This window comes from Centruroides vittatus, unplaced genomic scaffold, assembly GCF_030686945.1.
Source record: "Centruroides vittatus isolate TY-2023 unplaced genomic scaffold, ASM3068694v2 contig_2634, whole genome shotgun sequence".
NCBI classification, from domain to species: Eukaryota; Metazoa; Arthropoda; class Arachnida; order Scorpiones; family Buthidae; genus Centruroides; species Centruroides vittatus.
The window spans coordinates 788,095-860,183 of NW_027121678.1; the positions used below are offsets into that span (position 1 = coordinate 788,095).

The 72,089-nt window shown below is 32.1% G+C and overlaps 1 protein-coding gene and 1 long non-coding RNA gene across 4 annotated transcripts; one reads left to right on the forward strand and one right to left on the reverse strand.

The window, feature by feature from the left end:
• The first annotated feature begins 10,086 nt into the window (after positions 1 to 10,086).
• On the forward strand, positions 10,087 to 28,001 carry RabX6 (RAS oncogene family member RabX6). Of its 3 annotated transcripts, none has more exons than XM_067266089.1 (3): positions 10,087 to 10,290; positions 24,103 to 24,303; positions 27,087 to 28,001. In XM_067266089.1, exons 2-3 carry the CDS (start codon positions 24,124 to 24,126, stop codon positions 27,519 to 27,521), a joined length of 615 nt encoding a protein of 204 aa, XP_067122190.1. In that variant the 5' UTR covers positions 10,087 to 10,290; positions 24,103 to 24,123; the 3' UTR covers positions 27,522 to 28,001. The 3 variants fall into 3 exon arrangements, with proteins under 3 accessions (XP_067122190.1, XP_067122189.1, XP_067122191.1); XM_067266088.1 differs by having other exon boundaries at positions 10,087 to 10,285; XM_067266090.1 differs by lacking the exon at positions 10,087 to 10,290 and adding an exon at positions 10,776 to 10,872.
• A 235-nt stretch (positions 28,002 to 28,236) lies between these two features.
• Positions 28,237 to 44,951, reverse strand: LOC136971612 (uncharacterized). Its single transcript, XR_010880194.1, has 3 exons — positions 44,832 to 44,951; positions 28,904 to 28,957; positions 28,237 to 28,560 (listed from the first exon to the last, which is right to left on the reverse strand). It is a non-coding gene; the product is annotated as an uncharacterized lncRNA (long non-coding RNA).
• Positions 44,952 to 72,089: the final 27,138 nt, after the last annotated feature.

The following is a 72,089-nucleotide window of genomic DNA, read 5'->3' on the forward strand; positions in this document are numbered from 1 at the left end:
TATATTGTTAGTGGGGGGAGGTATTTCTTGCCTGTTGTATTACCTTTATAATTAACTAATAAAGAATACATAACTGTACTTTGTACTCTTTAATTAATGAACTCGCTTTGATTTATTTTATATTTCAAGTTTTAATTCGAATCGAAGCTAAATTTAATTTAAACAAGTTACACTTTAGTGACTTGTGCTGCGAGAGAACAGTTTTGAAATTTATTATTGTTTGGTGGATGGAAAGGACCTCGTATATATTAGACCCTACATTAATGGTTAATTCGATAATAAGTGGCTCTTGATTTAGCCGTATTTAATTTTAGGAAATATACATGCGTGTGGATATACTTTAAGGGACAGAAGGGGTTGATTTTCCCGTAATTTGACTGTTCCTCGACCCCTACCCACGTTGTGCTACATTTATTGATTTTAATTCTTTCATAACAATTGCCTCTTTGTGGATTATTGTAGTATAACAAACTAACTATCGTCTGTACCTGATATATTATATCAGATATAATATAGATAGATAATAATTATACGTATACATGATATAGGCCTATATTTGTAAACGGTTAGATTTACCTTACGCAGCCAAAATGGCGACTCGTCTCTACTTCCAGCGAACAGAAGGGAAACAGTGGGGACGAACGTTCTAACCTAACCCAACCTATTCTAATAATTTGGTTGGTAATAATTATGGTAATTAGAATAGGGTTAGATTAGAACGTGCGTCCCACTGTTTCCCTTGTTTGCTGGAATTAGAGACGAGCCGCCATTTTGGCTACCTAAGGTAAATCTAACCTTGTAAAGTTATGGCCTTATATCCGGAATCGAAGGAAACAAATTTTAATAATGACTTCATCTATTCTTTATTATTGAAGACGTCGCGTATATTTTATTCATCTTTCATATTTATTTGTCTTTCTAAATAATTCAGGCGTTGTATAGGCTACTCCGAAATTTAGGATGGAGAAAGTTTTTGTTACCGAACTTAATAAATAAAATTTTTTTCTTATTTATAAAGTTATTTCCAATTTATAGTATAATAGAAAATTCATTATTTTGTTGTTCTTAACAGAAAATCTCTACCAAATATGGACTTACGAAACTCGAGTTCACGTAGAAGAGGGTCATTTTTTAAAGTCTTTCCGCCCTATGGGCGCTGAGAGGGCCTTTTTCCATATCCATCATGGGTTAGTCCAGGCGACAAGGTAAAATTCCTGGGTTTTGTCGATCGCCCGGATTTAATTTCGGATCCCCCAGAGTGTTAGAAAAGTTGATGTCATAGCCATCTCGGTTATCCGGCATTCCATTATAGAAGAGGGCCAGAAGGACCGTTTTATTAGGGTCCTAGACGTAACGAACTGTTAAAAATGTTTACATAAAAGTCGGGTGGTAGGTCGTAGGGTAACTCTACCCCCACCCTCTCCAAAAATGTATAACTCGCGCGGGTAGGGCCATTTTTTGACCGATCGTCTTACTTTTCCTCTGTTATATACGGCGGAAATAAGGCCATTAATTGGGCAGTTAATGCCTTTACTTTTCTATCTTCATATTCATATTTACATCGAATTTGTTATTTTGTTGACCCCCATTTCGAGACGAATATAATAATTATTCTGTTGTCATCGTAGAGAAATTCCTGCGAGACTTTTAACAAGTTTTAAAACGACGAGACAGTTTTAATAATAAAAATTGACTTAAGGGTAAACGAATTATTATTAAAAGCATTAGAATCGCAATTATGTAAAGTGCCTCAAGGATAAGACGTAAACTTGAACTTATCAAAACAATTCCAACAATTCAAGTATGAACTAAGCTCGACTCTTCAAAGTTTTCATTTATAATTTATTATATCAGATCAGATATAAAATCGTGACGAAATCTATAAAAAAGGAGCAATTAATAGAGGATAACTCCAGGGCTGGACTTACACTTATCGTGGACCTAAACTGTTACACATAAAAAACCACTGTGTGTTCGCATCTGGTCAACGAGCAAGCCACGTGAAAGTTTGCCGGGTTTTCTTTACGTGTCCAACACCTAAATAGGGCCAGTTTCCCATAGAAAGTCTTCCCTATCGTCAGTGTCTCGTTGCCCTGAACATCCGATCGATCCCGTAACATATGATTGGCTCTCTATCAAATAACGAAATGCGATATAATGAAATGGGCAGCTTAGGGCCTCATTAAAGGCCATTAATGAGAAGGCCTTAAGTGCCTCAAATCATATCACGAGTTTTTATATTTAACTGTGATGAATTATTGACCTGTGATACATATTTAGTGTATTGAATATCGAACAAAAGCTAGTGTCTTGTTTTCCTTCCTGTAAATTAAAATTCATCAACATTTATTTTTATTTTTCTTTCCGCATCTCAAGCTTGTCTTTTGCAAGTATCCTTTCAAAATTGAATCTGTCAAAAGTATCCAAATCAAGCTAAAAACTAATTACAAGTAACCTTCTCCGCGCGGAGTACAAGTCATTCAACAATGTGATTACTGTTTAAAACTCTTCCAACTACTCTTACATAAATTTAATATAATTTATATATATATAACAAATGAAAAGTATGACCCTTAAGAGACCTTGAAACGTGGAGAAATGCAAAAAAAAAAAATTCGGGAATTTCTCTGTTTATACGGATATTTGTGTTCGTGTGTGTGTTCGGAGGGGCATGACTTTATTCACCAACTTTGAAGATTAATAACTCCTGTGTTTTTTGTTAAAATTTTCTGAAATTTTGTCGAGAGGTTTGTGTATTAGGGGAATTGATACCGTTAAATTTTGGTGGTAAAAGGTGGACGGGGTGGTGAGATAAAGGGGTCGTGTGTATCTCCAGTAGGTCTGACTTAATGACGATTTTACTCGCTATTAGCGTTTATAATATTTTATAAAACCCATCCCTACTTTTAAAATTAAGCTTTTTGCTATTTTATAATAATTAAATGTATAAAAAAATTTTTTAATAAAATATCGCAACAGATGGCGCTACCAAACGTCGCCGGGAAAGTTAAGCAACTCGTTGATGGATTTTCTAAAATATTATTTTTTTAAGAAAAAAAATATTATATTTTAATAAATTTACATCAATCTTTAAATATAATAATTTATATTTTAATCGATAGAATAAATTTATACGATTTTATTCGAAAGTATTGTAAAAATATTGTCTAACGAGTAGACATTTTAATATTTAAACAGTTTATATTATTTTACTCGAAATTTATTAGTCAAAACGTGTGTTAAGAGTATAAAGAGCTTATTCATTTGTAGAAGCAAACACGTGTTCAACAATAAACCTTTATTCAATAAGGAAACACGAGTATCGAGTTTCCGACTAAAATAACTTACTCGCTAGTGTAAAATAACTCCCTTTCTTACACGAGTTACTACTATATTTTTAGCTCCATCTGGTTTATTTAATATTAACTATTTATTACCGTATTTCTTATTAATTTTATCTATTTATTTTGAAATTTTGCCACGAAGTCAGCGTAAGAAAAGGTACTGTACAGTACGTGTGAGTCAGTCTGTAAGGCCGGATAGCCTCTTTTCGACACCTAAGAGGCACTTCCCCTCTACCAAATAATAACAAATACAATCGTAGGGCCTAAAGCTAACTTGTAGGTTCGTCTAGGTGGTAAGTAAACGAGTCAACGATAGTTCGTTTTATATTGCCACTCAAGAGGCCCTCCTGTACTTCGCAGCCTTAAGCTGTAGCTTGGGTTAACTTACGCGAAAGTCAAGCCCTGTATTTAAAAAATATTAAAATTATGATTAATTTGGTGTAATCTTATTAAACAAGTAGCAGGACCATTCCAAAATTCCATATCATCAGCTAACGGCATGGTCCTGGTATTATATAAATAAGTGTCTTAATTGCAGGAACCGTGCAATTCGAGTTGAGACATGATTTTGAAGCGGGTAAAATTTCGAGTTAGAGCATCGTTCCGCCTGACGAATTACTTGATATTCAGAAAAATTCGAAACCGGAAGCGGAAATTGTGTTTTTAAACTATCAATTGCCTAGCGTATTCCCGAGAGTGGCCCACATCTGTATCTAAAATTAACGAATAACCTTGAGCATATGAACGGTGAAGTAAGTCGAGTGTTGATTTTATCTGATTTTATAATTTTTCAAGCTTATTATATATATTTTACTCCGATTTTTTTAACTGTCCTACAATATAATTACTCTCCTGTACGTTTAATTCCACTTCTGTTTCCTTATAATTAATTTTTACTCTATATTTTAGTGGGAAAATAATGCTTATTGTTGCTTTTATTGTGATGTCAAACTTTAGTCTTTTTTTTGTATACAGTTTAATTTATAATTAATTTTAGATCAAAATCTTAACGGAATACAGTATGTTCATAATTTCTCAGAATAATCAATCAAAAAATAATTAATTTCCTAGAAAATTATTAAAATTTCATACACAGAACACAATACACGTGTTTACTTCAGCTCCTATCTACGAAAACAGGGGGGGGAAAACTGTTAAAAACATAAAATATTTATACAGTAAAATCTGCTTAAAACGGAAACCTGCCCAAACGGGAAGAATTATTTAAAACGGAGCGATTTTCTACGTTAAAAAGGGGGTTAAAAAGTAAAACTTGCGTAAATCGGACTCGCATATTACCGAATATTTTCCCCGCTTAGGCAAGTTTCCGTTTCGAACAGGTTTTCCTGTATAAATTTTTGCCGAGATGAGCATTCGATATTCAAAATTAATCGAAATGAAATACATTATTGGAAATTATTAAAAATAAAACGGAAATTTCCCGAAAGAATATCTTGCTTCACGGTTGACAAAGTACTATTAAACCATTGTTCTGAAGCTGTTACTAGACAGGTAACGTCACACTACTGAAGGTAATGGTGCGAATCCAGTAGGTTGCTAGCACGTTTGCCATTTAATTAAGCTGATATATTGTTACATATTGCATTTACTCCTGTGAGAGCTTTCGTTAGCTAATAAATGATTAGGCTATCTACTGACCAGCTTATATCTTATATATATATATATATATTATAATGTAATGTGATCAATAAGGATACGCCATTAGCGAAAGAAAAAGCACGAAAGAATAAAGAAATAAATTTCATCGATAGGCAGCGTGCAGACAAACGAACGTTTTCGTCAATGATGATGAATGTGCTCCTTGAATAACTTGATCATTTTTGATAATGCGGTATGCAGTCTCTCGGAAAATGCATTTGCAAGGATCGAAATTACTTTTCTTTTCTATAAATAAAATATATCTGTCGTAACTCTAATGTAAAATCGATCAGCCAACAGTTGGCTATATTTGCATAAAATATAAAAACATTCAATATAAAGAAAACAAATCTATAAATTTGATTTGTATAGAATTTATTATGGTTTATACTTATTATAAAATGGCAAAAAGCTTCGTTTTTGAGCGTAGAGACGAGTTTTATAAATTGTAAATGCTAATAACCAGTAAAATCTTCGTTAAATCCGACCCCACTCGAGATATAAGTGACTCCCTGTATCTCCCTATCCTCTCGATCCTTAACTACCAAAATTTAACAGCATCGATACCACTAATAGACAAACTTATCTGCAAAATTTCAGAAATTTTCGACAAAAAACACGGGAGTTATTAAGTTTCAAATTGGGTGTTCCCCACTCACTAACACCCACACGTACAGAAACTCCCAACAGTGGCGCGTTATTCGATGGACAAAAAAGGGAAATTGCCCGAGACCCCATCAATAGGGAACCCCAACTAATTTTTTATAAACTCATTACTAGAGTAAGAATGTGGAAATTTAATTTGGCGTCCTACCCCGATATGACGCCAAAATGGCTACGATGGCTCAACCTACAAGTGAAACTCAACGAGCAATTATTTATTGTGGCACCGTCACAATGCCGGGCTGCAATTTTTAATAATTTAAAATATATGTTTTCCACCTCAAATTAGTAGTGGCTTGCCCCTGTAAATCATACTTTTCCTGTTATGATCAGAGTCGTGCCGGTCATCTTTCAATTTTTGAATTGAAGTAACGTAACATTCGCTTTATATCGGAAGATTTTATATAGTTATTCGGGACCTAATACTCGTAATATTTCTAAATATGATCTAAATATCTGTATAACTAGCTCCATTCTCGAGATTACAACAAGACAGACAGACGGACTACAATTTTTTCAAATTAAAGCCCAACAATAGAAAAAAATCACAGTAACTCCGCATCATAGAATTCGGATGGATTTCTAAGAGTAAAGTTTAAATAAAATTGAGAAAATCCCGGTTATCGTACTGAAAAGCAATTGAAAAAAAGAATATTTCTTTTAGTGAATTCTCCTTACACTCGAATGTAAGTCGAGTAAGTTCTAGATTAGAACTTGTTACAACATTTTTATTTCCATCTTTACAAATCCCATAATCTAGTTTGTTGTCAATGGCCATTGAACATAGAATGAACCCGAACAAAAATACGAAAGAAAAAAAAAAAATAATATATATATATATATATATTACAAACAAGAAAATAAAAGAAAAATCCTCTAACTTTATAAACCGAGATTTAGAGAAACTCAAATCTAAAATATCGTTTTTTATTTAAATTATTTATACCATAAACAATAGAATCGTGTATGTAAACTGCGGATAAAAATATATATGAAGTGAATGGAAAAAGACAAATCTTGTATCAATTTTAAACAAGGAGGATTTTCTAGAAAGCATATTCTGAAAAGATGTAAAAGTATATGGGTTAAAAAATAAATAAAAATAATATATAATGGCTAAAAGGGATTTGTAAAGGAAGAAAAGAAAAAAAAAAAAAAAATGCCGACAACAAGTCTTTAGAATGGCAAAAACATGGATTTGGAAACTAGACACTTCGAATAGGAATTTGGTTGAATTTAAGAGAGATTCGTGTAAATACAGTAAAACCTGCGTATGCCGGACTTGCGCGGTACCGAATTTTTCTTTGTTTTTTTTTTAAGACAGGTTTCGGCCTCGAACGGGTTGCTTTTAACACAGAAAATCGTCACATTCTTAACAATTCTTCCCGTTTATGCAGGTTTCCGTTCGATTTAAGATTCCGTTTTGAACAGGTTTTATTGTTTATGAAAAAAATAAATAAATAATTCGGGATAGAATTTAATATATATTATACGATGTTGGTTTTTGTATCAAGGCTATTTTTATCGATTTTTTTTTTCTATTATTTCACCCTCTAATACCTCGGATTCTATTAAAATGTCGTCAGTTGAAGCCGCGAGATATTCGCTTAAAAATAAGTTACTCGACTTTAAAAAACAGTAGAGCCTCTTCAAAGCGGAACCATAATGAAACGGAAACCTGCCTGAACGGGAAAATATTTTGTCCGGTTTACAGAGGTTTTGCTGTATTTATCTTTTATATAGCTTATACATAAATATGTGTTAGAAATTATTCATTTCTTTGAGACTTCCGAATGTCACTTGATAGAGGACCTAACACGAGAAGACGGGCCAAATAGCTGTTCTAAGATAAGGCCTGTATTTATACTTATAAGAATAACGTAGAAAGAGAGATGCGAAGCTTGAAATTAACAACAAATAAAAGATTAAGGCCGTTTACATTTGAAAAATTATCTTAATGTATGACAGCTTGGATGTATAATGAGTAGAATCCTTCATAAGATCGTCCATAAATTATGTAATTTAATGCTATGTTTATACTCTTCAACTACCATTCCACTTTCCCGTAACGTTTCGTAACGCACGTGCTCGTCCCGTACGTATTCTCCACCAACCTCCCTTTATCGCACTAAGAAATAATACGAAGCATGCGGTAACGAACGTTACGTTATTCTATTAATTACACACATAACGTACGAAGCGGTAACATAAACAATACGGTTCGCTTCAGAAACAAAAGAGTGGAGGCCCTAGCATTACGTCAAAACCCCCGCCCATTGTAACGCATCGTAACGATTACCTGCACGCGCACTGTGTTACGTAATTTATGGGCATTCCCCTTACACCCAGTATAAAGAGGGTTTCGTAGATGAAACAAGGGCGGGTTATCATCAAATTTCAGCTTCAGGAAAGCCCATAAAACATATTATTATTTTTTTTTTTTTTAAAAAGGAGAATTTGGTAAACTAAAAGATTAAAGTTATAAGTTAGCTGAAAATAACTTTTTTATGTCTTCTCGGAAGATTTTTGTGTCAAAAAATAGCCAAGATCTTATGACCGGAAGCAAAATCTCGTCATTATGAGAATTGAAGTAAAAGGAAACGTGAGGTGTTTAAAATACATAACTATAAAAATCAATTATTTTCCTTCTGGTCGTAATTGTTTAAAGTTACGTTTTCCTATAATAATAAAAAAATTAAAAAAAAACCTGTATTTAAATAAATGCCTGTAAGTTTAGTAAAGTAGAAGACGATGCCTCTGGGCCATCTTTAAATTAAGTAACTCAGATACGGATGGGTGGGTGGGTATATTATTTCGTTGCTTTGGGATGGTAGTTGAAAAGTATAAAAATGGCGTTACGTAATTTACGGACGATACCTTTACCTTTTGTTTAGTTATAAAGGTATTATTTTTATGTGTACTGTATATATATATAATAATCATGCTTCCATTATATACAAGAATACCTTTTATATAAAAGTGCAACATTAGTTTCGGTTGAATCACACTCGTCCAGTTATATAACGTGCACTTTCCATCCGTTAGTAATTACCTCAAACAATAAACATTGAAAAATATAAAATTTTTATACTTTATTTTATGGCTCGACGGGATTATTATTATCTAGAACAAGTCATAAATTTATAAGCTTAGAAAAAATTTCTAAAATTTCATTTCTGTTTAAATACAGTCGAACCTCCTCCAATAACTGCCACCTCCCAACAACGGCTATTTTCGCGTGTTCTCGTCGGTGACCGTTGTTCGGAGGTTTGACTGTACTATAATTTGTAATTAGGTATTATTCGAATAGCCTAGGGATATTTTTCATTGCAGGCATGGACGAACCTACGATGGGCTCGATAAAAAGGCCCTCTAAGTGTCCACAGAGCCGATAGAATAAAAGAAAATGCCTTCTAAGTGTCCACAGAGCAGAAAGAATAAACAAAACAAAAACTTTGAACATGTTTGACATTATATAAAATAAGTTTCTACAATACACAATTAAAAATCTATTATACATATTTCGGGTCGGACCTTGTACGAGTCCGAATTTCATAGTTAAGCTACAGTCTGGTGTTTCTCTCCCTCTTATAGACCCTACCAATATTATTATAGTTATAAAATACTAAAAGAGATCGTCACGTAATGTTTTAACGCCACTTAGAATACTTTTCTTCTTAGTAATCCACGTGGAATTACCTGGGTTTCCTTCAATTCTACGTGGCCAGCCCGTTTGGTCAGGAGTGAACCCTGAACCCAATTAACCGGTATTCAATGGTTTTCTATACATTAGTGGAAAAGTATGGAATTTATCATATTTATAGAAACCGGACGTGACGAATGTTCAAAACACATAGATGTGTGTGTTTGTCGTTGCATAATTACTTAAAAATACACCAGAGATGAATGATAAACACGCTTGCATCCATCTCTGACAAAACACCTTTCACTAAATATAAAATATTTTAAAACAAATTTAATTTAACGTAAATTCAAATATATATTTTTGTAAAATAGCGAAAATCTCTACAGCTTATGATTCAAAATCACGTGTCTAAGTCTAGACACGTGAGTTATAAAACACCAAAAGTCTCTTTACCGCCATCTGTTGTCGGTATTAAAAATTACTATTTTGAAAAAGCTAATTATAAAACAGAAATATTTTGCAAATTACTAGAACTAATTTTACCTTAATAGCTTTAACGTTATAATTTGAATTAATATTACGAAAATAAAGCTTAATTTTAAACAAAAACGTATTATTTGTCGAATTTTTATATTTGATAGATAAATTAATAAATAAATGATATTAATATTTTAATTTATACTATTATATATTTCCTTATATTATTATTATTATTATTATTACATTTTATTTAATAAAATATATATATATTGTATATATATTTTTCGACGATAGATGGCGATGTAGTCTGCCATCCATTCTGTTGAGTAAGTGTCGTGAATATGCGTTGTTAGTCTTATTACTTTCTTCCTGGTTTCAAAATTTGTGAATTACATCAATTATAATGCTATTTTAAGGTTTTTTCGACGGTTAAGAAACAATAAAATCCTTCTCTAAACGAATTTTATACGCCTAAGATGAGATTATTAATGAGGTAAAGTATGTAATGTATTTCAAAATCTTAAATCTTGCATAATTATTTTATTTTATTATTCAGTACGTTATAAAAATGAAAGAAACAAATTACAAATTGAAGCAAAGCACATGGCGCCGATCATTTAAAAACCATATGATAAAATTCCGGGAATTGCACTGATGCCAGTCACGTGGTATTTAAATATCTCGTGTAAACATGTTATAATTACATATAAATATGCCATTTGTGCTAATTTCATGTACTATTATCACATTTTATCGCTAGAATTAAGTAGAAAAGTTTTTATTAAACTACTTTTCTTTATTATACATTTACCATAAAAATAATTCAATATATTTCTATATAAACCTTATATTTATCAATACAATCTACTAAATAACTTTAAATTGATATTTAACTTCATTAGGTTTAAGTTATTTATTATTGTTATTTAATTTTCTTTGAAATATAAATATATTTAATAAATTATTTGCATTTTTATGTTTAGCAATTTCAGTATTGATAATGTGTTGCTATACAGCTTCAAAATGTGAAGCTGGAAAAAAAAAAATGACTTCAGTATTATAATTTCTTCTATTCTCATGGTAAGATTTTTCTCTTTCTCTCTAATTGATCTTTTTATGAATTAACGGTCATGTTCTGCATTATCTATCCCTGATTCAGAATTAAGATAATCAACATATATCTTATATACACTAAAAACATTTCCTGAAATATTTGCGTGCATATCAATAATCTATTTAAATTTCGGTTAACGGATGAAATATTGGTAATATTAATCACATAAATAGTTTCCTTATAATTGTATTACGGATTTAAATAACGTAAATCATTTTCATATATTTTTCGATCACTTACTTGATACAGAAACTTTGATTGATTGAACTTTCCAATGACGACAATTTTATCTTTGAAAATGTTAATGAAAAAAATTACAAAAATCTTTTGGTACTTACATTTTACTTTAACAATATTAAGTGCTGTAATGACAGATGTGATTTATACTTTTATATATAAATGAATCATCATATTAAAGAATTGTATGGATCAATAAATTTTGAATTAATTTTCTAAATATTTATTCTTTTTAAAAATAGAAACATCTTACAACTAAATAGTTTATACGGAAAAATATTATAACTGTAGTAATACTATTCGCATGTATTATTTATAAAATCTGTAGAGTTTAGCATTCTTATTTTCCTTATATGTCGAACCTATATTTCGGTCTTCACTGTGAATACTAGGGTAATATTAATGATTATTAAAAATTAAAAGTATTCATTAACAACCAGTACATTAAAGAAATATATATAAAACATGACTTTAAAATTTTTTATGTTCATTGTAATATGAGAAAACACAATAATTGACTCACACCATACTTATTAATTGTAATAAAATGAAACCACTTATCACAATTTTTTAATTTTTGCATCCTACACGTTATGTAGTAATCTCATATTTATATTTCCTAAGTAATGTATTAGCTTTTATTTATCATTATGCATCATTGATTATATTGTTTACACAATCATAGATATTAGTAGTTTGTTTATATAATTTTTGGTTTTGATTGTGAGAACAAAATATTGAACTATAACAACAACAACAAATCACGCCTTCATAAATTAATAAATTGAATCTTTACTGCTTTTTAGGAGTATCTTAATTACACGTCAACTTCTAAGTATTTTCGGGCTGACAAACCCATCATCAGAGTCACCAAACATATTTCACTAAATTTAAAAATTTAGAAGGTAGAATATATCTTGTTTTGACGGTTTTAGAATTGGACAATAATTGGACGACAACAATCCAATTTAATTTTGTATTTTAATACAGAATTTAAACTTAAAGTTTGTTATTTTCTTATTTAAACTCAATTACAATAAACTTAGTCATTGCCAATCTTTGTCTTTTTGCCTTCTTCATTCCTTCTGCACTTCTCTCTGGGTACCATTTCTCTGCATTAGGGAGGGAGTCTCAGTCGTTAATGTTGACTAACTTCTTTCTAAATCGTGTTTATAAATCCATAATTTCTCTGCTTGCCAGAAATTTTCTTGTCCTTTCATCCCTTTATCTTCTGAAAAATATGCACTATCATTCTATAGAATCTTTCTGTTGCTTTTCCTGCTCTTCTCAGCCAAGACTGTTATCATTCTTCTCCTCTTAATATTAGTAGAAAAATAGTTCAATGACTCCTTTAAAGTAGAAAATTAATGTTTTTAGTAGATGTTATTATCACTAATTTTACTGTTAAACAAAATATCAATCTTTAATTTCATTGTTTTCATAGCATTCAATATGTGACATCAAGTTTGAGGATTTATGTCTAGTTAAGGTGAATAAATCAAGAGAGAAACTGGAAAATATTCCAGGAAAAGCAGTAATCTCTGTTACCAGAAAAACGTAATATTATATTTGATATACTGTAATCTATATTATGATGCAAATAATATAAACACAATATTTATACGATAGTGAAATTAAAAATATGAATTATTATATTTACATTGTTAAATCTCTTGTCAAATATTGAAAGTATTGATCAGTATTTTAAATTCAAAAAACATGTAAAGTTATAAGTTTTAAAACATATTAAAAAATTCATAATTTATTCAGTTTAATACACAGCTGTAATGAAACTTATTACTAGTAAAATTGGCAAAATATTAAGTGGAATCATCCTATATAAGAATCTATTAGAAAATTATTAATTTGCTTTTGATATAAAAAAATAATGATTATAATAATTAAATATTTTTATTACACATTGTGTTTTGTAACATACAATATAAGCCAAGAACAGTTTTATGAAGGAAAAATAATAAGTCTAAATGATCTGATACCAATAATTTTCTAACTGATCTGATCTAATCCAGTCCAATACATTCTTCTACTAGAGGTGTTGGAAATAAATAAATTTAAGCCCATTAATTTGAAGAATAGACTTTGTGGGACAATCTTTCACTTTGAATTATTAGAGACTATACTTAGGCCATTAAACATTTACATGTTCTCATATGAAAGTTTTCTAGTTTTTCTCTGCCCAAGCATGTTTGTGCAAATGTTCTCTGTGGTAGTAAATAACTACTAAACTAACTAGAGTTTGCAGACAGATATTTTCTTGCCTGTGCTTTAATTGGGTTATGGTTTTATGACTTTACCAGTACAGCATTTCTCCTTCCAAACAATAAATGGGAGATGGGCTTGTCATTTGACAGTGGTAGTAAAAATAGTTACTAAAATATCACAGATACAGTCAAACCTTGGGTTTCGAACAATTCGGTTTATGAACAAAATTTTGAACTCATTTTTGTCCCGGTTGCCGAACAAACTACTAGGCAGAGACAGGACTACCAATTCGGAAGTTAGTGTTGCCGAGATTGCCTCGCATCACATCTACTTGACTTAAATACCGGTTAACTTAATACACACTCACTTCGTTTAACCTTAATATCCGGTACTTCTTGATCGTCCAAACGAACGTTTTCGTCCTCTCCGAGGACTGCCTCAGGTTATTCGAACAAAAGAATAAATTAGAGCCGGATTCCAATTTTTGAATTAATTTCTCGAGGAACTTTCAAAATATTCGAATATAATTTGACTATACGCGTGCGCTATGACGCGTTGCCTTTTTCGTATTTGTCACACACGTAACGCCACGCGTGCGACAGAGTGTTGCCGTCTTTGGTGTTTATGCATTTTCCAGTGCGTCCGGCCCTGTATATTTCTAGGGCCTATTTGGAATCCGGCTCTAATTTATTCTTTTGTTCGAATAACCTGAGGCAGTCCTCGGAGAGGACGAAAACATTCGTTTGAACGATCAAGAAGTACCGGATATTAAGGTTAAACGAAGTGAGTGTGTATTGCCTCGCATCACGATACAAATCATTGATGGCATTGCTATTTAAATTACATTTCAGTGTGTATGCAGGAAAGATACTATTTTTGTTTTTGGTATCCTAAAGTTGAAGTAGTTGAATCTAAATCAAATTAATTAATAAAAACTGTGTTAATGGCATTCAAGAATTCTTGTTTAAATAATGCTTAAGTTAAATTAGATTAAGCTAAATTAAATGACAAAAATTTATTAATATTATATATTATTATTTTAATATTTATTAATACTAGGAGCCAGTTAATTAAAACTAAAAATAATAAAATAATAATTAAAACAGGCCTTTACACTCAAATTAAAAATAAAATAAATAAATTAATTAATTAAAATTGAAATCAAATCAATTGAACATAATATTTCGAAAAGTGTGGTTAAAGTGCTTGTTATCGGTTGCGATTGATTTGGTTTTATTTGATGCGGGCAGTCAGAGTTGAGTCTCTATTTAATTAAATCACTTCAAAAACTTTTAGGAATGAATTAAGTTTGAAACCCGAAGGTTTCATTGTAATAGAATTGTATACAATTATATAATATTTTAGTATTTTTTAATTTTTGTTTTTGTTATTTTAAATACTAATAAAATAAATTTTTATTAGGAAAAATTATTTGTTCTGTAATTTTGTTTGAATTTCATATAGCCTATATAACCCGATCTCAAAATAATAGAAGAATTCTGAATGCCAAGATGTAGGTTGGAGGATTTGTTAGATAGTATGTTTGCAACAGAAATATTGTCATCTTTTGTTGCTTTTTCTAACTGATAGAATGATGCTGATTTCATATCAAGTATTTTAATGATTATTTTTGTGGATATATAAAATATAACATGAACATCTATTGCCTCATTATGATGGAATATTAGCAAAGTCATCTGAAAATGATAGAATATGCTCATTCTGGTAATTTTTAGGCTAATTTCATAAATCTACAGTATTTCTCTGTTACGGCAGAGGATCAACCAATAATAAGCCATGATCACACTGTATCGTAGTGTGCAATACTGATGAGACATTTTTGAACAGTGAAGATGGGAAGCTCAAAGAGCCTGATTGCCGAGCTTAAGAAGCAAATTATCATTTGTCGTGAAGAAAACAAACATGGAATTTTATAGCAAAAGAATAAGTTGAGGGAGTTATCTAAAGTCATTTCAGAAGTATATCAACCATCGCAACACCCAGTATGTATATAGAAACAGAACCAAACAATTGCCTTAAATAATCAGGCTATAACTCCGCTAATTTAATGATTACTACTAAGTAATTTGCTACTGGAGGTAGATGTTAGGCGCCGTCTCTTAACGAAATTAATAATTATAATTTTAAAAATTTAGTAAATAATTTAGAACCGTCACATGATATGGCTTGCATGACTTCCAAGATATGGGAAATATCTTATTTCTGAACAGCAAGATTGATACAATAACATATTAGATGTTCTGAAGCTACACTATTGTTGGTTTCATAGAGGACCTTTTTCAGGATGATCCATTTGTTTTCCAACATGATCATGCTCCTGCTCATGATTCCAGAAGCATCAAAACCTGATACAAAATATGGGCATTAATATCCATATATACTATAAATAGTGGGGTTTATGCCTATATGCAATGTAAACTCCTTTATGTTTTATTTGTTTATATATTACCTTTGAGTGATGTTCATATGAAATTACCATTTTCTTGACGTTCATCTGCCCTGTTGTCAATCTAAATTTTTACCATCATTACTCTGGACTGGGTCATTCATCCTTCTGGGGGTTTAATTATACTAATTCATAAATCTGCCAGTTCAATACACAAATTACATCATCAATCTAGAAATTTTATAATGTTAGAGATTACATTGAAGTAAGAATTTCAAATTAATAATACAGTTATGTTTTATATGGATGAATATTATGTATTTTGATCATCTGGTGGTGTTAAAAGATATCTTGTTGAATTAATGATACTGATGTTAGCCTTGTGATGAGACAAGATGTCAATGCAAGAATAAGTGATAAATTAGATACTTTAGTCCTGGTGGATTATGTGGTTAATAATATCTGTACCTTGCAGGATGGTGTGTTAAATTCGAGCAGTGATAACTTTTAGAAGTGGTGATGGCAAATGGTTTAGTCACCTTAAATAGTAGAATTAGGAAAGATATTCCCACAAGATACATTTACAGTTATGTGATTGATTTGACATTGATTAGTGTGGATTTGCTGAGTTTTTTGAAACATTTGTGCCTCAGATCACACCATTTTCCTAATTTTACTGTACCTAAAACCATTCACCACAGAGGGGAAATACTGTTCATGTAATAAAGGAAGTCTATTTTCTATCTTGGTTTGTATCACAGCTAAAGTTATAAAGTGCTTAGTGTCAGGGCTGTTATCCTATGATTTGAATTAACGTTATGATTTTTATACGCTGTTGTCGAAACTTAAGTTCTGTCAGTATCGTAATTTTTTATAGTGTAATATATTAATTAAAAGAGGGTTTCAGTTTTCTGATTTAGTCTGAGTAAATGGGCTAGGACTAAAAATATGGTTCAGGTATCAAATTAAAGCTCTTATGCTGTAAATGATTGCCACCGAAAGAAAGGTTTGAGGAAGGTGCAATGGTTCAGGTATGGTGGAGTTACAAAGATACAATATTAAGTCTACAGGAAGGCAAGCGACGGACATGTCAGGCACTCGCATGCCGTATAGCAATTTCTTAACCATTCGAATAACCCATTTCTCATCACTACTGTGAATTCCTGAAGTTGTTCTGCCTCTGAGTAGGACTATCTTTATCATAATTTAATTTGATTCTATCAATATCTGCATAAATTACTAATCAAATCTAATTTTGTTTTCTTTATTTTATAATATGTCATATTATTTTTTCGGTTCGTTTTGGTTTTAAAAAGTTAAAATTGTATTTTTAAAATTCATTTTTATGGATTTAAAGCACATAAAATTCAATAAAATTTTATATATTAAAAACAAGTTATTTCTCATGAATTATTAAAAATATAATAAAAATAAATGAAAGGTTATTAGATACCATGATTTGTTATTTTAATTGTGAAAATATTTTAATGTTATATTGATGAGACATTTCCTTGCCAAAGTAAACTGAGAACAGTTAATTATTAGTTTTTAGTCAGTTTTTAAATAAAATTGTTATATAAAGAAATCAACAATTGAAATAAATTAACTGAATTAACTGAAATTAGCATAAAATTAGCAGTTAACATAAAATTAACTGAAAAACTTTATTTTCCATTGTTAAAATAAGATTTTTGATGGTTTCATCTGGTAAATTATTCCAAAATTTTTCAATTTCAGATTTTCAATGGTTGAATACTGCTTGCAATTGGTATATATCTGGTATATATGCTATATATTTGGTATAAAAATTGGTATATATCTGGGAAAAAAAACCACATTACATAAATATCAACTATATATATACGTACTTAACACCTTACACTTGCCGAGAAAAAATATATTTATTTGCAACAAACACGCAAACGTTTTCAGCCTGATTTACAGGCCATCTTCAGGCTTGGAATACATTTGAAATTAAAATTCCATCCATGGAATACAAAAATTCAAATTCAAAATTAAATAAGGAACAATCAAAATACAACATTGAATAACTAACATAAAGCAAAAAATAACAAAAATATATAAAAATGTAACAAATGAATACGTAAGCATTAATAAATGCAAACTTCTAAGACATACAATAAAACCACTATATTGATTGGTTAGAGCCCTTATTAAACTTCTTAACCATAAACTTCCATGCAGAGGGAAGACTTTCTGCGTCCCTCGCATTAAGACAGCCTTCTTGTAATCTACTTCTAAAAATCTGCAACTTTTCCGCTGTCAAGGCTAATGATGGAGACGATAAAGGATTTATGACGGCCGCCTCATTCCATTTGACCGTAGCTCCTGGCGCTTGCGCCATTTGGGACAAAACTGTTGCATTAGACCCCTTTCTGATATTATAACCATGCTCCTTGATTCTAATTCCTAAACTTCTAGTGGTTACTCCGATGTAATCTTTTTTAACGCCCAATTGCATGTTTTCATACGGAATTTTATAAACTCCTGCTTTCTCTTCTGCCTTTATAACATCTTTATCATTCCTGAGGATTTTGTATAAATTAGGGGCCCTTTTTATAAGCATCCTCGAACTTTTTCTGTGTGCTATTTCTTTCATGACTGTATTCATATTTTCATTATATGTAAACTTTACAAACTTATTGGGAGCATTCTTAAAACATCCTTTCTTGATGTTGTGTTCATATTTCTTAATTATTCCTAGAATTGTACTTTTTTGGTAACCTAGGGTCCTGGCTACATTTATTATTCTATTTATTTCTTTCGTCCTGTCTTGTACTCTTTCGCAATACAAAAAGGCTCTTCTTATTAAAGCTCTGAAAGCTGCAATTTTATATTTATACGGATCCTTGGATTGGGAGGGAATATACAATGGGCTGTGGGATGGTTTAATAAAAACACTAGTGGACAAGTGGCCTTTTTTGAATGTGATATCGATGTCGAGAAAATGCAGATTCAAGGAACTTTTCTGCTCCAACCTTAAAGTAAGGCCATCATTGTTATCATTGATCTTATCTAAAAAATCCTTAATTCTGCTGTTACTTCTCCATAATATAAGTAGGTCATCAACGTATCTGCTGAAATACACGATATCATCCTTAAAACCATGAAAAATTCTTCTTTCCAGCCTCCTAACTACCAATTCGCATAGGATCCCTGAGAGTGGACTTCCCATAGGGACCCCTCTTCTCTGTCTGTAGACCTGCCCATTAAACACGAAACAAGACTCCCGGCAGACCAAACTAGTTAAACTCTCTACTTCTTCTGTATAACTAAGCAATTCCGAGTTATTGCTGTATAAGAAATCCAATAGTGCCTCCTATATATAAAAGTACGTATATATATATAATGATTTGCTGAGTGCTTTATAATATTATAAATATCAACTAACCACTTGCCCTTCTTCCTTTAGATTTATGATGTATTTAATTCCCATTGCATTAGGGCTGCCAAGCCAAAGAAAGAGTTATTTCGTCTCTGGAATTAATGGGTGACGAAGTGTTGTATGCCCTGCAGATCTCTATCTGCTCTAACCATTTGAGATGGTCTAAACAAGAGGAGGTGACAATTAGCTTAGCATTTGAAAAGTCCGCTACGATCTCCGGATGAGATGCATAAGTGGACAAGGAAGTGAAACATTTATTATGTTGGATATCACACATGTGTTCCTTCAATCTGATCCCAATGGCACATTTCATTGAACCTATGTATAATAAGTCCTTATCGAAACGTTGGTCTCTGAGAGGTACCTTATATACGCTCGGTAGCCTTTCCTCCTCAAATCTGTCCTTCCCATTGCGGGAGAATATCAAATATAGATGGGCATCTTCTGTAGACGAGGTAGATTTCCCGATGCCATGCAATTCTACTGTATAATGATTTTAACAGTGGGTTGTACAAAACTGATATCATCTGCTTATCCTTGTTCTGGGCATTTATTGAATTAACTTTTTTAGAAGAAGGATCCATCACTCCACTGAACCGTTGTGACATTTTGTGTATGATGTTGTGGTAGCTATGGTGTTTGGCTACTTTGTGTAGGTATTGCAATTCCTGTTCTAAAGCCCCTTGGGAAGAAGAGTGTATGTTGCACGGCATTGGGGAATCTACCTCGCCTACAGAAGATGCCCATCTATATTTGATATTCTCCGCAATGGGAAGGACAGATCTGAGGAGGAAAGGCTACCGACGTTTCGATAAGGACTTATTATACATAGGTTCAATGAAACATGCCGTTGGATCAGATTGAAGGAACACATGCATGATATCCAACATAATAAATGTTTCACTTCCTTGTCCACTTATGCATCTGATCCGGAGATTGTAGTGGACTTTTCAAATGCTAAGCTAATTGTCACCTCCTCTAACCATTTGAGATGGTCTAAACCCATCTCAAATGGTTAGAGCAGATAGAGATCTGCAGGGCATACAACACTTCGTCACCCATTAATTCCAGAGATGAAATAACTCTTTCTTTGGCTTGGCAGGCCCTAATGCAACGGGAATTAAATACATCATAAATCTAAAGGAAGGAAGACAAGTGGTTAGTCAGTATATACCTGTCTAGATACCCTTTCAAAGATTTTCAATATGGTTCAGGTCTGGGCTTCTAGGTGACCACTTCATGAGATAAACCTGGCTTACAAAAATAATGTTGAGTTGAGTGAGACACACAAGTAGAGGCATTATCTTGCTGAAATATCCAGTTATTTCCAGCAGTTTGTTTTCCAAAAGGTTAAAGATACTGTTGAAGAGTTTGTTGATAAAGTTCCTTGTTTTGTTGTCCAGAAATAAATGCAATTGAAGTTTTTCCATCATATCCAAATCATAATGCTTCCTCCTCCTTGTTGTCTACTGAAATATGTTCTAGGTTCTTTTCTAATATCATACAAATAGAAGGCCCACCCATCAGGGCCATCAAAATTATACTTTTTACCATCACTAAACCTATATGTTTGCATTGTTTTTTCACAATGTGTGTTTTCTTGTCCAGTATAACCTTGTATCAATGTGATGTGGTTTTACGGGTGTTTGCCATTCTTTTGTAATTGTTGGTGATGATTTTAATATATTACGAATGGCGCTTTCACTTATTTTATGATCCAAATCTACTGAAATTTTTCAGAGAATTTTAAGCTTGCTTCAAATTCTCCTTTTATTACGTTCAATAGTCACTTTTGGTCTTCCTATCTTGGATTAGGTTTCCAATTTTTGCCTTTTTCAATATTTTATAAATTCCTGAGGCAGACATGAATTTCTTTAGCAATTTGATTAACCATAGCACCACCTGCTTTTCTTTTCCAAATGTAAACTACATCATTGTCAGCGAGTTGTTTTTCTTAGCATGATTAATATTACAGATAAAGAGCTTGTCAAAACTTGTTAAAATAACATCCTCTTGTGATATTTTAAAGAATTGAATGAAATTATTAATACTTTAAAAGTTAAAAATGTAAAAATCCAATAAATAAAAATTACCTAAACTTTTTGGACAGACCTTATATAGAAAGTCAAATTACTGTAATCTAATGTATATAATCAATATATTGTGTTTAAACAATCTGATTCCTGGTGATACAGAATATAGAATGCCGTGTGTAGTGTTGCCACCTTTACAAAATCGCTGACCCGGACAACAGGTCAAGTTTGTTCGAACAGAAGTTCCTGACGCATGCGCAATGCCATTTTACAATGCGAAGAATAATGTGCATTCTGGTTCTAAATCACTTACAGTTAGGGACTAGGGACTTGTGTAGGAGTAACATATAAGCAAAAAAAAAGTTGAGAGGTAGGTTGTGCGTCACATGTCAGCATAGACAGAGTAACATGATGGAATGGCAGATGAGTTTCAGTGAGTGTGAGGTCTTTCGTTGTTCAAATGGTGTAAATTTATAACAATATTTGCAAGAACTTTGTTTCATCGTAATTTCACAATTTCTACGAAATTCCTGGACAAAATTAATGTTCACCCGGACAGTGAATCAATTCCCGGACTGTCCGGGTGAAAACCGGACGGGTGGTAACACTAGTTGTGTGTAATATGCAACAATTTTTCCACATTGCCTTTAGTGTTCACAGGACAGAAAGAGTAAAAATAAAATTGCTCTAAAATCATTTTATATTTTGTTACATTGAGAAGCCTACTTGTCACAATAAAACACGATAAGGTGTCTTGTTTACAAGTTAGGCAGAAACAAAAGATAAAGGTTCCTACAGACGCATTCATGAATAGAAGTGAATGGATGAATATAATGTTATTTACACATTCATTAATCTCCCAATGAACATCTCCAAGCCAATATTTTTGAAAATATGTTTTAAACCTAAGATATCTTAGCTTAGATAATTATAACGATTAATAGCATCTGACACTGACACCTGGATCCAGAAGATTTTTGATCCAGGTGTCATATCAGATACATGACAACTTCATTTCTTCACTGTTGATATGGAGTAAATTTGTTCTCTATATTAACAATGAACTTTCCGAATTGGTGACAAGTCTAAGAAAACTCTTTCTTAGATTTGAGAATACTTCTTTTTCATTATTAAATGCTCAAATTGAGTCATTTCTTTGCCGAAGTGCTAAGAAAGCATATAAACAATGATGTGACGAATGATTTGTGCAAATTTATCGTAAACTTCTTTGCAAATGAAAAATTGTACATGCAGATTATAAACTGCTGAGGTTTATAATTAATTACACTTGTTAATTATAATTTTTGTCAAGAAATTTAAATTACAGTACGATTTTTCGAAAACCTTTGTCCCAGTTGGCAGGGGGTTTACCGTAGTTCTCCGAAGTGACGACCTTATAAGTTCAAGTAGGAGTGGCTAATGACAATAATAATAATTAAAGTCTTGAATTAATGCATAGGAAATGAATGGTAGAGAGTATGCCTATAAGTGTGCTTGCTGGCTTGAAAAATTACAACAAACTTATTTTCACTATCCTTTGATGGTCTACTATTAATATAGGGAACATAAAACACAGGAATGATTGCAACAATTTGTTGTTAAGTCTCCTGATATCCAATCTTAACAGATAATAAGTAATACATCATTATATGTATATATATTAATCTTTAGAACTGTGTATATTATAAATATAAGTTAGAACTAATGTTATAGAATGTCAATATATTTTTTGACATTTGTTTGCAACTTGATGATAGTTATCAAAAATATACATAAAATGTTTAATATCCTCCAGATTTATTTTATGCACATATTCTAAAAATTTGTTGGGCATAATTTGGCTAATAAATAAAGTAATTTGGAATAAAGGTAGGCGATTAAGTTGCCATCTTTTATTAAATTTAACAATTAGGTTTTTTCTTTTAGAATATTCTAAATGAATTAACTGAACTCTCCTATCTGGGACAGATATCTATATTTATTTAATTAGCTAAGTTATGGTCCAATTAATCTTGCATTATCATTTGACTAATGTATAATTTTTTTGGACTTAGTTTATAGGTAATTATAAAATGCTTATTCAAATCTATTTTATTTTTATCTTTTGCTCCTCTTAAAATATTTGACATACTAACCAAACACATATAATTAATGAAAAAAGTTCTAAAAGTTAATGCAAATAGTTTAAAACTTCTGTTATGAAACATTGTATTTATTCTAATAAACAGCATAACTGCAAGGCGCAATGAAAAAAGTTAGACAGTGCCCCAAATGAGAGGCACTATCTATAGTAAGCAAACTCTCTATTGGTGGAAGATAACACTTATTTTAAACTGAAAAATTGCACATTCTATTCAGCACTGTTACTCGTACTGTATGTTGAAATAAAGTGTGTTTTGAGCGATGTTATTGTATAATAATTGAATAATGATAAATCTAGTAAACTTTTTTCACTTTATTTCATTAATAGTCACGCTTATTCCCAAAGAATGGAAATAAATCACCTCTAATAGCAAATGCTAATAAATGGTGTAGTGCAAGATGAAAAAAGTTTATAGACAGCATGTTGTTTATTGGAATAAATACTATAATTATATTAAAGTGAGCCAAAGTATATAAAAATATAAAAATTGATTTGTTAAAATTATTCAAGCAAAAAACAAAAAAGATAAAATCAAGTTTTAGAATAATAATACTGGTAATGTATTTAGTTTTATTTTAAATTATCAGAACAACATAAATGTCATTTGATGTTTAAATTATGATTTATTCTTATTTTTTGCTAGTCACATTCTTAAAGGCAAATTAATTGTTTTATTTAAATCCACATCCATGTAAATGTAAATATATGCTACAAATATTATATATTATGTTATCAATATGATTTTAGGTGAATTCATAAGTATGGTCAATGGCGACAATAAAATTACCCGAACAGAAAGTAATTCTTTGTGGAGAGTATGGAGTCGGAAAAACGTCTTTATTCCGAAGATTTGCCACGAATACTTTTGTACCATATTCCGATCGAAGTTCTACTTTGGGCTTAGATCATTATGATAAAATTTTTAAAGTGTCGGGAAGAGAAATTAAGGTAAAATAATTAAATTTTATTATTTAAAACACAAACATAGTAGTCTTTTTATATGCAGATTTGTGTTTTCAAAGACAGCAAACAATTAGTCAGTGGTCAAAAGGGGGTTGGTTCATTAAAAATTAATAGTCCAATGAGTTATGTATATGATAATTTACAATGCTGTACTATATGTAGATCATGTGTAGATTACCAGTAATGATAGCTCACCAGATTTATTTATTAATTATATTAATAAAACAAAAAGAAGAGGAGAGATCAGTAAAGGTCAAGCAATCCTTGACAGGGTTGACAGTCAAAGCTTTGGAATCCAAGCAAGTTAGGTTAATCTACTCTGGTATCATCAAATCTGACTGCACTTCTCCAACTTTAAACATTCCTAGCACAGAGAACTATCAAATGCTATTTACTGTGATAAATACTCTGATTTGCATGTATTTTTCTCTATATACGTAGGAACTTTGAAATAAAATGCTATTCGTTGTAGTAAAAATTAAAATGTATTTAATTGTAAATGATTGTCTAGACACCTAAACAGCCCTAGCTGGTTGCATGAGTTAGAGCACAAATTAATGCAAAATTCCATTTTATGTGGTATCTACTTACACAAAATCTGCATAAAACAAGACTATACTGTATTAATTTTTAAAATATAAAACTCAAAAATAATTTATTTTTATAAGAATCCAATACTTATCACAAATAAGTCTCAGGCTATTTCTGTATTATTTAAGAAATACAAAGTAAAAAAAAAAAGTTTTGAATAATTCCATCTAAATTTTGTTAATATTCCTCAGAATTTATCATTAAAAAAAAAAAACAAATACAAATTTATTTTATTTTGGTTTCTTGAATGTTTTTACAAATTGTATTAAATTTAAGATAATGAAAAGTAACATCTAGATTACAAGATTTAAATATGCATACATTAGAGTCCCATACAACGTGCAAATAAAGCAAGCAACAGCCCTCAAATTTTGTCGATCAGAGGTATACGTTTTTTTTCAACCTATAGGCCAAGGTTTAAACTTTCGTAAATCGTGTGATAATGCAGGTTTTGATAACGCGATTTCCTATAATGCGTAACAAATCCCCGCGTTGTATGGGACTCTACTGTAATTGTTATCTCAACTGTTTTAGTAGTAGTAGTAGTATAAAAAATTTTTTTAGTTTCTGAGATGTTTTAACCAGAATTTTGAACAAACATTATTTTTAATGTTTGTTCAAATTGTTAATTTATACCATAATCAGATCACAAAACATTATCTCAAAAATGTTATAGTAAATATTTGGACATAAACAAGTATAACATAAGTCCTTATCAGTATTGATGAATTGATTGTGACAGGGAAGATCAAATAGCTGGATTACTGATTAGTATTATTACTGGGATGAAATTTTGAAATTGCAGACTTAGAAACAGACAACAGTGATGTCTGTCCATTATTTGTTAATCTCAAGAATGGAATTAGATGAAAGTCAAGGCCAGATATGGAAAGCTCAGGTGCCAGAGGTCCCAATTAATTATAAACAAACTTCTTGTCTGGACCTGAAGTCACCTGATTTTAAATTGTGATTAAAAATTGCAGTCCTGCATTGTGACAATGTCACAATAACTCTATAATAATTCAAATGTAAAAACTGAAATAATTACAATTTATGCAATTTCTTATGCACTAAAATAATTTGGTACAGAATATTCTCTGCAAGGGTTTGGTCAATATCATTCAATTTTAGTGGTTTTCCAAGGCATATACAAGTCAATCACATCTCAGTTGAGTCACAGAATCAATAATATATTGATCAATTATTGCAATAAATCATTCCATATTCAAGTCAGTATTATTAAAAACTTATACTATAAGCATTCAAAAAAATACTTATTTATAATAGCAGAATCCTAATTATTCAAGGTAAGGACCAAGAGTATCTCATATCATAATTTCACTTTTTCAACACTGGAATCTATTACATACCTCAAAGCCTGTTACCGATGTGCGATTAGCAGCAAAAACAAAAAGTTAACTTCTACAAATATTTTCAAACCTTCAGTTCTTCTTCAGGCAGCTGTACGTGAGCTACTAACAGAGCTCACGTACAGCTACATTGAAGGTACTGTAAAAAAAAAACTCTTAATTTCTTCGTTCTTTTGCAGCAAACTGCGTTTCATTTCACCTGTTAGTATTTTTGTTATTAATGTTTAGAATGATAAAGATCTTTCTCGGACACCCTGTATATATTATTTTTTTCTAATTTAATTCGTCTGTATATATATAAATAAATTTATTATTTTAATAATAAAAGCATCTGTGTTGCAGAAAAGAAAAATGTTTTTAAAACTACTTTAGCCTATTGCATTAATTCAATCTGTAAAAAGTTTAAAAATATATATATAAAAAATTCTTAGTTGCTGTAGACCTGCTTATTACAGATTATACTTTTCTTCCATAAACAATTTTGCTTTCTGCAGATCTTACTATTTTAGTATCATGTAAGTTATTATGGGTTAAATAGTTCAATAAGGAAATTTATAATTTTCACCAAATACAAAATTACCTGAATGAAATGGAGATATCGTAAAATTTAGATTACAATCTCCCATATTAGTTATAACTTAAAAACTGACATATCCGGGAGTCAAGACTTAGAATGTAGACAATTCTCATTTGAAAAAAATATAGTAAGATTTGTAATGAAAAACAGTTGGCAACTGTAAGTTCTTAAAAATAAAAATTTATGCATTCATTTTCACAAAAATTAATCAGCTTTTTTTAATTTTACAGTTGCAGTTATGGGATACAGGTGGCATGGAACGAGTTGCATCCATCACTAGTAGTTATTATAAATTTGCAGAAGCTGCAATTCTAGTATTCAGCTTTGATAATCCCGATTCATTCAATATTCTCTCTCAGCATCTTTTAGATATCGTTAGCTATGCTGAAAATGCAAAAATTTTTTTATGTGGAAATAAAATAGATTTGGTACATCATATGGATATAACCGATTCAGATATAGAAGCGTTTTGTGAACAGTGTCATAATTTGATCAGTGGTGTGTATAAGACGTCGTGCAAGACGGGTGCCGGAATAGAAGAAATGTTCACAGATATTGCTCGTCAGTTGGTGCTCACTTGTCGTGTAAAAGATATGGAAGATGTAGCTAAAGATTCTTTTAAGGTCACCGCTCAAGACGAACCGCAAGAATCTTGTTCATGCTAGTCATTTTATTCAAAATATAAGAAATCATAGCTTTAGTAAATTTGTTTATTACAAAGAATTTTTTAAATTATGTACAGATTTTTAAGATTTCTGTACATACTGTAAAGTACTATGTTTTGTATATTGCTGCAGAACCTCTAATTATCCATGATTTATATTTTGAAAATTTAAAAAAACTTGTAGAGCTATTGAAATTGTATTAATTGTTTTGCTGTTAATTACTATTAAGTCTTGTTTAATCATACATTATTAATCTAGAGAATAAGTTAGAAAATATACAAAACATGATACTGATATTGGAAATTAAACAGAAAATTATTTGAATTAATTGCAATTTTTGGAAATGTTCCTAATTTGACCGATATATTAATTATAATTTCAAGCTGCAGTTTGAAATTATTTCAATAGATTTAATTAAATCTTGGATATTGTAACATTTAAGAAAGTAAATTAGTATTAAAAAAGGTTGATTATATTTTACATTAGTCTTGATATCTGAATAAACTCATTTCTGTATAGATAGATATATAGAAATTGCCAAAATATTTTTTTAAAGTAACGACGAAAAACGAAATTAGCATATATTTCATTTTACTACAATCGCAACATTGTTCTACTTAGGTAAGGGTGCATTGAGCTTGAATTTTACTAGAAATTATTATTTTTAATGTTTGTGAAATACAGTATTGTAAAGTATAAACTAAATGTAAACAAATTACTTCCATTAATGTATTTTTCTCCAAATAATATAAATGTTAAAGTGATGTATGAGATTAAAATTTATTAATACATTTGCATTTATAACCATGAAGAAAATGTCTTTTCATTTTTTTAATATCAATGTGTACAAATTATTTAAATGACATGAAGAATGATGAAAGCAAATGTAATTTACTTATATAATTTTTTTTCACTAGAATTAAACCTATTTAGAATTATTTATTAATAATTGTTTTTAACTATCTGGAGGCTTTTTATGACTATCAAGATATTCTCTAACTTTTCTCCATATTTCTCCTGGTTCGTCCACACGAGGTATCTAATTAAAAATAGATTTAGAAAGTCAGGTTTTTACGCATAATGTTATTAAATTACAGATTATTCTAATTTTAAAATATTTTAAATTTACTTGATCATGTATAATAAAATAGACACCATATATATAATATTTTGGTATTTTTATCTCCAAGTTCTAAGAAGTACAAATGACACCTACAGAACATCTCAATGTAATTCTTAGAACTTGAAGGATAATATGTATAGTTGGATAAAAGTCCAAATTGCACAGTAATATCCAATAAAGTGTCACAATGTGCATTTATGTCTAGTGTCTGTTTTATAGATGATCAAGTATATTTAAAAAATTAAACATTTTTCTTTACCTCATAATTTTGGCATGCATATATTCCTGCATAAACACCAATTCCAAATGAAATCTGTAAAAAGAAAATGTCAATTATAATTTTTCATACTAAATAAGATAATGATTTCATTATATGTTTCATTCTTCATTGGTTTAATATAACAGAAGTCTTCATGATTCATCTGTTCTACGTAACTCATCACCTTAGAATTATCTTAAAATTTTAAATAGAATTTTTAAATATCATATACTCATCTTACATAATATATTTGCAAATGCATCCAAAATCATAAATAAGAATATTAAAGTTATCCTAATTATAGAATATTTTTATGTCTTTATCAAATATTCACATGCAACTACCATGATAGATGGGAATTCATTTAAAAATATGTTTCTAACTGAAACAAAACTAGAATCACAATATTTACATTCTCAAATAGAATTTTAATTATTTTTTCAATATCATTTTAAGTTAGAGAGCAACTTTGAATACTGTATTTACTTGAATAATTCAATGCTAGTAAGTAGAACTCCAATCAATAGAGGTTCCAGATTATTCAAGGCATTTAAGTGAATACTATTGTATAATTCATAAAATAAATAAATAAATAAATTATTTTGTAATATGCAATATATTGTTTTTGTTACCTTTTACCATTTAACTTCAATGAGACAAACTATTCATTTTAAAACAACTAAAATATACATTTTTATTCTTAAAACTGTTGTATTATATGATTAATAAGTAATAAGATCTTAATATGATGTCAAAGCAGGTCAAACTGAAGAGGGGCTTGAGCCCAAAATGCTTCTTTGACAAAACCATGGGACAATAAGGAAACTTCTTAAACAGTGAGTGACTTCTTGTATGATTAGAACCCTTAAGAGCATCACAATATTTCTGTATATACTTAATTTATATAAATTATGTGTATTAGCTGTACAATAAATGATATGTATCGGAAAACATTTTTACGATTAGTCACAAAAATATTTTAAAAGGCTTAAAAGTGACGCCATATAAATCTTTTAGGATTAAAAATTACAAATAAATATTATCTGTTTTATCTGAGGTAGCCTCAGTCCATATTACTGGAGTTCTATTGTATTTTTTAAATTAAAATATATATCTTTTGCAAAGATTTTAAGCAGATTATAAAACATATAATTTATCATTATTTTTTAATATCTGTTGTGTAAACAAAATAACCTTTCTTTTGTCAATTTTAATATAAGAGTACAACTGTAAGCAGACACCATGAAATTCCAGCAAAGCATATTTAATCCACACGAACAGTAACTAATGGAACATAATTCAAACAGTTGTATTTTTCTATCCTACATATTAAGGAATTCAATATTTTAAGTTTTATATAGAAAACAAAAGAACAATCTCAATGTATTTCTATGTTGAACGAATAAAGCATTATTCTATTGATTATTGTAAATAAAAAGTTTATACAATGTGATCTTTAGTTCAACTGACAAAGTTCAATTCTATGATTATATGTTAAAATATGAATATAATTAGTGAACTGCTTCAGTAATCATAACAATATTAAGTTGCAGTATAATAGAATGTTGATTATCTTCAATAAACAGGGCAGGACAATTTCCAGATAACCAATCACACTTGGCATGCAAAGAATAAAAAGATAATATTTATAATTTATTTGAGATATCCTTTAAACTAGAATTAAAATGAAATAAGTCTTCTAATGCATTAAATTTCTATTAATCCTGCAATTCTACTTGTACTGTAATAAATAAGACTTAACACTAAAATTTGATAATGAAAACTGAATAGCAAACCTACAGAAGTTCACCAATAATCATTACTACATAAAAACTGTAATTTCTGTAATTTAGAATGCTCTCAAGTCAATTTAATCAATTTTTGGATAATCAACATTCTACTGTAATTAGATGTAAAACACAAGCAACAAAGCTAAAAAGAAGAAGAAGAAAAAAACACAACATTAAAGCATATACTAACTGTAACAGTAAATATACTTTTGTACACATCCAATTTTACTTTGTACAGAGAAATAAAAAATAGTTAAAAAATTCTGTATACTTCTTTTTTCTGTCTTATATGCTATTATATCAAATTTTCTGGAGTATTTGTTATTGTGATTAATAAGACCAATACATTTTTTTGATTTTTAGAACTTTTTAGGAAATGTACGACTATCCAAAAACTCTAGAGATAGTTCATTATTTTACATATCACCTAAAAAGTTAATTTCATACATAAATTTCCAATAAATTTACAATTTGAAATACACCCTATCTTTTTTAAATTAACATACAGTTAGAAATTTATTTTAAATATCTTAAATGTTTCATTGTATTATATGAAACATATTTAAGATATTTTAATACTTTAAATAAACAGGGAACATAACAGTTGAAAACAGAAGATATTCATATATTTATTCATAATTTCTATACTTTTATTCTCTAAGAATTATGAAATAATAAAGGATAAAAGATAAAATTTCAACAATATTTTCCTTCCTAGATGATTTATACAGTACAAATAAACATTTAATGTGAAAAATCAGAAAGTAAACTTAATAGTAATATTTCATTTTTATATACATCTATTTTGTTATTCATAATTGTAAAATGTTTAGTATTTGATAATATATTTAAATTTATTATGTATAATGTATAATTGAGTGATGATTAAGGAGTTCTGGAAGTGATAGTGCAACTATTATATTTATTGCATATTTATAAACACAGTCGTTCATTTGCATACCAAGTTATTAATTGAGAAATACTATTTTTCGAATTTGTCAGCATTATTGATATAGTAAGGAGATAAAGTATGAAGAGATGAAATTAGACTTTTTAATATGTCTGATTAAAATTTCAATTTTAAAATAAAGAATCAAAGTACAACAATAAAATTAAAATTAAATTTTTCTAACAATTTAAAAAATCTAGTATACCTAATAAACAATTTTTTCATATTACTTCCTAATAAAAATTAAGTTGAAAATATTTTCATTATTTAAATATTTTTATGGTGAATACATCATATCGCAGATATTTTAAAGCTAGTCAAACCGTTTTTGGAGTACAGGGGATAGTCATTTAATGTGGCTAACTAGGACCAAAAACCTGCCACTTTATAAAGCAGGGATTTATTTGGGACTTCAATTATATTAATAATAAATATTTTACATATGTGTAAATAGGGATAATAAAGATTTCTTTTACATTTTTCATTTAGTTTTGTTGTATTTAATATCAGAAATTATTTATAACTGAATTTTAGAAGGGCCTGGTTGTATTTGATCATTTTCACCGACTGCCGAGTTCTGATATACAAAAAATGAATCTAAAGTACACTGTTTCCTGTAGTTTATTTTTTCATTTAATATTGTTTTATAACAAGAATAAGTCTTTCATCCTGCACTGAAATTTTTCTGATCATTTTTAAGAAAATAATCGATAATTTCATTACACTTTGCAAATGTGTCATGTACCAATGGACAGTCTGTTTTCATTGGGAATTTTATCCAAGTCCTCAACATTGTCTTCGATTTCTTCAATTGTATGCTTATATTATATTCTAGACTGTATGAGACATGTTTCCTTTTAGGAACTCCATCATCAGGTTTGGTACACTTTGTTGGCATAATTTCGATAAGGAAATCAGAAAAACCAGTCAGAACTGAAACTGAAATGACAAATGCATGCGCAATAATGCATCTTGTGTATGGTGATACAAGTATGTATCAATGAGCATTTAGATCATGTGATGCAAGAGAAAGTTACCGTCTGCCGGGGAAAGCTCATAAGTGGGAAATTTTTTAATGGTGTTCCACAATTTTTTGACCACGTAACTAGGGAGACTTGGATAATGAATATGCGTTAAATGAGGAACCCCTGTATCTTAATGTATACAACAGTTATATACTTGTTAAATGTATGAAAAATTGTAACATTTCAAATAGTACATATAAACAAAATAAAAACCAATTTTTCTGAGATTTTTTGAAAAAATTCCACTGATATTAATTTCTCATAAATCTATCGATAAATCATGAGACTTAAATAGACCCTTTTAAATCTGAAAAATCTCTGATGTATAAGTATTCACACTTCATTTCTGGACTACTGTATGCTTGTTGAGTTATAAGGCAAGTACAAGCCTAAATCAGAATTTTCAGCTAAAACTTTGTGATTATGAATATACACCAGGCTGTGTAGCATATAAGCCAGGAGAACTTATATGCTGCAACTTAGAGTCATTCACTTTGAGGTGGATCTTGAGATTAGAGTGCATCCCATAAATATAAAGGCACAAGTTGTTATGTATATAAAAGCTAAACTAATTATCATATAACAAAACAAATTTAATTTTTAGGTAGTTACAACTTACAAATAAACATACTAAAAAATCATGTAATTATATTGTTTAACAACTTAACAATAATCACGTTTCTGGCTGTCCAAAAATATAAAGGCAGGTTCGATTTTCTAACAATAGAGGTCATACAGTACTACAGTATAACTGCCACATATTTCAAATGTTTATTTCTGTTATGTATTGAAGTAAATAAATTGTTTTTCATCATGGGATGGACAAAACCCTTAACAGATGTTCAAAAAAGCAAGATTTCAGCTTTAAGAGATGAAATTACTTAGCAAGAGCAATTGTGAAGAAAATTAATCGTGTTCCAACTGTAACTGACAATTCCATAAAGTTTGGAGACAAATACAAACAAAAGAAATCAAGAGGTTGACCTTCAAAGCTTACAAATAGAGGAAAACATTGTATTTTTAAGGAAATCAAAAGCAACCAAACATCTTTATGAAAACAAGCATAAACCAGAGCTTAATGTATCAAAGTCTACAATTGGAAGAATTGTTAGTACCTGTACATGTCAGCATCTCATCTATAAGAAAAAAAGCCTGCATCATAACTAAACTCCATCCATGAGCAAAACTGCTTGCAGTGGACACAGAAGAAAATGGGATGGACAGATACATGGAAGCGCATCATCTGGAATGATGAGAAGAAGTTTAATCTTGATGGACCAGATGGTTGGACTTGTTATTGGCATGATTTGAGGAGTGAGGAAGAAATATTTTCAAAACAGCAGCAAAGGGGAGGTTCAGTGATGGTATGAGGTGAGTTTTGTTGGTTTGGCAAGACAAATATTGCATTCCTCAGTGGCCGAATGAATGCAAATCATAATCGAGACATGCTAGAAAGTTTTCTTTTGCCCTGGGCTGATATAATTGCTGGAAATCATTTCTTTCCAACAAGATAATGTCCCTATCCAGACAGCTAAATCAACTTGTGAGTGGTTTTTAAATAATGGAGTCCTGGTTATTGATTGGACAACTTGTTCCTCAGATTTGAATTCGATGGAAAAACCTCTGGTGAATCTTAGCTAGAGCTGTACATGCTGATGGGCAGCAATATAACAGTGTAAATGAGTTAAAACATGCAATTAATATCCATTGGAAAAAAATTACAACAGTCCTTCAAAAACTTATACAATTAATGTCAGACTGTATCTACAAAGTTATAATGAAATAGGGGAAGTGTATTGGTTATTAGGTGATTATTATTAAAGATTTGTAACAATACTTTCTACTGTTTTAATGATTTTGTATTATGCCTTTATATTTTTGGGACAGTGAAAAACGTGCTTTTGATTTAAATTAATTTATTGTTAAGTTGTTTTACAATATAATTACATGATTTTTTATTATGTTTATTTGTAAATTGTGACTACCTCAAAATTAAATTGATTTAGTTATATGATAATTAGTTTAGCTTTTATTTACATAACAACTTTTGCCTATATATTTATGGGATGCACCTTAGTTATAACAAATTCCAATGTTATTTAATCATTGAAGTGATAAATACATTAAATGTAACCAGAAATTCAACATAATAATCTCAACAGATTCAAATGACCAAAACTTGAACTTTAAGCATTTTTTTGTAAATTTTTTAAAGATTGTACAAATAAATACAAATTATTTTCTAACCAACAAGAAAGTGCTAAATCATAAAAACTATTAGAATATGACAGATAGATCCAAGATTGGATCATGGTCAAAATAAAGTGCTAAAATAACTGAAGCGAATTATAGTTTTAAGATTCATGTCATATTCAGAGATACAGCCATATGGGGCAGCATTTCTCCGTACTAAAGATTTTCTGCCCCTCGCTACTACCCCACTGCTGCACTACTCAAGTTTAAAAGTAAACAGTGTAAAAAAGAATGTCATAAACAGTTATATTGTTATACAAACAGTATTAAATACTAATTGAAAAGAACAGAAAATCTAGCATAGAAACCTACATCGCCTTCACTAATCTTGAAAAAGCATATCATCAAGTTAACATATTAAAATTATTTAACATTTTACAACAGGATGGTATATATCCCTAACATATCTAACAAAAGTAATATTTACAAACATAATTTAATCTTAGACAAATATGGAAATTCTCTTACAAAGCAGAAGATAATAAACAGAGGTGTAAGGTAGGATGCTCACTATATAAGTAATTAATTCAACCTACTTGTGGATGTCAGAAATAATTGACTAATTGATGGTGTCATGCAGCTTGAGTCTCCTGATTGCTGGCAGAACCAACCTACAACCTTCTCAATCTTCCTTACACACTGGTGATTCAATCAAAAAATACACTTACGTAAAACCAGATAACCGGAGTGATTAGTATTCGGGTCGCAAACGTTTTCGTAGCCTCTTCTTCAGGCTTAGTAGTAATAAATTCGAATATAATCCTTTTTTCTAAAAGGAATATATTTGAATTTATTACTACTAAGCCTGAAGAAGAGCCTAGAAGAGGCTACGAAAACGTTTGCGACCCGAATACTAATCACTCCGGTTATCTGGTTTTACGTAAGTGTATTTTTTCCTACAACCTTCACTAATATCACTGCAGTGACCAACAACTCCCCTTACCATCATATTTTGGCCAAGTTCACGACAATCATGAACCCTTTGGTAATTTCCAAAACTAACAAAATGCCAACCACCTTCCACCATATTGAGAAAAAAGGACCACCTGTTATCTCGAAACCTAGACAGTTGTCACCTGATATGCTCCATGCAGCACACAAAGAATTTCAATTCTTAATGTCTCAGGGCATCATCTGGCCATCTAAAAGCTCCTGGGCCAGCCCACTAAATATGGTCAAGAAGACAAATGGTTAGTGGCGACCATGCAGTGACTACTGCAGTCTCAATGCCATAACCATCCGATTGCTTTCCTGTCCCTCATAGCTAGGAGTGCACTCAACTCGTCGAAAACAAAACCATCTTCTCCACACTTGATCTAATCTGTGCCTATCATCAGATATCGGTCTTCCCCAAAGACATTCCAAAAACTGCTATCACAACCCTGTTTGGCTTGTTTGAATATGTCTATATTCCTTTCAGCCTACAAAACGCTGGACATTGACCGACTGAAGCCAGCATTTCTGAATAGCGAAAATGTCAGCACATCATCAAACTCGTATAGGACAACATGTCCAGACTCCCCAGAACAATCAACTATAAACACTCCAAGTGACTCTGCACCTACCAACACAATGACGACACAATCAGGAAGAAGGGTTAGATTCAACCCAATACCTCTGACTTTGTACTTATAGTACTGGGGGTACAGTGGTAATACCTTTGGTAATAAATTCAAAAGTCGCCACCAGCAGGAACTCCGAACTTAACAGACCTGGCAACTTGACTCAAAAACCTCACTTTTGATTTGAACCTCGTTCTGTGTACAGGTGTGTCAATTCTGTGTTCAACTGGTACTATCAAATCGTAGCTCATGTAACTTAAGTAATTAAAGATTAAATTATTAAAATCTTCTGAAGCCTGGTATTATATCATTAGGTAATTATTTACAAACTAGTGCTACACAGGCCTTCTGCCTCAACACTTGGAAGGATGATTACAATAATATCATAACCATCATTTTAGAGATAGTTTCAAAATTTTAAAAAGAAATTGCTTTTAATAATTATATTTCATTTCTCTCAGACATTAGCTACTTGTCAAAATACAATTTAATCATTTAAATTTATTTTGTAGTTTAAACTACGGTTGGGGAATTTACATTTTCCCCCAACTCAGAGTCCAGAGTTGATATTTTCAGCTTACTGAAACACCAACACTGCTTCTTAGTATTTACATATATTATCCACCATTTCATCATTCACATGTAATTCATTAGGCTAATTTACTCATTAGCAATGCATTAGTGGTCTAATAATACTTAAAATATTGTAGCTAAGAAGGTTTTTACTTTATTCAAAAGACAAAAAAATTACAAAAATTTACAATATTTATCATATTGTAAAAGGCAGAAAATTTTGTTGGAAAGTAGAGCTACTAAATGAAAACCAACTATTTTTACTGCTCTTAAGCATTACTCAACCTTTTTTTTTCTAATCAATCACAAAAGAAAATTTAAACTTGGAAAGAATTAATTTTTAAATTCAAGTTCAAGATTGTTTACAATGGAAATTTTCCAGCCAATCAAAAGCATAATTTCAATTTCCAAACATTAAATGAGAGGGAAAAAAACTGTAGATAATACATCACATTTTAAATTTAAAATCTAAATTACAAACAAATGAAATCACTGACAATTTCAAAGTTTGTTAACATTGATTGCAGAGCATAGAGTCAGTTAAGGAGTCAGTGTTGACAAATCTATTGCTGACATTGACCTCCTAGCCCTGATTTAAACAGATGTTTTAGTATAGTTTACTTTCATTAATAGTATTTTGATATATTTTATTTAAAAGAAAACAATGTCCTAATATTTACATGGGGATTATTACTACTTTAATATAAACATCAGTTTAATAAAATTATTACTCTTTATGTACATTTAATTTTAATATTTTAGATTGGTTTAAAATATATATTCACTATTTTTGTTGTATTTTAAAAAATATTATTTAATTTGTGAGATGCGGTAGTGTAGCTAGAGAAGGGCAGGCTTCCCAGGTGGTACTTGTGGTCTATTCAATGAAAAGGAAAGATTTTTTGGTCAGGATAGTAGGATACAAGATGCCTGACAATTTTATTTTTCCACAAAAACACTGCTTATAACAAAATGAGAATACATTTCATGCCAAAGTAGTCACGGTGTAAAGTACTCACTGTCTTATGGTGTTTTATTTGAAAATGCAAGTACTTTTGATAGCTTATAACTATTCTCATCAGACAAGGATAGTTGTAAGCTAAATAAATTCTTCAAACCTATTAACTGGAGTCAATCTATTTTTAGAATTGCAAACATTTTCACAGCCCCTCCTGGGCTCTTGTTCAGGCTTCGTTGTATAGGCCGTTAATGTTTGAATAAACATTTGATTTGAATTTCTTTTCCGAATATTGTTTGCAATTCTAAAAATAGATTGACTCTGGTTAACAAGTTCGAAGAATTTATTTACTTATTTGACCGGTGTGTAGAGAGATTGTAGTTGTAAGCCATCAGAAGTACTTGCATTTTCAAATAAAAGGTCATTTTTAACACCATAACAGTGAGTACTTTAACCATATCATTTTCTTATTGTCAGAAATTTCCAACAATGGTAAAAACTATGTTCCTTTGAAGATGGTACTATCAACCATCATACCTATTTAAGTGCTTAGTTGTGTTTAATTAATTGCAACATTGGTAAGTGCCCTAATTTTTTCACAGATTTTTTTCCCTGTAGTTATACATCTTTTTCACTGTTTTGTCTAATTATGTTTTGAGTATGTTATGTTGTGTTTTTTTTGTAGGTGGGCAAACTGAAGGACCACTCTGAGCATCATAAATCTTCACTGGTAAGATGTGTTACTTTATAAAAATTAAATAAAAATCAGAAATGTACATCTTGTAATTATCAGATTTAAATTCAAAACTTTTGATGATTAATAAAAGTTATACAATCAAATCTGCTTAAGAGAGAACTCGAGATTGCTGCATTATACTTGTTTATCCAAAGTTACATCGTCTGCCAGAAAGCTGTTCATGATATTCAATTCTCTCCACTTTTTTATGTCCTAGGAATTCTATGTAACTTATAACAACAACTTCATTCAAATTTCAAAAATATTTTATCCAGTTTAACATGGCAAAAACATTTGCTGTTGTGAATTTCTATATTTCCTGCTGGATTTTTGGTTTATTGTAGTGTTTAATCAGATATAACCAGTTTGCATCATTGAATTTACACTTGAAAATGTTAAAATTCATCGTCATACAAATTTACATATTGGTTTCCATTCTTACATCATCAATTTTATTGTTCTATCAAAAAATTACTAATTACGGTGTATTTACCAGTCACATTACTTTCACTTATTCCCAAAAATACAGGGAAGGCATAGCTGAAAAGATGTGAACATACTTGTTCCAAAATCTCTGAATACTCTCATATGGGATTTCAGTATAAAAACAAATAATTACAGTACAGTAGTCCCAAAAACTTGTCACGTCATAAATAAAAAATAAAAAACAGTCAAACCTCGGTTTATGAACTTAATTCATTCCTACAAATTGTTCAAAAACCAACTTGTTCTCAAACTAAAACAAATTTTCCCATAAGAAACAACATAAAATGGATTAATCCGTTCCTGATCGCTCCTAATCTGTTTTTTTTTTTAAACCTTTTCAGCTGTATTTTATGCATAAAATGTCTATAAAGGCAATATAATATTACTTTATCTATATCTATACCTATATTTATTCTATATATTATATACAGGTATACCTCGTCTTACGTCGGTAACTGGGTCCAGGAGAGGTGACGTAAGTCGAATTTACTTGGAAAATGCCAATAATGAGTACTTAAAGACCGCTAAATAAGACGACAACACAGATGTTTTCATGTTTCGTTCTCTAGGATTTATGATGATTACTGATGATGATTAACATTTACTGTAAATATACATATTTTAATATGATTTTATGTGCTTTTAATGCTTTTCTAGTCATATTACGACTTCAATATTTGTGGCAGACAGATGTAAAGTCGAATAAAATGACTTAAACTTGATTTTTATTTTTCCATATACTTTTTTGACAAACGACATATAATTGGGAATGACGTAACTTGAGGTATACCTGTATATATTAAAATCAAAATGTTCTATCACTGCCAACTAAAACTGAAACTAACCCTTCACAAAGTGCTATAAATCCACTAAACTCTGACTGCTAAAATGAAATACAACTAAATCTATCAAGACTGACAAGTACTTTAGCCACACTTTCTGAAACTGTGTTTTAACTGATTTGATTTTAATTTTAATTAATTTGCAGGCAGTTGTTATAACAGGAAATAACAACTGCCTATTTGCAGGCAGTTGTTATTTCCTTTGCTAGCACCCATTTGATGGCCATTATTAATAAAGTATTTCAATATTTATTTATGAATGCTAAAATATTAACTACTAACTTAAGAACTGAAGAAAACAAGTAAATGATATTTACAGATTACCTGTAGCTTTTTAACTGTATTACCATATACAGTATAGATAACTTCTGTTGTCTTTTTTCAATACAGTTAAAATAAGTATAAGTATAAAAACAGTATAATTTAGCGGAAATTTGAAATACACAAACAATGCATCGATTATGAGAGATTGAAATTTTATATGATGATTTTTTAACATTCTTATATCGACTTACATAAAAATTTTGATTAAATTACTGGTTTGATCAATCCACAAGTGTTTGATGGCAATAGAAGCAGCAACAATTAAAAAATTAAAACAACAGAACACTTTCATGAAATCACCAAATTATCACAATACTGGATTAAAAATTCCACATCAATGTTTTAATATTTGCACCATCACCAAAGAGTTAAATATCAATTTTCTTACATAATAGTATTTTGGTATCTTGGTAACAGTATCTTACGTAACAATATTGGAAAATTACATATAGTTAGAAGTCAATGTTGTTATAATAATAATAATCTTAGCCTTTGTTATAATTGACTGGCACAAAAATAGTATTCAAAAGCTGGTTCACTGTGCACTAGGCAGAGGGATGGAAAACAATGGTGAAAATGGCACCAGACTCCAATGGGCAAGTGATGACGATGATAATTGACTCCCAATGATAGGATTGTAATTTAACTACAATACAGTAATACCCCAAGTTACATAAGTAATGGAGATCGTAGACCTTCACGTAACTTAAATTTGTAAATTGCTTAAGTGTAACTACATAATTAATAACTCAGTACTGTATTTATTATTATATGTGTACTGTACATATATTATTTATTTTTTTGTGTAAAAAAAATTGTTTACAAGAAAGAGTCCAGTATGCTTGCATACGTGCTTACAATTAGACCAAAAAGTAAAGGATTGGCAGAGCAATAAAGTACAGTGCAACAGAAAGAAAGGGAGGGAGAGAGAGAGTTTGAAACAGAATAATTCTTTGTAAAATTACATGTACTCTACTCAAAATTTTTCCCAATTTTTGAGATTTACATTTTATTTAACTGCAAATTTACATAAGTCTCATGTTATGTAACTCATGGTATTACTGTACAAACAGTAGCCTATGGCCCCAGTCATAGGTGCCAACTGCCAATCAAACAAAGATATTAATATTGTTTAATTTAACTTGTTAAATTGATTATTACAAATAATTTAGGACATGTAACTTGAGACTTAATACATATACATAAAGGTTTTTTTACTTTGCACCAAATATGAGAGTATTTTGCTTTTTGCTATAGGTGCCCAGTTTTGTCACTATGCCACTGATGACAAATCAGTTGTATAGTGACAAAGTTATTAAAATCCTCATACATCATATGTAAATAATAAGATTTACTAAAAACTGTATTATTAATTATGTGTATTATAAAAAAAAAAATTGTATTATTGCAAATTACATTACTGAATAACATGCCAGAGGATTAAAATAAAATTTGCTATTTATATTAAATTATTTTCTACATATGTTAATTTGTGTGTTAAAAAACCTTGTTATTTTTTATAAATTCATTCTTCCATCTAGGAAAATGTCTGTTCATTTTTTTAAACTCATTTAGTATATTAGACCTAATACAAGATGAAATATTTGGTAATGCAGATGTTAATATTGATTGTTCGTACCAATTAGTCATGTCACACTGTAAATTGTTCTATCTTTTTTTTGTTAAAGCAAATAAGTTTTCTCTAATTTTTCCTCCTTGTACTAAAAAGTACAACAATTATTATTTATGTAACTTAATTGTTACATTTTAATAAAATATTTCAATTTTCATTTTATTGAAAAATTTCATATAAAAATAGTTAAATATGCAAAACTTTTTAACATAAAAAAACGTATGTAAAATGAAAGAAAAAAAATATATATATACAGTGGAACCTCATACGACGAGTATTTTGCATAACAAGCAAAACAAATTGTAAAAATTTGCCTCGCTTAACGAGCAATCTTTCGCATAACGAGTAATGAGAAGAGGAAAAGTCCCAAATCATGCACATGCGGCATGCTCCATCAGTCTGTGTTTAGCACTAGTTCCGCTAGCATTTTAACACAAGTTTGGAAAAAAATGTGATCACAAGCGACACGCTTGTGATCACATTTTTTTTCCAAACTTGTGTTCATACATATTACTTATAAACATCAACAAACATAGCCCATTATATAATAAGTACGCCAAACAATATGCCAAATTCTTGGGTCATTAAATTTAATGACAGATTCCAAATTAAATTTTAGAAATGTCTGAATTAAAAATTAACTATTTATAATTGTTAAATTTAATACAAGATGGAAACATAACTGCCTACCTCTAATCAAATTAATTAATTTCTAATATTTAATTACAGCCTTTACATAACCCAAGAATTTGGCATATCATTTGGAATGTTCATCAAACATATTAGCTGTGGTTTTTTGTTTTTAGTTTCTGCAAATTGAATTCTCATTCCAGGATGGTTCATTCCACACTAGAAGAAAAGATGATGATGGTTCACGCTCCTTAACAGTGTATATTGTACAATTTTTTTTGAATAAACATTATACATAAAACATTTGAGTATTTTTTCGGCGTGGAACACATTATCCTATTTTACATTAATTTCTATGGGAAAAATTGTTTCGCTTAACGAGTGTTTCGCATTACGAGTAAGAATCTGGAACAAATTATGCTCATTAAGCTAGGTTCCACTGTATATTGTATATATATTATTATAAAACAGTTATTTTATATATAAGCTTCATTGAAGCAAATTCTTACATATTTGTTATTCTTTTCTGCATTCAGTCAATTTCAGAAAGTCAGGATTTTGCTTATCATTGTCTAATATTTGTCAATTTTTTATATAAAATGTTACCTTGAATCTAGAATACTATTTATACTTTCCAATCTATAATATTGAAATTTTCTGAATTCTCCATACCTACAAGCAATTATTTATTGTGGCATCGTCACAGTGCTGGGCTGCAATTTTTAATTTATTTCATTTAAAATATACTCTCTCCACCTCAAATTAGTACTGTAGTGTCTTGTTCCTGTACAGTACATTGTACTTTTCCTTTAACAATAGAGTCATGCTGGTCAAATATCTAACACCTTTCAGGGAAAATTTTTTATTTGAAATAACAACTTCCAGTTTGCATCGGAAGTTCATATAGTTAATCGGAGCCTCCTGCCCCTAACGTTTCCATATCTGGTCTCGTCTTTCATCTATCTAACTCCGTTCTCAAGATTAAGGAGAGAGAGAGACAGGCAACAGTGCAAATTTATAGGTCTCACAATTTTAAAATTGCAACCCAATAATATGCAATTGACTAGTTTCAACAGCTTTAAAATAGGTTAGGTTAGGCATAAGGTTTCATTTGTATCAAAAGTCAGGTTCTACCTATTGCAATTATATGCTTCCCTTTGTATTTTTTCTTTTTCTTTTTTTATAAAAATGCAAAACTGTCATATTTTCCAGCAAGATTTCCTTAATAATAATATTATATTCTTCATTTTATATGAAATTTGTAAATACTACAAGTGGCATTTAATATACAAAACAGAGATTATATATACTGACGAGCATCCACAGAAAATTTTCCAAGAGGAGGGCCAAGCTTGGAGACAAATAATTATTACTATTATTTAATTTTTTTAGTTTTCTCACTAGTTTATAAAATATATTATTGCATCAATACAAAACAACAAAGGATCCCATAGTTGAGGATGTAAGGTTACATATCTTAATCACTTTTACAACTGTAGTTTGTGTACAACTGTTACTCGATCCCCTCTGCAGATGCCAGAAGTATGTACAGATATATTCTTCACGTCAGGACCGTTTCAAATAATTCCGGAGCCCGAGGCAAACCCAAGAACCACGCCATTTTTATAAACATTACGGCTCCTTTTTAATATTTCTTCCAATCTGACATCGGAGGAAGTTACCTCTCCACTTTTTATCAGCATGGCACCATTTAACGTATATGTTTTTTTTCTTCTATTTATCTATATTATTCACTCGATATCAAGAACTGTAGGAGTTTCATTTCAACACACTTACCTATTAAAGAATATTTCAAATTATTTAAACACCGATATAAAATAATTATATTTATAATAAATTGCTTTTACGAAGGTGACGAATCTCACGTTGTTTTAATGTAAATTGGATAACCGTGAAGGTCCTTGATCACGATGTTGTTGGGATCATAACGTTGCAGTCACGCAACTGATTATAATTCATGTTTTAATTAAATATTCTTGACTAAATGTTATTATTTTATGTACGTGTAACGATTAAATGGCAATTTTTAAATCTTATTCTGGAATATTTCTTGTCAGTGCAATAAATTCAACCAGAGTAGAAACATTCCCTAACATTCGTGACAGACTGCTGTGATCTAAGTTAATTTAAAAATTGTCGTGCTTACCAATATTTTCAGCATATTAAAAAGTTTATAAATAATCTATAACTTGAAAGAACTTTATGACAAGGGCAGGAAACTTCGTTTGGCATTTTGGCTACAACAGCGACATCTGATGGCAATAAATGTTATAACAAATTTAATATTTTATGGAAAATTTAAAAAATTAATAAATTGTATCTTTTAATATATTTTTAAAAATTAAACATACTCTAGCATTTCATACTTTATTACAATAATTTATATAAAGTATTAACTATATAAAAGTAGACAAATACAGTACTCTGTTTCGGAAGTGACTCGGATTGATTTAAAAATATATAAACATTTTTCGGGACTAAAAGAACAATTATACAAGCACAATGACGTTCAATAACAAATAGTAATAATAATAATTCAATATATTATATTTTGAGACACTGTGAAGTGTTGATACTAGATACTGGACTTTTTCACATCCAGTTTATTTTCTGATGTACCGTACTTTACAGTGTATAAACCGAATGTTTCAAATGCCAGTACGCGTTTCGGGTTAGCGCCCCTCATCTGTTTGTTGATATACGTTTTCTACAATGGTTGTAAATGCATTGTTGACGTACAGTACAGTACATAAAACCGAGCACCATCGTATATTATAAACCAGTTAAAAATCCCTAAACTAGAAAATAATACAAAAAGCGCTAGTCCGAAACGCTTATCGGCATTTGAAACAATTCGTTTATACACTGTAAAGTACATAAGAAAATAAAGCGGATGTGAAAAACTCCAGTGTCTAGTATCAACACCTCATAGTGTATCAAAATATAATTAAAAAAAAAAAAACACGATTTCAATACAGAGAAGAGAATAATTTAATATAATTAAACTTTGTCTGTTATATCTGTTAATAGTCTCCATTACGTTAACAATTGTTAATATTGTCTAATTCCTTTTCCAGTGTTTTTCATCACAATAAAAGCAATAGTAATATAATGCTTAAAATGTAACATATTGATTAGTTTTTCAACAAAGACAAATTAGTGCTGATTATGCTAAATGACCTATCACAACTTCGTTCATTCTGGCAGCTCGACCTGCAATAGTGGACGGTCGGATTGCTGAAGCGATTACGGCGTCAGCTTTCTGCTCTGGAAAATCCGGGTGGCGAAAAACCGAGAAAATTTTTATCGGCCATTTGTTTTAGATATTCGAGCCCCATCTGTCACAATCTGGTCGTCTTTAAGAGTGTCTGGCAGAACCCATAATGAGTATAAAAAAAAAAACATTCTTAGTTCTCACAAAGCGGAGAGGCAACAATGAAGAAAAACGACCCGCAATGAGGTCGTCCAGCATGGATATTGGGTGCGGTTTAGTTCGGATTCGAAAATCTATTCCGCGACAGGTTAACAATTAACTGTTATAAACGTGAAAGTTAGAAGTTAGGAAAGAAAGCACACCCAAGTTCATACTTTATCTCTTACCAGTATATTGAATAGTTATTTTCTCTACATTTATGTACTGCAGTGGCGTGCCGTTATTGGAAGCGGTGGAAGCGCCGCTTCCCTCGTATTTTCTAAAATCTAAATTTTCATATTTTAACGTTGTTTGAATTAATTAAAATTAATGTTTTATTATAATTGCATTACGTACCTTATTACAAATTTCTATACTACATGTGAAATAAACGATAAGATTGCTAGTGTATATTCGAATATCAGTTGCGGAATGGAAGCTCTGTATAGTCGAAACCGAGTCAGCTTCCAAGCAATCAGATTATAGGCATTGGCGCATGCGCTTTACAGAGCACCGACCTCACTCCGGTTTAGCTGGTGGAAGCTACACACGTATAACGCTTCCAATGTTTCTATCCAGGGGACCTATTCTGAGTTGTATCGTTAAACCAACGAATATGATAAAAACCAGTTTCTATCGGAACCACGTGATTGACATTTAATCAACTGTGAAAATGCTATTCTGAGTCGTACAGCACGTTTCGTTTTCGGTTCCTACAGCCACGTGCGATGACTAAACTTTTCTTATCGATCACTCTCGAGGTGCCGTTTTAGAAACGTAACGAAAGTAAAAAGAACATGGCGATTTTAGGTGTAAAGATGATATTACTTCACGAGCAATTGGAGATAGAGAAAATTAGCATTGGACGTCATGAATCTTGGTTTTTCGTCTTCGAGATAATGCTTTTCGGCTGAATGATACAAGCTTTAAAGAACTTTGTCGTTTTTCGAAGCCATTACTTTTACATTTATGCAATGAATTACGAAAAAAGCTAGAGCTAGGGCCGAATTTACAAGTAAGCTATGTAAGCTATAGCTTAGGACCTCGAGCTTCAAAGGAGCTCAAAAATTTCTACAAAAAGAAAATTGAAGTCAAATTTTGTAATTTGTTTTTTTACAAACCAACAAAATATACGTTACTTTTTATTTTGTGTAGTATTTAATTATATTAATAACCAGTATTGTTTATATTATATTTCTAGTGATCCCATCTTTTTAATATAAAATTTATTTGATTTTTATAGGTAGATTTTCTTAACTTTTAGCAGCTTTCTTGTCATCGAAATGTGACGAAAACGAAATTTTTAGTGTTTTCCTTTTTGAATTGTACGGTATCTTATTTTCTAATATGTTGCAAATACTTTTTAACAATGAAACATTTATGATTAAAATTAATATGTTTATGTTAATTATCTTTTTTGTGTGATCGACTTCTAAAATTGTAAAGGGTTGGTAAGGGGCCTCACACGGTTTCGAGAGCCTCGAAATACATAAATCCGACCCTGACTAGAACCGAAGTGTTTTAATTAATATCTCGAACTGACAAGTTGTAGTTCGCTGGCTGTGTTATTCCTTCTTTGATGATATTTTAACAAAATCTTAGGCTACAGAATACTAAAAACTTTGAAAACGGCGGGTTGCAGTCACATGGCAAAAATATAATGTTAACTAAACTGTGATTGGTTAAAGCGTAATAGCTATTGATAGCATGGAACCCAGACGCATTTCGACCAACTACCCGTAGCGAAACTCACTTAACGTGGAGCATAGAATAGCGATTTGTCTAAGGTTTGTTAACTGCCTTTCGCTACGGGGACTTATCGAATGTCTCGTTGAGTTATCGGAAGGGCTCAGAATAGGTCTCCAAGGGACCTATTCTGAGCAGTGGCGTAGCGTGGGTGTCAGCCGCCCGGAGCGGAGGAAAATTTCGCCTCTCCCTTATTTAGGTATTTTTACAAGATATTATTTATTGTGAAATTTTGCCGCCCCCTATAAGTGCCACCCGGGGCGGGGCGCCCCTGCCGCCAACACTACACTACGACACTAATTCTGAGCTCTTCCGATATAACTACGTAACTTATATTTGAAACAAAATTTCATAGATATTTTTGTAATTTCCTATAATGCATACGATTTTCCACAAATTCACCACTCACACTGACATTTTTTCGCAAATTTATTACAATCTCTTCTCAAGTGCAATTTCTTTATGCTTTCTATCGGACAATATGTGTACCACGACGTGTGTTGCAGGACGACATTTTGTCACACTGCTATTTCGAAACTTTAGTCACAGTGTGACGTATTTCTCGAAAACTTTCGAACTCCAAACAGTCCGACGCCAACAATTTTTTTTTTTTTGTTTTCGGTGATTTCGTAACTTTCTGAAACAAAATTACGCTTTTATCGCTTTTGACCGGTGCATTCCCTACAAGTTTTTAACAGAAGGGACGTAAAATTATCGTTACGCTATTCCCTACGACGTTACGAACTGTAAACATAATTGAAATGTCGTGCACAGATAATCCCTCGTATCTGAATTACACGAAATTAAAAGCTTATTGAATATTTGTAGTAATGACTTAAATGGTTTATCGTAGAAATTTCGACGTAATAAGTGACGCGCTTGATGCGAGGTAATACTCAACTAACAATACTTTACAATTGTTCTTTTTCATATTGTTTGTAGATAATTTTTATTGTTGTTTCTTTTCAGAACGTTTTCAGCTGAATTCTGTTTCCGTAAGTCCCACGGAAGTAAGTAATCCTTTGTTTTTGTTTACATAATTAATATTGAGTATAAATTTTAATAGAGCATCAACCCGAAATATATTTAAGATATTTATACAAATTATTGCTGAATTAAATTGGCGAGATTGATTTATATACAGATTTTTGTTATATTCGAGCTTATTTTCGTTCAAATTAAGATAATAACTCTCAAATTATTAAAATGAAGGTGCGGTAAATGTGCAATAGTTTAGACAGGAATCAGTTGAATAAATAATCTTAGTTCTCTTAATATATTTTATGTACATTATAATTTTTTACGCAAAATACTTTAATTCCGAGATTTCATAGCTATATTTCGTGTTTGATTAACAATACGAAGTACAAAAGACAAAAGAAAGCGTCTTCTGTAACAATGAATACGCAACGTCTTAATTATATAATCGATACATGAAGCGAAATTCTACCAAATATACATAAAATACGCAATGTTTTATTCAGTTAAATTTAATTTCAGTATCAAAGTCGAATACAACAGTTAAAGGAACACTATGGCCAGGGTCAGTATCATCAAGTGATATATAATTTAAGCAGAATCAACTATGTAAGTTCTCATCTTTCCGTTTATAAAACTCATTTCAAATTTTTACAAAAATATTACTTTCAGGTTAACAACGTTCAACTTGGAATTTTACTTGGACATTTTTCTTCCTGACACCAGACGGTAGAATCACGATAAGTAGCATGATTTTTACACCTTCTTTTAATTTAATATCGTAATATTTAATTTAAGGATTTTGATAAGTAATAACTAGGTTTTTTCTTATTCCGATTAGTATATAAGCTAGAATTTTAGTAATAATTCACATTCTAATTTTATATAACATTCACTCGATATACTTTTTAACAACTATACTAATACATAACATATATCTTAAATATTTGGCGCTATGATTACATGAAACATTCAATCGATACACAAGTTTATTTCTCTTTAAAAATATTCTCACAATAGATAGATAACACGTGTCTTAAATATTTGGCGCTATGATTACATGAAACATTCAATCGATACACTAGTTTATTCTGTTTAAAAATATTCTCACAATAAATAGATAACACGTGTCTTAAATATTTGGCGCTATGATTACATGAAACATTCAATCGATACACTAGTTTATTCTCTTTAAAAATATTCTCACAATAGATAGATAACACGTGTCTTAAATATTTGGCGCTATGATTACATGAAACATTCAATCGATACACTAGTTTATTTCTCTTTAAAAATATTCTCACAATAGATAGATAACACGTGTCTTAAATATTTGGCGCTATGATTACATGAAACATTCAATCGATACACTAGTTTATTTCTCTTTAAAAATATTCTCACAATAGATAGATAACACGTGTCTTAAATATTTGGCGCTATGATTACATGAAACATTCAATCGATACACTAGTTTATTTCTCTTTAAAAATATTCTCACAATAGATAGATAACACGTGTCTTAAATATTTGGCGCTATGATTACATGAAACATTCAATCGATACACTAGTTTATTTCTCTTTAAAAATATTCTCACAATAGATAGATAACACGTGTCTTAAATATTTGGCGCTATGATTACATGAAACATTCAATCGATACACTAGTTTATTTCTCTTTAAAAATATTCTCACAATAGATAGATAACACGTGTCTTAAATATTTGGCGCTATGATTACATGAAACATTCAATCGATACACTAGTTTATTTCTCTTTAAAAATATTCTCACAATAGATAGATAACACGTGTCTTAAATATTTGGCGCTATGATTACATGAAACATTCAATCGATACACTAGTTTATTTCTGTTTAAAAATATTCTCACAATAGATAGATAACACGTGTCTTAAATATTTGGCGCTATGATTACATGAAACATTCAATCGATACACTAGTTTATTTCTCTTTAAAAATATTCTCACAATAGATAGATAACACGTGTCTTAAATATTTGGCGCTATGATTACATGAAACATTCAATCGATACACTAGTTTATTTCTGTTTAAAAATATTCTCACAATAGATAGATAACACGTGTCTTAAATATTTGGCGCTATGATTACATGAAACATTCAATCGATACACTAGTTTATTTCTCTTTAAAAATATTCTCACAATAGATAGATAACACGTGTCTTAAATATTTGGCGCTATGATTACATGAAACATTCAATCGATACACTAGTTTATTCTGTTTAAAAATATTCTCACAATAGATAGATAACACGTGTCTTAAATATTTGGCGCTATGATTACATGAAACATTCAATCGATACACTAGTTTATTTCTCTTTAAAAATATTCTCACAATAGATAGATAACACGTGTCTTAAATATTTGGCGCTATGATTACATGAAACATTCAATCGATACACTAGTTTATTTCTCTTTAAAAATATTCTCACAATAGATAGATAACACGTGTCTTAAATATTTGGCGCTATGATTACATGAAACATTCAATCGATACACTAGTTTATTTCTCTTTAAAAATATTCTCACAATAGATAGATAACACGTGTCTTAAATATTTGGCGCTATGATTACATGAAACATTCAATCGATACACTAGTTTATTTCTCTTTAAAAATATTCTCACAATAGATAGATAACACGTGTCTTAAATATTTGGCGCTATGATTACATGAAACATTCAATCGATACACTAGTTTATTTCTCTTTAAAAATATTCTCACAATAAATAGATAACACGTGTCTTAAATATTTGGCGCTATGATTACATGAAACATTCAATCGATACACTAGTTTATTTCTCTTTAAAAATATTCTCACAATAGATAGATAACACGTGTCTTAAATATTTGGCGCTATGATTACATGAAACATTCAATCGATACACTAGTTTATTTCTCTTTAAAAATATTCTCACAATAGATAGATAACACGTGTCTTAAATATTTGGCGCTATGATTACATGAAACATTCAATCGATACACTAGTTTATTTCTCTTTAAAAATATTCTCACAATAGTTAGATAACACGTGTCTTAAATATTTGGCGCTATGATTACATGAAACATTCAATCGATACACTAGTTTATTTCTCTTTAAAAATATTCTCACAATAGATAGATAACACGTGTCTTAAATATTTGGCGCTATGATTACATGAAACATTCAATCGATACACTAGTTTATTCTCTTTAAAAATATTCTCACAATAGATAGATAACACGTGTCTTAAATATTTGGCGCTATGATTACATGAAACATTCAATCGATACACTAGTTTATTCTCTTTAAAAATATTCTCACAATAAATAGATAACACGTGTCTTAAATATTTGGCGCTATGATTACATGAAACATTCAATCGATACACTAGTTTATTTCTCTTTAAAAATATTCTCACAATAGATAGATAACACGTGTCTTAAATATTTGGCGCTATGATTACATGAAACATTCAATCGATACACTAGTTTATTTCTCTTTAAAAATATTCTCACAATAGATAGATAACACGTGTCTTAAATATTTGGCGCTATGATTACATGAAACATTCAATCGATACACTAGTTTATTTCTCTTTAAAAATATTCTCACAATAGATAGATAACACGTGTCTTAAATATTTGGCGCTATGATTACATGAAACATTCAATCGATACACAAGTTTATTTCTCTTTAAAAATATTCTCACAATAGATAGATAACACGTGTCTTAAATATTTGGCGCTATGATTACATGAAACATTCAATCGATACACTAGTTTATTTCTCTTTAAAAATATTCTCACAATAGATAGATAACACGTGTCTTAAATATTTGGCGCTATGATTACATGAAACATTCAATCGATACACAATAAATATCGTAATATTTTTCGTTCTAATTTATTTTTCTGTATAAAAACAGTTTCACTACACAAAAATTGGTAGCAAAGGGGTTTTAAGGAACAGCATGTTTGTTACAATATAATAACTTTTTAGTATATGTTATATATGCAATTTTTATAATTTGTAGTTATTTATATTTTGAACGTAATTTTTTTTATTCGTTGCTATATTGATTGTTATATGAAAAATCTGTATTGAAACTTCACATCTTTTAATAGGAAAGTTTGATGAAAATGACATAAAAATTAAATTTTCGTAGTTTATTTTAGTTTGCCGAATGAATCGAATAGCAACGAATATCCAGTTTTATTCCTCGATTGTTATTCTGTCGAGCAATTGGGGTCAGTTTCTGGAAATCAAAAAACTACCACAAAATGGGTGTCGCCTTGACGTGGCTTTGTGGCTTAATGTGTGAAAATTTTATCGAAGTTCTAAAGATAATTTTTTCCACAGACTAAGAACACCCGACAGAAATTTGAAATATTTTTAAGTACAATTTTTTTCAAGCAGTTTTTTGTCAATTACGCTAAAATACAAAGCAATAAATGTGTTGAATCTATTGCTTTATTCAGGTAAAAACAGAAACGTAAAATGTATTGTATTAATTTGAGAAAGATCATGGTGGTATGATTAAGTAAACATTTTCCATTAAGTGGTGAGTAACCAAGGCTGCTCAGAATGCTGATGTCAAACTTCACAGCAGAAATTTATACGAATAAACGTTGCGTTGAACTACTTCCAAATCTAATGAAATTAAATGAATAGTGACGCATGAATGTGTTTTGATAATTTGGGTAACGTAGATATTCATGTTTTAACAGTAACCAGTAGTATTGACAGGTGTAATTGAACTCACGTGGAGGTTGATCCAAAGCAAATTTCTCGAATTTCTAGCATTATGTTGAATACCGTATATAATGAATGCACTATATATCTAAAAATAAAAAAAAATATGGAAAAGTTAAGAAAACAAATTACAGAATCGACAATACGTCGTAAATTGCCGAATTTTTGATGGTCCACCCATTATTTTTTTTATTGCTTAACTTCTATAATATATGTTACAAGAACATTTAATTTCATCATAAAATGTAAATTACCTACTACTTATCTCACTTTCCTGCAGAACTCACGTGCTACAAAACACTATTCCCCTGTCTAAAACACGAATCACTTCCATGCGATCCCTGCCTACTAAAATTGGACGATTACAATCTCGATTATTTTTGTTCCGCAAAATATTTTAAAGTTGTAATTATAATAATATTACAAATTTTGAAAATGTATTAAAAATAATATTGAAATATTATAATTATAAATCTTTTATTTTTTTTCTATTTTATTTTTCGACTAACTAAATTCCGGTTGGGATTATTCGTCAATATGTATTGATTGAAAAAATAAAATAAAAAATTAATTATTTTAAAAGTTTTAAATAAACAAAAGTTTTATCATATTAATTAATATAATATAATATATATTACTCATGAATTATATTCGAATGCCAAAAAATAATAGCTGTATAAATTGTCTACTTATTGAAGAGTCGGTGCAGATGGAAATTTTATATAAACTATGTAAAATTTATTATTTAAAAAAACTTTTTGTATATCATCGGAATCAATTTATATAGTCATTCATTAATGAGAAATACCAGCGCACACTTAGACTGAATGGCCAGATGGTCGAGGCGGTTAAGGTGTCGGCCGCCCACCGCTCTGGGTAATCCCGGATTCAATCCTGGATTACCCAGATTCAATATAGATATTGCTGTAATAAATAATTACATAGTAACGTCAATATTTGAAATTTTTATATTTTATTAAATTACTATTCTAAATTTCCCGAGCACGACAAGGACTTTTTTATGATTGGTAACTCCCGAATATATCGGGCTCGTTTCTCACCTCTAGTCGTCCCAATTGTAGGTCTGTTCGAACCCACGATAGATGTGAAAAAAGGCCCTCATAGTAGCCACAAGACAAAGAGAGCAAAATAAATAAATAAAATATAGTCTATATAATCGGCCACAATACAGCAGCTTCTAACCCGCGAAGCATAGATGAAAGCCTGACCCGAATTAAACGATGCTAAATTAGACGAATTTCCAAATACAATTCAAACCCGAATACCTTACTATATAACAATCAATGTGAGTGATGCGACTAATTTTTACCGTTTGTGGACGAATGAAAATCGTTGAAGAGCGGGATTTGGCCATCGGGCCCTAGGTTAAGCATACGTGATGTACATAACAATGAATATTTATTTTAAAAAAATATGTTAACAGCAATTATTAAATGTATTACACATATATACTGCACTTTAATTAGATAATATTCCACCACAATTTTAATTTTGAAGAAAAAGCGCGCTATTCCAATTATTTTTATTCAATATACAGATATATGGTACAGTACTTCTTACTTTGTTGATTCGTTTTTTGTCATTTCTCGAAACCAGTTTAGAGATTTGATCAAATCACTTATTTTTTTAGGGAAATGACACTATAGAATTGTCATTTTAACATCTTCAGTGAATTGATCAAATCCCCACTTTTATCATATCCCTCCGACATATATATCAATTAATTTCTGTCTACATTTAATTGCTGGCTTTACACGTAGCATCATCTGTTGGCGAAAAATTTTAAAAATTAATTCTTACAAAAAAAAAAAGATATAATTTTAAAATATATATACAGGGCCCGCTCTATGGGCGGACAACCCGGACATTTGTTCTGGGCGGCAGATCTAAAGGCGGCATTTTGGTCGTGAATGTGACAAAATATTTATAAGTTAAATACTTAATTAATCGAAATTTATATTTGTCGATTTTTTCTGTGGCTACAATTACCATGCAAGTTACATTTCGTATTTATTATTTTTGCCTGAAAGCTAAGAAAATATTTGCATTCCTTAAATCCGAAGAAAACAACCATAAAAGAGGGCTTTTGGGCAAAAAGGAAAGATAAGCAACAATGTTAAATTTTGTCCCAAACCTTAGTGTCACCTTAAGGATACTTCCGATTATACCAATAACTAGCTAGCGGGGAAAAGAGTTTCTATAAATAAAAGTTTAATTAAAAACTTCTTACGTTCCACTACCACGCAAAATCATTATAATAATTTGGCCATTTTGGCGATTGCGCATGAAACTGCCGATCAAGTAAACTTAAAAGAGTTAATTTTACTCGTATATTACATGTTTCCCTCTAAATACATTTAATGGGCGGCAATTTGTCTTTTTGTCCGAGGCGACATAAATGCTTGAGCAGGCGCTGTATATATATAAGGTCTTAATTAGTAGTCGTTGATCGTCCTCTCTGCCAGGAGGACCCCTTCTTCAACAGTCCCTTCTTCTTATATAATGACATTACAATAGAAAAATTATATAATACGAGGTTACCCCGTCGAGTACAAAATGTTTTAAGCGGTTTTCGTGGGTGCCCAGTTTAAATATTTGGTCCGTTTTTTGCGAAATTTGATTGGTTGGCAGATTACCGTTTGATATTCAGTTGCGAATGGTATATTTTCTTAGAGTTAACATTAGAAAATGTTACGATATCTGAAAAATTTAAGATATATTTTCATTCTCTGTCTACTATTGAATTTGCGCCATTTCGTATAATTCCAGTATCGCGATAAAGGAGACAATGGTAGGCTGAAATAACGAATCTCTTTATATAGTTTCGTTTTAATGTTCGCTATATTATAGTATTTGATTTATATAACTACAAAGGTTATCTTACGCAGGGGTTTATCACAAAAATTCTTCATTCCTCTATAGTACAGAATTTAGAGAATTTTAAAAATGTGTTAGATTGGTCACTCGGTGTGATAAACCCTTGCGTAAGTTAACCTTTATATATCAAATACTATAACATAATATAATAGAAGAATTAGAAGTAGAAAACAATCTAATAATCTTAACTCCTCATTACCTTTTAGAAGGATTTTAACTTTAGTATTGTGGTTCATAACACGACAAAGATCAAAATGTCGTTTTTCATGGTAAATATTTTAACAAGTTGAAACAAAAGTTTTCACAAACAAACTATAACCACGATTAATTATTTATTGTGACATGGTCGCAATGCCAGGCTGCAATTTTTAATTATATTTTTAAATCATTTAATTTAAAACATATGCTCTCAGCCTCAAATTAGTAGTGGCTTTCCCCTGTACATCATGCTTTTCCTTTAAAAATAGAGTCGTGTCGGTCATCTATTAACTGCTTTCGAAGGGAGGAGATTTGAATTGAAATAAACCGACTAATATACTGAAAAATTAAGACATTTTCAACAGTTTTATGTTCGATTTAATAAATTATTTCAAGAACGATTTAAATTTGCTTAAAAATGATAGAATTGATAAATAATTCTATATAATTTTTAAATTAAAAAAAATTATTTAAATTGTATTTTTTAACGCAAGATGGCGCTAAGCGATGTTTTGGTTGATTTCAATTAGTAGTGTAATCGTCTGCACTTACTGCTAAGTACCACGGCATAAGAAAGGTAAGAGATTCTTCCTATAATTATTAATTAAATTATTATAAACTACAAAAAGTTACGTTTAAACATCATTAATTGCTTTGTAAATAAACTAAAAATAGATATTTAAATAATCAAGGTTGATAAGAAGTATTTCAAATGAACAAAGTTCATTTGATCAGAATAATTTGTTCAATGTAAAGTAATAAAGCTTGATAAATACTTTATTTAATTATTAAATTAATGAATTACTTAACAAATTTTATATTTACAGATAGTAATTTATCAAAAAAGAGCTCAAACACCTTTAAAAAAGTTCTGAAATGGATGATGATAAACACCGTTTTTGTCTTATGGCATTAAGTGGGCTTTTTTAGGAATCCCATTACAGGTTTGGCCAACCCCCCTGAAAAACCCCCTTGACTCGTCCGGATTTGATTCTGGGTCGCCATAGTAGTAACTGCCACCTTAAGTGTTTGTCCATTCTGTTTTCCATCTTTAACATCAACGGATACTGTTATAAACCATATACCGGGCTCCGTCCTTCACCCCATTGTGCACCTGGCCGAACCCATAATGGGCCGGCTAAAACGAGACCCTCTTAGTGTCCACAGAGCGGAAAGAGTTAAGTAAACATTTGCCATTAAGTGGGGAGTAACCGAGGCTGCTCAGAATTCTGTACGTCCAACTCTACGGCAGAAATCTTAACGAATAAACGGTGCTTTGAACTACCCTCAAAACTAATGAAAATAAATGAATAGTGACGCACGAATATGCAAGTATTCCGTTCGTTTGATAATTCGGGTAACGTAGATATTCAAGTTTTAACATTGATCAGTAGTATTGACAGGTGTAATTGAATACACGCGGACGTTGATCCCAACCAAATTTCTCGAACTTTTAGCATCATGTTGAATATCGTATATAATGATGCATTATATATCTAAAAATAAAAAATATGGAAAAGTTAATTCATTCGAAATTTATTTACCTAATACTAAGTATTTGTTTTTATTTCTAGGAATGGAAGCGGTATTTAATAATCAGTTTTTACTGAGAAATTCTTAGCCGTTGTAAACAAACTTATTTATTATCATTAGAGTACAGGTTTTCACTCAAGCGGCAATGGTATTTTGTGCACAAGAAAGGAATTCATTTTGAATAATATTGCAGCGGCTCACTCTTCCTACCATGTCATTCGTGGTACGGTGGTTAGCGTTCTCGCCTATCAAACGGTAGGTTTCCGGTTCTAGCCTTTTTGACGTTCTTTTTTTTGGATGTACGTTCTCCTGGTCTGAGAACAAATGTAAATCTTTATCATTTACATATTTCAACCATGTCCTCACCGTATATTATCGCGAGCTGTCAAGTGGAGCGACACCTTATCTGGCACTGCAAGCTGCAGTGTGTAAGTTTTCTAAGTGAATAAACACCCCTTTGTATTCCTATAGACCGGTTGCTGTTCGTCTACGCGACAATGTTATACTAAATCTACTTAATAAAACGCAATTAAAATTCAAAAATCCATACTCAATAAATAGGTTTCCTGTTATCTGGCAATTCGAAATTATCAGAAAATATTTCTAGTTTTCTGCCAATTGATCGTCTGTTGAGAAGGGAAGTGAGAGTTAGGGGTACGCATTGAATGGTTTAAGAGTGTGCGAAAAAAATAATAATAAATAGTAGCTAATGTATTGTATTCCGGTGCTACATTGATCACGCTCGTCATTGGGTGCTTAGTCTTAAATAAAATGTAATTATAATTTTATCACATTTATCTATGTTTTTCCTGCAAAAATTTTCGCTTTAACAAAAATGTTTTTTACATTTAATTGTACACTGCTATATAATTGACTAAGGCACTCCCGTTTGTCGATAATACGAAATACAACTAGCAAAAATGCGAAATGGAAAAATACTTTAGCAAATGGCTGCCACGGGGCATGCATATAAAAAAAGTATGGTACTGCTGCTCTGAATCGATGTAGTGAAGTCGGTTCGTTAATTTTTATGTAACCTACGCAATTTCTTCTAAGAAACATAAGTTATTCAAGTGCAACGAACGTAAAAAGGTCTTCCGATTGTGGGTCTCAAAAATTGCTTGGCCCCTGGATTGAGGGAGAAAATTGTTACGGCCTTGCTTTTTACAATTTTGACCGATAATATAATTACGTAACTTATATTTGAAACAAAATTTCATAGATATTTTTGTAATTTTCTATAATGCACACGATTTTCCACGAATTCACCACTCACACTGACATTTTCTCGCAAATTTATTACAATCTTCCAATTACAATCTCTTCTCAAGTGCAATCTCTTTATGCTTTCTATCGGACAATGTGTGTACCACGACGTGTGTTGCAGGACGACATTCGGTCACACTAGTATTTCGAAACCTTAGTCACAGTGTGACGTATTTCCCGAAAACTTTCGAACTCCGAACAGTCCGACGACGACAATTTTTTTTCGTTTTCGGTAACATTCTGAAACAAAATTACGCTCTTATTGCCTTTGACTGGTGCATTCCCTACAAGTTTTTAACAGAAGGGACGTAAAATTATCGTTACGCTATTCCTTACGACGTTACGAACTGTAAACATAATTGAAATGTCACGCACAGATAATCCCTTGTATCTGAATTATACGAAATTAAAAGCTTATTGAATACTAGCGGGTGGGCCCGGCGTTGCTCGGGCAAAATTAACGATAGTGAAGATTAAGATTATTACATAGTAAACTTTACCCGTTTTCACAGAATGCAAGAATTGGAATCCCCTGTTTCCAGACTAATTAGAAAATTTTTAGATGGGTCTAAAAATATGTTCGATTTTTCGCAAAAACGAAAAAAACTGCATCTGTGTCTTGCACGTCGCTTTCTCTTGTTACGTAACACTTTCATTGTTGACAATTCCATTGTTACGTAACACTTTTATTGAAGGCCGGATGGCCGAGCGGTCAAGGTGGTAGCCTACCGCTCTGGGGGACCCGGGATCGAATCCGAGCGGGTCGAATAATCCCCAGGAATTTTTCAGGGGGTAGTCCGTTCGGATATGTCGGGCCCCGTCCCTCACCACCCGGTCGCCCTATTGTGGGCCTGGCCGAACCCATAATGGGCCTACTAAAAGAGGCCCTCTTAGTGCCCATAGGGCGGAAAGAGTTAAAAAAAAAACCACTTTTATTGTTGACAATTCCATTGTTACGTGACAATTCCATTGTTACTTAACATTTCCATTGTTACTTAACACTTCCATTGTTGATGGAAGTGTTAAGCCTTATTCCTGTCCCTCTCCCCCGTGGAGAGGAATTTCGAAAAATCCCTTCTTAGTGTGCATTCTCGTGACGTACCCTAACTGTGTACCAAATTTCAACTTTCAACTCCTAACCGTTTGGACACGTCTCGATAATGTACATAGAAGCTATTATTATTATTATTATCAACTCGTCTCGATTATATATACAGATTTGTAGTAATGACTTAAATGGTTTATCGTAGAAATTTCGACGTAATAAGTGACGCGCTTGATGAGACGTAATTACTCAACTAACAATACTTTACAATTGTTCTTTTTCATATTGTTTGTGGAAGAAATAAACATGATTTTTATTGTTGTTTCTCCTTAGAAAGTTTTGAGCAAAATTCTGTTTCGGTGAGTCTCACCGAAGTAAGTAATCCTTTGTTTTTGTTTATGTAATTAATATTGAGTATAAATTCTAATAGAGCATCGACCCGAAACATATTAATGCCTTCAAGTTGAGATATTTATACAAATTATTGTTGAGTTAAATTAGCGAGATTGATTTATAAACAGATTTTTGTTAGACTCGAACTTCTTTTCGTTCAAATTGAGATAATTACCCTCAAATTATTAAAATGAAGGTGCGGTAAATGTGAATAGTTTAGACAGAAATCAGTTGAAAAAATAAACTTAGTTCTCTTAACATATTTTATGTACAGTACTGTACGTTATAATTTTCTATGCAGAGTAGTTTGATTCCGAGATTTCAAAGCTATATTTCGGGTTTGATTAACAATACGAAGTATTGATTAACATATTGTTCGTATTGTTAATTAAATCATTCGTATTGTTAATCAAATACGAAACAGAAAATAAAAGAAAGCATCTTCCGCAGCAACGTCTTGATTATATAATCGATACATGAAGCAAAATTCTGTCAAATATAAATAAAATAAGGAACGTTCTAATCAGGTCTAACTTCAGTATCGAACTGGAATAAAACAGTTAAAGGAACACTATGGCCAGAGTCAGTGTCATCAATTGATTTATAATTTAAGCAGAATCAATTGTGTAAGTTACTGCATCTTTTGTCTTATAGAACTTTTTTCAAATTTTTACAAGAATATTACTTTCAGGTTAACGACGTTCAACTTGGAATTTTACTTGGACATTTTTCTTCCCGATGCCAGACAGTAGAATCAGAATGAGTAGCATAATTTCTACACCTATTCATTTAATATCGTAATATTTAATTTAAGGATTTTAATAAGTAATAATCGGGATTTTTCAATTCCAATTAGTATAAAAGCTTGTATTTTAGTAATATTTTACGTTCTAATTTCATAAAACATTTTCACATTATTGGATGCTCTAGCCAGTCGTTAAGTAAGGCATGGCGCCTTTGCATCATATGCGCTACCTCGTGCATCACGTTCTGTACGCTACGCACTTTGGTTCTTTTCTGTACTAAAAAAGTCAAATAATGCTCAACCTATTTGCTATCAACGACTCACATGTCTCAGGCACCGGTAAATCTTACTAGGATGCACAAAGTTTGAGAATTTTAGATATATATTTATCTATTAATTCTATAGAGGTTTCACCACTAATGCAACTGTCATAGTTGAATTACTTATTGTTTTTGTCTTAATATGCATTTTTCGTTTTTTCTGCGATAATAAAAAGTGATTTTCGTACCGTTAGAATTTCGTATTGATATTTCTGAGTTCGCTTGTGACGAGAATTCTTCGTAATCTGAAATCCATGGTAAGAAAATAATACACTTTATTTCACATCTGTGATAAATGTGTCGCATTAACATTTCAAAGCGGGACATATTTATCACAATGTTCTGATAATACTTTGTTTATAATGTAATTTTTCATTCAATTCGAACTTATTTTTAGACTAAAAATTTTTTTAAGCTCAAAGAAATAAAATATTATCTGAAACCATTTTGCTCCCAGAAAGCACTCCCGAAACTGTTTTCTACTGTAAACAGTCCTGATGTATTCTCAGAGTTCGACCGTTTTCTACAATAGCAATGTTGATGTATACAATAAGATTTCCTGCTGCTAGCACTTTTATGAATAACCGAAAAATGATGCCGAAACTTGTAAGCAAACTTAAAAGAAAGAATTTGAATTTTTGTATAATGATGCAAGAATATTAGCATCTCGATGGATGGACAGTAAGAAGGTCGTATTATTCAGCAATTGCCACAATCCAGAAAGTACATCTGTAAGTAGGAGTCAAAAAATTGCTAAAAACGTTTACGTAGCTTGTCCAAAGGCAGTTGCATTTTATAATCAATTAATGATAGGAGTGGATTTATCTGACCGATGTGTCAGTGTCTATAACTTCGATTGTAAGGTCAAAATTTGTGGAAAAAAGATATTTTATGAACTGCTTATGATAGCAGTATTAAACACATGGATCCTTTTCAAACAGACCAGTCGTAACTAAGATATGCCTTTGTTGAGACATTTCGTTTTTTTGGAATATAATCTAATGGCTGTAGGAAAAGTTGAACGTATGAAATGTTCTGTGCAGCCTTCTCAATTAAGGAAAACAATGGGCAAAATATGAGATCACATTCAGTTGAAGGAAACATCAGAAGAAAGTGTGCAAGACGTTTAGAACAAAAAATTGAAAAAGAACAGCTAAATTGTGTACAATGTGTAATAACCCTTTGTATAAAATATGTTCTGCGCCATATTATTCATAAGTCTTTCTTTTATCTTAAATAAATTTGAATTCGATTCATTTGTGTCCTCGTTCTCGTTCTCGATAGAGGAGTGTATTGCTATTCGCTTGTATCCCAGAAGGACAGGAGGGTGATCGCTCAGCGACCGCGTCTGCATAGTCGCACCCTTATAGAGGATCTTGTGAAGGGTCTTGGTCTGGGGAGCTCTGGTTAAACGAAAGAAAGGTTAGGATCGGGAAACAGTTCGGGTATCCTGTAGATGTTCGTGGGCAGACGTATTCGAAAAGGGTGGTGACTTGCAGAGCTTGGGACAGAGATCTAGCGACGACTGACTCTTCGGTCGCCAATTTCGATATCAGTACGATATCGTCCGGCCAAGAGATCAGCAGATCACGGGAATGCGTCGTTTTGCCTTCGAGAAAGTGTAAAAGGAGTCGAGTGTAAGAGGAGATTCTCTCAGGTAGTAGATGACAAACAACCACTGAGCAAGTATGACGACATCGACGATCGAAATATGGGAAAAGTCGGATTATCACAAAAGTATATCACAAAAATGTATAAATACATACGTATATAGTTGATAAGAAATATGCTATACAATATAGTCGTGCTAATCCGAATACCTTGTAATCCGAACAGCTTTTACCATTCCGTTAACGGGAATAGCCGTCGTGGTTGCAGTCGCCCGCGCGGCTGGAAATCGCAGTGTGACCGGGGCTAATGGACTTGCCAACTGTTCAGTTCGTGTAAGCATAAGTCACGTGTGAGCATTATTGCTCATTCTTTTTGACCCTGTTTGACTTTTTAAAATTATATTAATTATAATTATTCAAACGCATCTACCTAAATAAAAAAATAAACTAACGAATTTATCAATTTTTAACACTCGCATTCGTGAAACCTACTTTATTACATAACGGACTTTCGTCTTTAACGGACACACCCCTCGCCCAAATTACAGTAAAACCTCGATTTAACGAACTATTTTTTAGCATTTTACATTGATTATAATATACGCCACAAGTGTCATTTACTTCTAATACGTCTTACATAAAATGGCTTTTATTATAAGAGATAGAGAAAACGGTAACAACAGAAATTATGACTTCATCTTTGCGTAATTTCTAAAGTGTATTCGAGTGAAATTTAAAAATCTATAGGTATATGCTTATATATGGGTAAATGTATATATGCCACAATATATACCTCATATATATAGTGAGTCACAAAAGTATTTGTGCAGACAGAACTTTATAAAAATTCATTCGTAATCCACACGTACCAATTTAGGAAAGGGATGGGTATAAGAAATCACCAATGTATAGGGAAGGAAAGGTAAGATGAAAATAACGCGATTAGAATCATTTTAATACTGGCAAGAGTGTTTTCTGTCTTTCCCTTACACGGGCTTTAATCTTGCGGGGTAGACGGCCGTCTTCGACCGCAAAAATGTCTTTTGTCTTCGCCCTACGCGGGCTTTAATCTTGCAGAGTAGACGGCTGTCTTCGACCCGCAGGAATGTCTTTTGTCTTCGCCCTACGCGGGCTTTAATGTAGCGGGGTAGACGGCCATCTTCGACCCGCAAGTATGTGTTTTGTCTTCGCCCGACGCGGGCTTTAATCGTGCGGGATAGACGGCCGTCTTCGACCCGCCAGTATGTCTTTATTGTTTGTCCTACGCGGACTTTAATCTTGCGGGATAGATGGCCGTCTTACAATCGTAATAGTGTGTTCACTCTTTGCCCTACGCGGGCTTTGTACAAAGGGGGTGACGGCTGCATAGGTGCCTCGTCAGAATCAAGTAAACATGTGACATCTCATTACCTGGAAGTATTATTTGTTATTTCTCGTTGTTTTCGACATTAATAAATGCTTTGTATATTTTGTAATTAGAATCGGGTAAAGGAAATTTTGTTACGAAAGGAAATTTTAAAATCGTGTTGTATGAAATATTGTAGGAATCGAAACAAAGGCGTTATAATTTAAATATATCATTTGTTGTCTGGATGTAGGAATTCAGTGAGTGGTGGAATATGAAAAACTACGTATAGTTGAACTTGTCTATCAGGAATTTTGCGAGAAAAGAAAGTAAATTCGAGATATAGAGGTTTATACGTTTGCATATACACGGAATTTAGGAGAAATTGCAGATTATAAAGCTACGAAAGAATGGAGAGCGCTCGGGAAAATAGGTTATAATTAAAATTACCGTCAAGAGATACTATGGAAAACCCTTATATTGTGTGACAGTAAGCTGTACACAGCTTCGACTTAATGCAGTTCGTCTTAGGCAGGTTTTACTTAAAAACCTGGCTAAAACGAACTGCGTTTTACGTAAAAACGACATTATAAGAAAGCAGGAGACAACTTCAACATACATAGAACGTATTGAATTTATTTATTATAACATTCAAACTGATGTATGACTATTCCCAATCAAATTTTATACGTTATCTAATAAAGTAATTTCGAAAAATCTCACGTTTGAAATGAAATTCGAAATCTTAAACTATAAATTTCACATTTTATCGCCAATAATTCCATTTTGATTTCCTATAAATCATAAGAATTTACTTACTTACCGAAGTTCATTTGTAATGAAAATTCTTTCGGAAAATCTCATAAAACGCAGGAAAAAACGAGAGAATTTCCATTTAAAGATGGCTACCAACAATAGAAAATTCGAACAATTAGTTTGTTTCGAACGTTCAACATTCGGTAAATACGTCACGCGTTACGTCAAAACAATCGATTTGAAATATTTTACTTCAAAAGTTAACATAATTTTGTTTTTATCAATAAGTACTACGATCCTGTTTTATATTAATATAATAAGTTGAAACCAAAATTGAGTATATTATAAATAATCATATTGCTAAGAGTAAAGCCCTTCAACTCGTACTTAAATTACAAAAATATTGTTATATTCGGGGTTAAGTACTACATTTACTACTTAAAACTCTGATCTTACCTTCTTTATAATAATTAAATAAAATCTACAAAATAGCTAAATTCGAGATGAAACAATCTAGATTTATATCACTTATCTAATTGCCTATAATGTCAAATCTAGGAGCAAACAAAAGAATCCAGATTTAGATGAGATAAATAGATTTTAAAGTGACAATCCTGCCCAACACGTGGTTTAAGCCTACCATTGGAAAGTGAACATTCCTGTTGCAATTTCTCTTGTTTAATTTTGTGATCCGTGGAGTTAAAAACAGTCGTTTGTAAGAAATGTAGCATAAGTAAATATGTAATGTTGTGTTAAGTATACATTTTGTGATAAGTATGAATTGTATACTATAATTCCTTGTAATAAATTGAGCTCGATAATAAAAAATTTTTATCCTCTGTTTTATATTATCGGCCGGTTATTGTTATCTGATGTTGCAAGTCCCAAACTGATTACAATAAGCGGATTCCACTGTATTAACATTATCCACGATCGTTTTTCGTCACGTCCTCCGACATACGTATTGAAGGATATAAATAACGAAATTTTGTACCGAAGAATTACAAAAGGCAGCAAAACGCAGTCAGACGTTTTTGTAAATAAGTAATGTCTTTTTATTTTCTGAGAATACTCAGTCTGATTTGATTGTAAAAATGAATCCATCTACTGAAATACAAGGAAAATAGTTTAACATATCATAATAATAATTACGTTATTATTATCGAAGAAATTATAGAAGAACCATCAGGAGATAAGATGCATATGGTTTCAATTATTAAGACGACAGATGTTGCACGCGCGTGCGATAAAAATACCTCGTGTTGTTTCTGCAACAACGCGTTGTGGTACGTTGATAATTCACGAATGCATTTAACATTCCCGCAAATTTCTCTTCAAGATCTTTGCCCAGTGGCATAGCTAGGGGGTACGATAGGTGCTGTCCGCACCGAACCCCTGGAAAACGATAGGCCCACGGGGGCCCCAAAATCACAAAAAAAAAGACCCGAAAAATTTTTTCGGGGCCCCACAAATCTGGTTCCGCGCCGGGCCCGAAGAACCGTAGCTATGCCACTGTCTTTGCCTATTTAGCAATCAACAATTATTTTAGAATGTAATTACTTCCGAACTAATCACTGATAAATCATTTAATTAAATACAATAATCGTTCCAATACTTTTAGTGTGTTTGATCTATAAAAGTTGCGTGTATATTTATAAAACTATTGTGCGAAATAAGATCAAAATACTGTAAACCGGTTAATTCGAAAATTTTAAAAATGTCACGCTTACATTTACTTTACTAACTTTAAATCTTGTGAGTACACGAAAAATAATGCATATGAAAATTAATGTTATTATCAAAAAAAATATAAATATAAATTGGTTTAATATCTTTGACCAATCAGACGACCTCTTTTTTGATTTAAGTCGACTTATATATTTATATAAAAAATACACTGCCTTTGTATATATTTCATTCGCGTTAGACAGGTAAGAATAATTATACCTTATTTATATTATTCAGTGTTTAAATTACGTGTATAAAAATTTTTAATCTTTTAAATTTTAATAAATAAATAAATATAAAATTTACTTTCTATAATCTTTTACTTTTTACGAAGGTGATTAACTTTATCTTGTAACTCTGATATATAACATTAATTACAAATTTACTGTAGACAATGCTTCGTTTATTATTAATTTCCCTTTTCGTAAAGTAAATCATTTTTTAAGTAGTTTATAAATGACATCATTTAACTTAAAATAAAAATGATTCAACAAATATATAAATAATTTGCTATTTTATTCAATATTAAAAAAAATTTTTAAGTCAAACACAAGTTACGTATTTCTTTATCCTCTGACCCGCCAACGAACATTATAGCCGCGTCGGCCCTCCAAAAATACGATTTTAATCGCTGTCTAAGAGTTTTTTGAAATAGACACGTCGCAAAGACAATCGGTAAGATGTCACGTCCGTGGAACCCACCTCTGACCCGCCGACTGGCGTTATAGCCACGTCGGCCCTCCAAAAATGTTATATTTGTCTCTGACCATGAGTTTTAAGGAACTGACACGTCGCATGGGAAGTCGGGAAGATGTCACGTCCGTGGAACCCACCTCTGACCCGCCGACTGGCGTTATAGCCACGTCGGCCCTCCAAAAATGTTATATTTGTCTCTGACCATGAGTTTTAAAAAACTGACACGTCGCATGGGAAGTCGGGAAAATGTCACGTCCGTGGAACGCACCTCTGACCCGCCGACTGGCGTTATAGCCACGTCGGCCCTCCAAAAATGTTATTTTTGTCTCTGACCATGAGTTTTAAGGAACTGACACGTCGCATGGGAAGTCGGGAAGATGTCACGTCCGTGGAACCCACCTCTGACCCGCCGACTGGCGTTATAGCCACGTCGGCCCTCCAAAAATGTTATATTTGTCTCTGACCATGAGTTTTAGAAAACTGACACGTCGCATGGGAAGTCGGGAAAATGTCACGTCCGTGGAACCCACCTCTGACCCGCCGACTGGCGTTATAGCCACGTCGGCCCTCCAAAAATGTTATTTTTGTCTCTGACCATGAGTTTTAAGGAACTGACACGTCGCATGGGAAGTCGGGAAGATGTCACGTCCGTGGAACCCACCTCTGACCCGCCGACTGGCGTTATAGCCACGTCGGCCCTCCAAAAATGTTATTTTTGTCTCTGACCATGAGTTTTAAGGAACTGACACGTCGCATGGGAAGTCGGGAAGATGTCACGTCCGTGGAACCCACCTCTGACCCGCCGACTGGCGTTATAGCCACGTCGGCCCTCCAAAAATGTTATTTTTGTCTCTGACCATGAGTTTTAAAGAACTGACACGTCGCATGGGAAGTCGGGAAGATGTCACGTCCGTGGAACCCACCTCTGACCCGCCGACTGGCGTTATAGCCACGTCGGCCCTCCAAAAATGTTATATTTGTCTCTGACCATGAGTTTTAAGGAACTGACACGTCGCATGGGAAGTCGGGAAGATGTCACGTCCGTGGAACCCACCTCTGACCCGCCGACTGGCGTTATAGCCACGTCGGCCCTCCAAAAATGTTATTTTTGTCTCTGACCATGAGTTTTAAAGAACTGACACGTCGCATGGGAAGTCGGGAAGATGTCACGTCCGTGGAACCCACCTCTGACCCGCCGACTGGCGTTATAGCCACGTCGGCCCTCCAAAAATGTTATATTTGTCTCTGACCATGAGTTTTAAGGAACTGACACGTCGCATGGGAAGTCGGGAAGATGTCACGTCCGTGGAACCCACCTCTGACCCGCCGACTGGCGTTATAGCCACGTCGGCCCTCCAAAAATGTTATTTTTGTCTCTGACCATGAGTTTTAAGGAACTGACACGTCGCATGGGAAGTCGGGAAGATGTCACGTCCGTGGAACCCACCTCTGACCCGCCGACTGGCGTTATAGCCACGTCGGCCCTCCAAAAATGTTATTTTTGTCTCTGACCATGAGTTTTAAAGAACTGACACGTCGCATGGGAAGTCGGGAAGATGTCACGTCCGTGGAACCCACCTCTGACCCGCCGACTGGCGTTATAGCCACGTCGGCCCTCCAAAAATGTTATATTTGTCTCTGACCATGAGTTTTAAGAAACTGACACGTCGCATGGGAAGTCGGGAAGATGTCACGTCCGTGGAACCCACCTCTGACCCGCCGACTGGCGTTATAGCCACGTCGGCCCTCCAAAAATGTTATTTTTGTCTCTGACCATGAGTTTTAAAGAACTGACACGTCGCATGGGAAGTCGGGAAGATGTCACGTCCGTGGAACCCACCTCTGACCCGCCGACTGGCGTTATAGCCACGTCGGCCCTCCAAAAATGTTATTTTTGTCTCTGACCATGAGTTTTAAAGAACTGACACGTCGCATGGGAAGTCGGGAAGATGTCACGTCCGTGGAACCCACCTCTGACCCGCCGACTGGCGTTATAGCCACGTCGGCCCTCCAAAAATGTTATTTTTGTCTCTGACCATGAGTTTTAAGGAACTGACACGTCGCATGGGAAGTCGGGAAGATGTCACGTCCGTGGAACCCACCTCTGACCCGCCGACTGGCGTTATAGCCACGTCGGCCCTCCAAAAATGTTATTTTTGTCTCTGACCATGAGTTTTAAAGAACTGACACGTCGCATGGGAAGTCGGGAAGATGTCACGTCCGTGGAACCCACCTCTGACCCGCCGACTGGCGTTATAGCCACGTCGGCCCTCCAAAAATGTTATTTTTGTCTCTGACCATGAGTTTTAAGGAACTGACACGTCGCATGGGAAGTCGGGAAGATGTCACGTCCGTGGAACCCACCTCTGACCCGCCGACTGGCGTTATAGCCACGTCGGCCCTCCAAAAATGTTATTTTTGTCTCTGACCATGAGTTTTAAAGAACTGACACGTCGCATGGGAAGTCGGGAAGATGTCACGTCCGTGGAACCCACCTCTGACCCGCCGACTGGCGTTATAGCCACGTCGGCCCTCCAAAAATGTTATTTTTGTCTCTGACCATGAGTTTTAAGGAACTGACACGTCGCATGGGAAGTCGGGAAGATGTCACGTCCGTGGAACCCACCTCTGACCCGCCGACTGGCGTTATAGCCACGTCGGCCCTCCAAAAATGTTATTTTTGTCTCTGACCATGAGTTTTAAGGAACTGACACGTCGCATGGGAAGTCGGGAAGATGTCACGTCCGTGGAACCCACCTCTGACCCGCCGACTGGCGTTATAGCCACGTCGGCCCTCCAAAAATGTTATTTTTGTCTCTGACCATGAGTTTTAAAGAACTGACACGTCGCATGGGAAGTCGGGAAGATGTCACGTCCGTGGAACCCACCTCTGACCCGCCGACTGGCGTTATAGCCACGTCGGCCCTCCAAAAATGTTATTTTTGTCTCTGACCATGAGTTTTAAGGAACTGACACGTCGCATGGGAAGTCGGGAAGATGTCACGTCCGTGGAACCCACCTCTGACCCGCCGACTGGCGTTATAGCCACGTCGGCCCTCCAAAAATGTTATTTTTGTCTCTGACCATGAGTTTTAAGGAACTGACACGTCGCATGGGAAGTCGGGAAGATGTCACGTCCGTGGAACCCACCTCTGACCCGCCGACTGGCGTTATAGCCACGTCGGCCCTCCAAAAATGTTATTTTTGTCTCTGACCATGAGTTTTAAAGAACTGACACGTCGCATGGGAAGTCGGGAAGATGTCACGTCCGTGGAACCCACCTCTGACCCGCCGACTGGCGTTATAGCCACGTCGGCCCTCCAAAAATGTTATATTTGTCTCTGACCATGAGTTTTAAGGAACTGACACGTCGCATGGGAAGTCGGGAAGATGTCACGTCCGTGGAACCCACCTCTGACCCGCCGACTGGCGTTATAGCCACGTCGGCCCTCCAAAAATGTTATTTTTGTCTCTGACCATGAGTTTTAAGGAACTGACACGTCGCATGGGAAGTCGGGAAGATGTCACGTCCGTGGAACCCACCTCTGACCCGCCGACTGGCGTTATAGCCACGTCGGCCCTCCAAAAATGTTATTTTTGTCTCTGACCATGAGTTTTAAAGAACTGACACGTCGCATGGGAAGTCGGGAAGATGTCACGTCCGTGGAACCCACCTCTGACCCGCCGACTGGCGTTATAGCCACGTCGGCCCTCCAAAAATGTTATTTTTGTCTCTGACCATGAGTTTTAAGGAACTGACACGTCGCATGGGAAGTCGGGAAGATGTCACGTCCGTGGAACCCACCTCTGACCCGCCGACTGGCGTTATAGCCACGTCGGCCCTCCAAAAATGTTATTTTTGTCTCTGACCATGAGTTTTAAGGAACTGACACGTCGCATGGGAAGTCGGGAAGATGTCACGTCCGTGGAACCCACCTCTGACCCGCCGACTGGCGTTATAGCCAC

Excerpts from the sequence above, each read along its gene's own strand:
- RabX6 (XM_067266089.1), top strand. The coding sequence starts at position 24,124 with ATGGCGACAATAAAATTACCCGAACAGAAAGTAATTCTTTGTGGAGAG. Across the intron at positions 24,304-27,086 it reads TGTCGGGAAGAGAAATTAAG|TTGCAGTTATGGGATACAGG; the intron begins GTAAAATAATTA and ends TTAATTTTACAG.